The 72,089-nt window shown below is 43.1% G+C and overlaps 3 protein-coding genes across 7 annotated transcripts in view; all 3 read left to right on the top strand.

The window, feature by feature from the left end:
* The window catches only part of CACNA1F (calcium voltage-gated channel subunit alpha1 F), an 86,230-nt gene extending 49,439 nt beyond the window's left edge, over positions 1–36,791 (top strand). Inside the window, exons 34-50 of one of the 4 annotated variants that reach the window (XM_075835281.1) lie at positions 2,745–2,765; positions 6,109–6,237; positions 8,343–8,408; positions 8,510–8,601; positions 9,155–9,314; positions 11,714–11,841; positions 14,608–14,704; positions 28,274–28,376; positions 28,757–28,858; positions 29,011–29,141; positions 30,204–30,308; positions 30,673–30,911; positions 32,042–32,161; positions 33,669–33,814; positions 33,984–34,090; positions 34,175–34,438; positions 34,995–36,791. In XM_075835281.1, the coding sequence (XP_075691396.1) occupies positions 2,745–2,765; positions 6,109–6,237; positions 8,343–8,408; positions 8,510–8,601; positions 9,155–9,314; positions 11,714–11,841; positions 14,608–14,704; positions 28,274–28,376; positions 28,757–28,858; positions 29,011–29,141; positions 30,204–30,308; positions 30,673–30,911; positions 32,042–32,161; positions 33,669–33,814; positions 33,984–34,090; positions 34,175–34,438; positions 34,995–35,282 (2,298 nt within the window). In that variant the 3' untranslated portion in view covers positions 35,283–36,791. Of the gene's footprint in view, positions 1–2,744; positions 2,766–6,108; positions 6,238–8,342; positions 8,409–8,509; positions 8,602–9,154; positions 9,315–11,713; positions 11,842–14,607; positions 14,705–28,273; positions 28,377–28,756; positions 28,859–29,010; positions 29,142–30,203; positions 30,309–30,672; positions 30,912–32,038; positions 32,162–33,668; positions 33,815–33,983; positions 34,091–34,174; positions 34,439–34,994 lie in introns of those variants that run through there. The other 3 variants (XM_075835280.1, XM_075835282.1, XR_012850302.1) reach the window with 3 other exon arrangements.
* A 4,597-nt stretch (positions 36,792–41,388) lies between these two features.
* On the top strand, positions 41,389–62,017 carry SYP (synaptophysin). Of its 2 annotated transcripts, none has more exons than XM_075835279.1 (7): positions 41,389–41,494; positions 44,969–45,034; positions 49,156–49,280; positions 50,378–50,576; positions 52,159–52,350; positions 55,133–55,469; positions 61,109–62,017. In XM_075835279.1, the coding sequence occupies exons 1-6, from the start codon at positions 41,477–41,479 to the stop codon at positions 55,463–55,465; spliced, it is 933 nt and encodes a 310-aa protein (XP_075691394.1). In that variant the 5' UTR covers positions 41,389–41,476; the 3' UTR covers positions 55,466–55,469; positions 61,109–62,017. The 2 variants fall into 2 exon arrangements, with proteins under 2 accessions (XP_075691394.1, XP_075691392.1); XM_075835277.1 differs by having other exon boundaries at positions 55,133–55,484.
* A 2,786-nt stretch (positions 62,018–64,803) lies between these two features.
* PIGH (phosphatidylinositol glycan anchor biosynthesis class H) lies at positions 64,804–67,043 on the top strand. The gene is made up of 2 exons (XM_075834184.1): positions 64,804–64,936; positions 65,419–67,043. Exon 2 carries the CDS (start codon positions 65,631–65,633, stop codon positions 66,189–66,191), a length of 561 nt encoding a protein of 186 aa, XP_075690299.1. The 5' UTR covers positions 64,804–64,936; positions 65,419–65,630; the 3' UTR covers positions 66,192–67,043.
* Positions 67,044–72,089: the final 5,046 nt, after the last annotated feature.

Here is a 72,089-nt window from a genome sequence, read left to right as displayed (position 1 = left end):
GTCTGCTTGTTACAATGAAGGGAACCACCAGTGACCACCGCAATGTTTCTGTCACAGTCAGCCTTCCTTGTGGTGGTTTATGGCATTATACTCCCCATTGTATGACAGAGGGCCATAGTTATTGGTTATGACCACAGTATTCCTTGTAGGAGAGAAGGGCAGCATGACTCTCAGTTTGGCTTCTACTTCAATTTCTACTAATACTGTGATGTTTGTGGTAAGAGAGAGTCCTGTATGTGTCACACCATCCATGTATCCAACCTGAGCTTGGGACCAAGTGTCATTGGATGTTTCTGTGGTATGTACACCCTTGGCATGGTGTCTCGGTAGTGAAAATCGTGCTCCCTTTCAAGTAAACAATCAGTAGAGAAAAGTTGAAGGGCTTGTCCAGGATTAGAAAAAGATAGCTGCTTTTTTCCCAAAACAGCGCCACACCTCTCCATTGGTTGTGTCTGATATAGCAGTTTAGATCCATGGAAGTGAATGGAGCTGAGCTGCTATACCACACACAACCTTGGGATCGGTGTGGCAAAGATTTTGGAAGAATACAGCAATGGTTTTCTAATCCTGGACAATCCCTTTAAAGCATTTGTACAGGATTCGAAAAACATGGCTGCTTTCTGACAGAAACAACACCACACTTGTCCACAGGTTGTGTCTGGTATTGCAGCTTAGCTCTATTGAAGTTAATGGGGTTGAGATGCAATACCACACAACCTATAGACATGTGTAGCATTGTTTTTGGAAGAAAGCATCCAAATTTTTCTAATCCTGGACAATCCCTTTTTTTTCTTTATACTTTTTATTGAAGTATTTGAAAATACTTTTTAATAAGGGAAACAAAAGGGAAGAAGGGGAGGGGGACAATGTAAGGCAATAGATACCTATTAGAGTCCATCAAATATCTATCTTAAAAGAGCAAGACAATATCAGATAGTTGGCCAATTTGGGCAGGTAATGTAAGGGGGAGGGGAAAGGGGAAGGAAACGAGAAAACAAAATAACTATTTGTTAGCTCGCTGTGCTTTTAAACAAAACAATGCAGATGATGAGATATTAACATATTTTAGTATGAACAACCCCTCCCACCCCATCAGATGATATAGAGCATGAACGGGGATGGAGATACCCGCAAAGAACCAGCCTACCGCACATCAGGATCCCCGCATCCCCACACAACCCATCACATAGAGTAAGAGATAGGATCAAAAAGACCAGATCAAAAATATATAATGTCCATGGTTCTTGCCCACACCAAAAGACATCCAGGATCCTGATCACAACTTACAAAGTTCTATTCCCGAGGAGAACCTGTTCTTGGAACCAGATTGTTGATTCAAAGCAGCATTTTATTTATTTTCAATTGGATGTTATGTGGCAGCAATATAATAAACGTTTCCCATGTATCCAAAAATTGTTGAACCTGAATTTCCTTATGGAGAGAAGCCTCCACCCAATCCATTTTTAATAAATAGGAAAGTTTATCCAGGAATAATATGAAGGGTGGGGTTTGGACAGCAAGCCAGGTTTGTAGTATGGCTTCCACCCCTGCCGCTGCCACATAGTGTAATAATTTGTGTGCTTCGGGGGAACATTTGTGGATCTCAGGGTCCATATATCCAAACAACCCCCACAATACCGTATTAATGACAAAAGTTGTAAGGCGAGTAGTAGTGAATGTGCCTAAACGGGACCAAAATGTGTGAATGAGAGGGCAGGACCATAAACAATGATAGAGATTGGCATGAGGTGCATGGCATTTAAAACAATGTGAAGTATCATAGATGCCGATATTGTGATCCACAAGCGGGGTCAGGTAAGACCTATTGGCAATTTTAAGTCTCCTTTCCAGGAAGCGGGCCGAAGGAAGATATTTGTGTGCCTGTTCCAGAGCCGCTAGTATGGTGGTGTGAGTTAGGGTCCGGTCATCATTCTGCCATTTAGTTAGAGGGGTCTGGGTTTGAGAATAGTCAAGGGGAATATGAATGAATTGGTAATTCCGAGTTATTTGGCCTTTGGGGGAATTTTGTTTAGGAGCAGGTAAGGATTCCATTCCTGTTCTGGAAATTGTTTTAAAACCATTTTTATATAGCTTTCAACTTGGAGGTAACTAAAATGGTCAATGGGGAGATCCGGAAACTTGAGGCGCATTTCCGAAAGTAAAACAATCCTACGTTCTTCTAGGTGTACAAGTTGTTTTAGGGAGGTAATTCCTAACGTGTGCAATCTATGGAAGATAGAACGTGGGTTACCACCCTGAAAGTGGGGGTTACAAATTATGGGTAGATGAAGAGATATCAGAGGGGAAAGCTGGAGATGGCATCTAATTTTCTGCCATGTCTTCCAAGTGTTAAAGAGTAGGGGATTAGCTATGGACAAACCCTTTAAATATAAAGGGAGCCTTGACACTATTGGAAACCAGTGAATAATATGTCAGGTTTTCTAATAGGGCAAAAAAAAGGAAACAATAATTGGGCACCTTGTATGTCAGGTGTGCCAGATTATTGGAAGTTTACATCAGAATCATTATCTGTAATATACTGATGGTTTCTATTTGTATTCATTGATTTGATCATAATGGGTTTATAAATTGATAAAATAATGTTTGTTTGTGATTAATTGATGTTATCTCCCTATACATTGTCACATGCACCCTTGGATTCATCATCTTGACAACCATCTTCATCATCGTCATCAATGTTACCCTTCATCACCCCCAACTCCTGTCATACATGTATCATGCAGAATGGATGGCATGTCGGGGAGGTAGGTAGTTAATCTTCAGTCATTGAATCCTTCATGGTGTCGTATAATGTATGTCATTTGTAAGGGATTGTAACCAAAGAATAAAAATTTCAAAAATGTAAAGTCATAATATCCGTGCCACATATCTGCCCATACTTTTGTAACAGTTTTGTATGAACTGTAAAGAGACCTCAATAAGAGGCTTTCTTTTCCTCATGTTTAATCTCCCCAACCTCTGAAAATCTTCCCCCTCCTTTTCCGTCTATTACTCAAAGCTCCTTAAAGAGGCTCTGTCACCAGATTTTTCAGCCCCTATCTGCTATTGCAGCAGATAGGCGCTGCAATGTAGATTACAGTAACGTTTTTATTTTTAAAAAACGAGCATTTTTGGCCAAGATATGACCATTTTTGTATTTATGCAAATGAGGCTTGCAAAAGTCCAAGTGGGTGTGTTTAAAAGTAAAAGTCCAAGTGGGCGTGTATTATGTGCGTACATCGGGGCGTTTTTAATACTTTTACTAGCTGGGCGTTCTGACGAGAAGTATCATCCACTTCTCTTCACAACGCCCAGCTTCTGGCAGTGCAGATCTGTGACGTCACTCACAGGTCCTGCATCGTGTCGGCCACATCGGCACCAGAGGCTACAGTTGATTCTGCAGCAGCATCAGCATTTGCAGGTAAGTAGCTACATCGACTTACCTGCAAACGCTGATGCTGCTGCAGAATCATCTGTAGCCTCTGGTGCCGATGTGTCCCCGCTCGTCTGACACGATGCAGGACCTGTGAGTGACGACACAGCGTGATCTCTCGAGAACACGCTGTGTGTCTGCACTGCCAGAAGCTGGGCGTTCTGAAGAGAAGTGGATGATACTTCTCATCAGAACGGCCAGCTAGTAAAAGTATTAAAAACGCCCCGATGTACGCACATAATACACGCCCACTTGGACTTTTACTTTTAAACACACCCACTTGGACTTTTGCAAGCCTCATTTGCATAACTACAAAAATGGTCATAACTTGGCCAAAAATGCTCGTTTTTAAAAAATAAAAACGTTACTGTAATCTACCGAGCAGCGCCTATCTGCTGCAATAGCAGATAGGGGCTGCAAAATCTGGTGACAGAGCCTCTTTAAATTAATAGCAGGAGACGACTATAGAGAGTAAAACAAGATCAGGGACATCACTGATGGCTGGCAGCATCATGGGAAGTAATGTTGTAACCTCATGAAAGCAAACAATAGGTTTCCAATAGCTGTAGGTAGTAAGAAGCAAAAATATGGATTCAAAAAGCCAGTCATTACTAAATGTACAAATGTAGCTATCCATCCCTTCTGCCCATGCATAACTGGTATGTTGTGATCCATACACTCCCCTCCTTATTAAAGGGGTTTTCTTCGCTTTAGACAATCCCTACTTGTTAGAAGGTTACTTTCACAATAAGCTGATCACAAAGTGTCACCTGCTGGGACCACCAGTGATCAGCTGTGATCTGGGGAAACCTTGCAGTAAGTGTTGAAATTCGCTGCAGCGCCACCACAGGGGAAAAAAAACATTACACAGTGTCCATTTATATCAATGGCTTGTCTGTTTAATGCAGGACAAGACGGGTCCCTCAAAGTGAGAGAGGCTCTTTGTAACTGTCACGGCACGGAGTGTGGACCCACTGGGCCGTACCGCGTAGCGGGATAGCAGCTGGCCAACTATGTACAAAACAATGTCTATAGTCCAGAACAGGTACCTGAGGCAATGTAGACAGTAGCGGAGATACAACTTGACTTTCACAGTAGATGGCACAGAAGATGCAGCGGAAGACACGACTTGACTCTCACTATAGATGGCACAGTAGATACGATAGCACGGGATACAGGGTACAGGCAGCAGGAAGGGTAACACTGGGAACTGGAAAACACCGGGAGACCATTTGCAAGACAAATTTTAGGTATACAAAAACGCTCAGGCAAGGAACAAGTGGGCAGAGTCCGTTTTATAGTCCAGCAGCATTCTGGGCTAATTACTGCCAATAGACAGCTGGACACGTACTGGCCCTTTAAGGCCGTGCACGCGCACGCGCCCTGCGGGAATCGGTCTCAGAACCCGGAAGTGAGTACCGGTGTCTCCCTGGAGGGAGATGCTGCCGGGAACAGAGACGTCCATGGCCGGAGCCGTCAGATGGTAAGTCTGAACGATGGTCCGCAGCCATGGACGTTACAGTAACCACTCTCCACTGTGCCTAAGAGATGAGGATCCTGAACAGAGGCCCCTGTAATTCCCAAAGACTTTGAATGGGGCGGCAGCACGCATGCATGACCGCCGCTCCATTCAATGTCCTCCTCACTGCGCTCGAGCATTGAGGAGGAACAAGGGGTTAGGTTCCTTTGTTCTCGCGATAAGTTGAGGTCCCATAAGTGGGGTCCCCAGCGATCAGACCATAATCACCTATCCTGTGAATAGGTGATATTTGTTGATTCTGGGTGTAACCCTTTAACTCAAAATTCCATGATAGGGTATATAAAAATGGGTTTTCTAAACTGGAGAACCCCATTAAATAAAGCCTTTGAGAGTATATATATTTTTAAGGATGTTGTCTGAATTAAAGAAACAGGATTATTTTTTTATTCTTTCCAGAAACAGCGGCACTCCATTACCATCATGGGATGTAACGGATGTTGCAGATCAGCCCAAGTCAAATTTGTAGTTATTTTGGAATCTGTATTTGGTTTATATCAGACTGATATGTGATCTAACAGCTTCGGTCTAAGCACCTGAGTGTTATCTGAGCTCCCATAATGCACTGGTTTTCTGATAACAGAAAACCAGTAGAATTTTTAATTTAGCTTTCTGTTTGAACAGAGAATAAAAGATCATATAATCAAATGACAGTACAAGATCATTATAGCAAAGTATCAGCAAAGATGTTCAACATTTTACGTAGATTTAAACTGGAATATTATATGATATGTTGTGCATTAGTGGAGTTTTCCTTTAAACTGATCACTCTTCTCTTTCCTGATCACTCTTCTCTTTCCTGATCACTCTTCTCTTTCCTGATCACTCTTCTCTTTCCTGATCACTCTTCTCTTTCCTGATCACTCTTCTCTTTCCTGATCAGTCTTCTCTTTCCTGATCACTCTTCTTTTTCCTGATCACTCTTCTCTTTCCTGATCACTCTTCTCTTTCCTGATCACTCTTCCCTTTCCTGATCACTCTTCTCTTTCCTGATCACTCTTCTCTTTCCTGATCACTCTTCTCTTTCCTGATCACTCTTCTCTTTCCTGATCACTCTTCTTTTTCCTGATCACTCTTCTCTTTCCTGATCACTCTTCTCTTTCCTGATCACTCTTCTCTTTGCTGTGCTTCTTCCCAGAGTTCAGAAGATAGCTCCCGAATTTCCATCACCTTCTTTCGCCTCTTCCGTGTGATGCGTTTGGTGAAGCTGCTTAGTAAGGGAGAAGGTATAAGGACATTGCTGTGGACATTTATAAAATCCTTCCAGGTGAGTGCAAACAACATGAAAGGTCTTGAGCCGGGTGCATTAGGTACTTAAACTTTAAGGCCTCATGCACACGACCATAATGGTTTTTACTGTCCGCAAATACGGATCGGTAGTCATCTGCATATACGGCATGCTGTCCGCAAATATGGTCCGTAGTGCATCCGTACTTACGAATCCACAAAAAAAAACAGGGAGGAATCTTGGGTAATCCCCTGGCATCGCATAGCAACGCTTCTGTAATTACGGATGACTACGGATGCACATCCGTAGCCATTCGTAATTACGGAAGCGCCCATAGACTCCTATGGGGAGTCCGTGCCGTAATTACGGACAAAAAACATAAATATAATAAATATACGGAAAAAAAACAATAAATATACGGAAAGGTGTCCGTGACCCGTACAAATTAATTGGTCCGCAATTTCATCCGTAATTACAGATTAAATCTACGGTCGTGTGCATGGGGTAAGGCATCCATGCTTTAAACATTGATATATCCCACACTATATTTATATCTCCTTTATTGCTGCATGTACTGAATCTGTTTTATAAAATGTCCATAACTATGATGACACTTCACTGCAAAGGCTGAAATTGAAGATAACAAATCCCAGACATTTAGCCACTTAGATGCCATAGTCAATAGCGACCGTGGCATCTAAGCCATTAGAAAGAGGGGGATGCTCCCTGCGTTACCCGATCGGCCTTCCTGCAACCAGATTGCAGGGTGCCAATGGTTCCCATGGCAGTCCGGAAGCCTAATGAAGGCCCCCAGGTCTGCCATCTTTCTACTTCTACTCAATCCTGCCAGAGACAGGGCTCAATAGGAGCAGGTAAAAATCACAATACACTGCAATACATAGGTACCAGCGTTCAAACAATTAGACGAAAATCAATAAAATAAAAGTAAAACAAAAAACACCTTTTTTTGTAGTAAACAAAAATAGAAAATATTGAAAGTTTATATTAAAAAAACACTTTTTCCCATTCTTCCGTCAAAGTAATGTAAAAATAAAACATAAGTGGTATCGCCGCATCTGCAAAGGTGCAAACTATTACAGGGTAACATTATTTATCCCACACGGTGTAAAAAATACAAGAATAACAGCCTGAGTTGCTCTTATTTGGTCTCCTTGCTACCCAAAAAATGGAATAAAAAGTAACAATTCAAAGAGGTTTTCTTAGATTAGAAATGTTTTCGATCCTATACATGTGCAGCAACTAAAAACTAGATGTGGGCACAGGCTTTTGCTGGCTGACAAGGGGGAAATCAGAACGTAAAAAATTAACCAAACTAAATGAATCTATGATGACGTCATGTCATCATGTCAAGGGTATAAGGGTATGTTCACACGCTTAACCAAAAACGGCTGAAAATACAGAGCTGTTTTCAAGGGAAAACAGCTCCTGATTTTCAGAAGTTTTTTAAGCCACTCGCGATTTTCACTGCGTTTTATGCTGCGTTTTTTACGGCCGTTTTTGGAGCTGTTTTCTATAGAGTCTATGAAAAACGGCTCCAAAAACGGCTGAAGAAGTGACAGGCACTTCTTTTTCGTGGCTGTTTTTTTATGCGGACGTTTTTCAAAACGGTAACGTAAAAAAACGGCCTGTCGGAACAGAACGCCGTTTTCCCATTGAAAACAATGGGCAGATTTTTGGAGGCGTTCTTCTTCCCATTTTTCGGCCGTTTTTCTGGTGTTTACGGGCCGTGTGAACATACCCTAACAGTGAAGTGGAGATGAAGGCTGGCGGTGTTGGAACGGGGGAAAATTTCACTGGTAATTATATTACAAGCTTAATTTTTTTTCTATTGGGGTGTCAACTGGGTTTTCTGACCATTGGAGAATTCCTTTATCTAATATACCTTGGTAAGTGATTCCGCTGCACATTTCTGTATAGGATAAAAACTCATTTTTAATCGCAGAAAACCGGTAAAGCTTTACCACCTATCACACAGATTATATATCTTAATGGGAGTATAATAACCAGACGGTAAACTGTCCTTGACCCTGTATATCAGTGTCGGTTTTATTATCAGCCTCCGGCTACATGAGCTCTTTTATAAGACTTTTTACATCTCTCCCTATGATTTTGTCCTCCTCTAGGCTTTGCCATATGTTGCTCTTCTGATAGCCATGATATTTTTCATCTATGCTGTTATCGGCATGCAGGTGAGGCAGACGTGTACGGTGTGTGACTATCAGCTTATCATTTACAGTCGCAGTGTGAGCCAGCTTTATGCCTCCAACCTCTGCTTTGTTCTTGTATATAGACATTTGGAAAAATTGCCATGCAGGATGGAACGCAAATAAACCGTAATAACAACTTTCAGACCTTCCCGCAGGCCGTACTGCTGCTCTTCAGGTACGGACATCACCAGCTGTGTGATGATGATGATGATGATGATGATGATGATGATGATGATGGAGACACTACAGCCATAAACTAACACTATAAACATATAGGGTGGCTCATGGGAAAGCAATATCTGTGGGATCATATATAAAATAGGTAGGATCTTGTCTCTAGAAGTGAACATGGCTCTGCAAGTCGTATTTTTGGATTTCTGCTCGCATGTGCTGTACCCATCTCAACCTGAACCAATAAGACTCAGGAGCAATGATCGTGCAGATCTGTTATTTGCCACATATAAAAGAATATAATATAACAATAAAACATAATAATACAAATGCTTTAAGCTTGTTCTAAGGCGATATTATAGCTGATGCCGGCAACTGGACCCAAATTCAGGGTATGAGCATATGTATTATAGTTTATTTAGATGTTTTATGATACTAATCTTATTTTTTGGGAGATGGGGGTGAGGGTAGAAGGTCTCTCACCATATATTACTCAGAAATAATATAAAATTCTTAGTTCTCAGCTACACTGGTGACTTTTCTCTTATTTTTCTTAGATGTGCCACAGGTGAGGCCTGGCAAGAGATCATGTTGGCCAGTTTGCCAGGCAAGAGATGTGACATTGAATCTGACTTTGCTCCGGAGGAAGAATTTACCTGTGGAAGCAACTTTGCCATTGTGTATTTTATCAGCTTTTTCATGCTTTGTGCTTTCTTGGTAAGTAGAAGATGGGTCAGTTCCTGGAGATTTATTCCTTTCTACCAGTCACTTCGCTATTAGCCTGCAGTACTGATCGGAGAATGTAACTGCTTGCTTTGGTTCTTGTCTCCATTTGGTCTCGCAATATATAATTTTCCTGTCTAAACCGTACACACATGATATTTCTCCTATATGGGTTTTTAAAATTCCAGAATATCCTAAGAAAGCCCATAACAACCTGGAAAGACCATGCAAATTGCATTCAGATGTGCCCCATATTAGATTTATACCCAGTGTCCTAGTCCTGCAAGTCAGCAGTGCTAAAGACCAAGATCTGTAGTGCCATCTAGATGCTCTTAATCACATCTAGGACCGTCTTTTTAAAATACCACCCTAAAATAAGACAGTGACTCTAAGGGCAATCTATTAGATGTGTTTAAAGAGGTTGTCCAGTTTAGAAAACCCATATTGGGGAGCAGTTACAAAGAGTATGTCTCGCTCCGGGGGACCTATCCTGGCCTGCGTTACACAAACAACCCATTAATACGAATGAACACTGTGTAATGGTTCATTTCCCTTGTGGTGGCGCTGCTGGGAAATTGAACACTTACTGACAGGTCTCCCATCACGAGGACACTTTGTGATCATCTTATTGTCAAGAGACCCTTCTAACCAGCAGGGACTGTTGAGAGCAGAGAACCCCTTTAAGGAGTTAACACAGTGGGTGCTCAGGAAAACGTATTAGAGGATTGGTGCTGACTAAGGCTGGCTATATACATTCGATGTACGTCGGCCAAACACGCTGATTTCAGCAGATCCGGGTGACCATCTAATCTATATGGTGGCGTCTCGACTCTCCGCCGATGGCAAATGTCGGGGGGATGAAGGGTTGGGCATGTTGAATTTCAACATGCCCATTTCTTTTGTTTGCAAATAGATAAGCCGCTGCCAGAGGAGTCTGGCAGCGGCTTTTTCACTTCTCCCTGTTGAAAACACATGGACGCTCGGCTTGGCATGTCTATGGGGGAGTCGGGAAGAATAGCTGTCGGCTGTACAATTGTTTCAAGTGTATGGCCAGCTTTACAGGTCTCTGCTCCTCAAGTGATGCCTAAACATATTTTACTAGAAGACCTTGGGCGTGCCAAACAACAACCCTCAGGATCAGTGGGATTACAGTAGGCACAGATTAACTCCTTATGTATTTAAAGTGCTAATGTCTCATGAGGAATTGTCCATATGTCCTAGGTCATAGAAAAGGGTCTCCTGCTCAGTACCCCCCCTATGAGCTAGAGTGGCCACCATGTAATACTACATTACATAAGTAGCTGGCCACCTCTTCCCCCTGCAAAATCGGCTTGTCAGGGGTCTCAGGAGGCGGACTCGCAGAGATCAGCTGATCACCATGGCGGCTCTTATTTCAAAATATGTAGTGGAGTAATGATATATTTTATTCTTTTATATTCAATGCCTGAAGGAATCCTTCCAGGAGGCCCTGGTAGATTGCAGGCACAGATGCAGCATTGGTTAATGATGATAATCACGCTTAAAAATATATTCATGTTACCATTTGCATTTTTTTTAATGTGTCCTCCTTCCATTCACTGATGTCCCCCTATTTAGCACTAATCATTGCAGGTAAAAATGAGAAAATTATTCTTCATGATTTGAAGATTCGCCAATCCATAGAATTCAATGGGAGAGTTAATTCATCCATCTAAAGCAAATATCAAATCAATTCGCCAATGCGTCCTAATGGCTGAAACCAATTCATGGACTGGTAGAACTCAAATCAGACCAAAAAATGTCCTTGTGTCTAATTGTGAGCGCTCATGTTCATTAATGTAATGGAAGGTTACTGCTCAGACTACTGAGACACTTGGAAGACTCATTGTTAGATTTCCTTAGGCTTCAGATCTGTATCATGGTGGTGGCATTATCATATGTAAAGCCTAAGTAATTTATTGTAAAATGATATCATAGCGATTGTCCTCAATTCTATGTCCTTGTATCCAGCTGCAATTGAAATCCAATGATGTGAGGTTTTCTGAGGTAAAACCATGAAAATGCCTCGTTATTATCCTCTTGGCTTTATTTCTGAGGCCTTATATTTCCCGTCGTATAATGCAATCCAGCTACTGAGAAGTATTAGGTGACTCAATTTCCATCTAGGATAAGCTGAACCCTGCCTGAAGCGTGAGAGGCCCTGCTATGGATTCAGGCCACAAAACAAGGGCGAAATCTGCAAGGATTCACCTCAGAAATCAATTGGTTATCCCAATACTGCAGAGCCGTCAGTTCATCTAATAAATAGACAGCACTTTTTTCCAGCAGTTTATTGCTGCTATTATTCATTATTCATTTTTTTTTTTCATTTTTTTTTTAAGACGCGAGGATTAATTGCATTTTTTTCATTTCAGATCATTAACTTGTTTGTCGCCGTCATCATGGACAATTTTGATTATCTCACAAGAGATTGGTCGATTCTTGGGCCCCATCATTTGGATGAGTTTAAGAGGATCTGGTCTGAATATGACCCGGAAGCAAAGTAAGTTCTTAAAGAACAACTGTAATCAACTATATGTTATCATTTTAGAATTATATAATATATTATGTACTATGTGTGTGTTATTTTCTTCTGATATCTTACATTGTGATCCTCTTAAATGTCATGTATGTATCTTAATCAAAATGGCTGCTCAGGAATACAGTATTAAAGAGGCTCTATGACCAGATTATAAGTGCCCTATCTCATACATAATCTGATTGGCGCTGTAATGTAGATAACAGCAGTGGTTTTTATTTTGAAAAACGATCATTTTTGAGCAAGTTATGAGCTCGTTTAGATTTATGCTAATGAGTTTCTCAATGGACAACTGAGCATGTTTTTACTTTTTACCAACTGGGCGTTGTACAGAGGAGTGTATGACGCTGACCAATCAGTGACCAATCAGTGTCCTACACTTCTCATTGTTCCAGCCCAGCATGATCCACAGCACAGTGTGATTGTGCAGTGAAAGAAGTAAACACGCCCAGTTGCTAAAAACACAAGACACGCCCAGTTGGAAATAAGAGAAAACACGCCCAGTTGTCCATTAGAAAGGCTCATTTGCATAAATATAAAATAGCTCATAACTTGGCCAAAAATTATCGTTTTAAAAAAAACAAAAAACTTTACTGTTATCTACATTGCAGCGCCGATCACATGCATTAGGAGATAGGGATTTGATAATCTGGTCACAGAGCCAACATGATTGATCAAAGGTCACCTTTGTAAGGCCCACCCCAAAGACTCATTCAGAGAGGAGCAGACCCCTTGGACTCATTCACACTGAATTAGACTTTTCTGAAGAACAGCTCGAATGGAGAAGTAAAAGTCATAATTTAAAGGGGTATTTCCATCTTATAAAGGGATGGTATATCTCTAGGTTATGTCATTACTTTATGATTGACAGGGTCCGTCCTCTGGGCGCCCCCTGCTACCCGCTATGCAGGGAACTGCAGCACGGCCCCATTCAAGTGAACTGCAGTTCCCTGCAAAGCCTGCTGACTGGGAGCGCCAATGTGCAGGAAACACTTAGGAGTGCAACGCTAAATCAGCGCTGGGGCCCTTCATTTTCAAGATCAATGTGGTTCCTAGAGGTCGTATTCCACCGATCATAAAGTGATGGCATATTCTAGCGAAATGCCATTTCTTTATAAAATGGGAATAACCCTTTAACTCAATAGTCCCAAGAGATTATATTAGATGTTTGATTGTTGTCTAATCAGAGACAGACCATTTTAGATTGCAGCCATAGGTGCAGCTCTTGGCTCCCGGGGCAAACAACTGATTTTGCAGAGGAAGCCCTACTTGAACAAACAAAGTAGTATTATAAAAAAAAATTGTATTACATGCGTTTCTTTTCATGGAAAGGGCTGGGGGGAAGGTGATACGTAGCGCTCTGACACTGTCCAATCAGCTACGGACTGTGTCAGAGCGGCTTCTGCTGTGTGATCTCTGTCGCGAGATCACACAGTCATGTGCCCTTTCCATGAAAAGAAACGCCCCACTGACAATAAAGGGCTCATTTACATATCGGGCGCCAAATATAACGGCACCGATATCTCAAACGGCTAGACAAGTCGTTTAAAATGTCCGAGGGTCTGTGCAGCAGCGCCTATAACATGGTGCACTCAGCTGCACATGTATGGGGTAGTGAAAGGACCTAAAAAACAGGCTATAATGAAGCTGCTGTATGTCTCTAGGAAAGTAATAATGACCAAGTGGATAGGAGTTGAAGCTCCTAATATTGTAGAATGGAAAATATATGTTAATTCGGCTCTCCAATTTGAGTATATATACTGGTGTAAAGTTAATACAAAACATAAATTTCTTGAATTTTAGTACCCATGGACCTCGGTACATGGTGAATTTGGTATAGTGGGAGAGTAGGGGAGCTATTTATTTTTATATATATATATTTATTTATTTATTTTTCCTTGGATCCATCATGTTTATATTGGGAAATGTCTTGAAGTTTTTCAATGATTCTGTAAGGGAGCGCTGGCGGCTAGTGATCCCGCGACTCTGATTAATTCAGATTGACTGAGGTTAAGTCTATAGAGAATGGATCGTCGGCTTTTATTCAATAAATTAACTGGCCATTGGCTCGTCCTATTGTTATGTCTCTGATGAGAAGGTTATTTATTGTTGGACATGTGGAATTTAAATATGTGTATTCAACAATTGTCTTGTAAGACCTTGATGGATATGTATCTCTTTGTATTTATTTTATTTTATTCTCTGTGACTTATTAGACATCGTAGTCCTGCTGTGTTGGACTTATTGGAATTGGATTTTATAGGTGGATATAAGGGTTCATGGAGGGTGGGGGAGGGATAAATTGTGTTATTTTGTATTCTACTGGAAAAATTGTTTAAAAAATTATTTCATATAAAAAAAAGAATACATGGACAACTCGAGTGGCTCTCCGTTTTGGCTCATAGAGGCGGCTGATCGATGGTCTCTCCTCTATGACGTCCATATGCTCGAAGGGTTTATCTTCATGAAACAACCCCTTTAAAGGGCTACTGTCTTGGACATCCTCTTCTCTAAATAAAGCTGGCTATCTGCTGTCAGGGCCGGGGGAAGCAGCAGCAGCCGCCGGGGGAAGCTGCAGCAGCCGCTGCAGGAGAAAAGTGTTACTACACGGTTCCCATTCAAATGAATCAACGACCATGTAATATATGAGTCCTCCAGTTCGGCTGACGTATCTTCACCAGTACATGCACACCAACAAATAAATGGATCTCTGCCTTCTTTATTTTACAGGGGCCGTATAAAACACTTGGATGTTGTGACTTTATTACGTCGTATCCAACCTCCCCTGGGATTTGGAAAGCTATGCCCACACCGTGTGGCATGTAAGGTAAAAAAAAAAAGCAATTATTGCAAATATATAGCAACTCTTGCAGATGTGGAAAGACAAAGAGCAAATCTCTTCCTAAAATTGTATTAGAAATTACTCTTTGCTTTTTTCCAGTCAATATAATTTAAAAAAACAAACCATGGGCCAATGAGAATGATAACCAGTCCAACAGATCAGGGATGGAGGGTGTAGACAAACAGACGTCTAGAAATGGTCGTTCAGGTATCGTCCTTTTATAAAGGTCTGACAATCTAAGACGTCTTCGGTGGGGGGGGGGGGTGAACTGTAAACCTGAACCAGTCAACAATGGAGCCCCCACATCAGGCAGATTTAATGCCTTCCCTAGACAGGAGATCAACGGGAGTCCCATATAATATAATTCCTGGGTGGTTGTACTAGATGTCTGCTTTATTAATAAAATACGACAAACCCGAAAGTATTTTAACCTGCATTTCGCACTGTAGAAATTATAGGAATTTCGCTTTTTGTAGTAGGATCTTTAAATAACCCTGCAGGGCACCAGGGAGGGAATTCATATTCTTTGCTGTTTATGGCAGCCTGTATTCTGTCAATGTGTTGCTGACTGTTGTGATGTACTAAGCTTTCAGATGTATACTTTAAATTCTCCTAAGTGTTGGCTAAAAATCACTGGGTTGAGTTACATATCGTGATCCAGCTGATGTCAGCACTGAGGGGAATATAGAGATTCTGCAGACCTGTTTTGTTATAATTTTAGTATAAAAACTAATAAAAAAATTTTTTTTTTATTTTTTATTATTTGCTGTAGTTTCACAGCCGTATCTGTTATCAGGGTGCAGTTCTCCGGTGCATTGCCAGCAGCATCATTGGTAAAATGAAATCATGTACCATTTGCATGCACACATCTGCTTCTCACTGCTTGTGACTCACACATTTGGTGGTGGGGGCAAACATTTTCTTGCATGTGCCTCAGCAGCATCATCACATTGTGAGGATATGAGTTCTGTCGTTCTGATTCAGCAGCAGATAACCTTTCTAAGACTTCTTATATGTCTGTGGCACTGCAGCATGCAGAATGGGCATTTACTTTTTAGCTTGGTGCATGGATATATGATGTGGATGGTGCCAGTTTTACACTGCACCACTTGCAGAAATCAACAGCAACCAGCATTTTTTCCACTATATATTCCGTCCCATTTTTGCTAAATAATCCTATTTATTAACTAAACTGCTCTAGGGAATACATTGTGCCGGACCAATTTTAGCTAAACTTACGCTAATATATTATCAGCTTTACTCCACTTATTTGGCATTGCCCAACAGCAGACACAGGGGGTTTACAGCAGCCTGTATGCTACCTATGATGCAGCCTGTATTCCACCTATGATGCAGCCTGTATTCCACCTATGGATGCAGCCTGTATTCCACCTATGGATGCAGCCTGTATTCCACCTATGGATGCAGCCTGTATTCCACCTATGGTGCAGCCTGTATTCCACCTATGGTGCAGCCTGTATTCCACCTATGGTGCAGCCTGTATTCCACCTATGGTGCAGCCTGTATTCCACCTATGGTGCAGCCTGTATTCCACCTATGGTGCAGCCTGTATTCCACCTATGGTGCAGCCTGTATTCCACCTATGGTGCAGCCTGTATTCCACCTATTGTGCAGCCTGTATTCCACTTATGGCGCAGCCTGTATTCCACTTATGGCGCAGCCTGTATTCCACTTATGGCGCAGCCTGTATTCCACTTATGGCGCAGCCTGTCTTCCACCTATGGTGCAGCCTGTATTCCACCTATGGTGAAGCCTGTATTTCACTTATGGTGCAGCCTGTATTTCACTTATGGTGCAGCCTGTATTCCACCTATGGTGCAGCCTGTATTCTAGCTATGGCGCATCCTGTATTCCACTTATAGCGCAACCTGTATTCCACTTATGGTGCAGCCTGTATTCCACCTATGGTGCAGCCTGTATTCCACCTATGGTGCAGCCTGTATTCCACCTATGGTGCAGCCTGTATTCCACCTATTGTGCAGCCTGTATTCCACCTATTGTGCAGCCTGTATTCCACCTATTGTGCAGCCTGTATTCCACCTATGGCGCAGCCTGTATTTCACTTATGGTGCAGCCTGTATTCTACCTATGGTGCAGCCTGTATTTCACCTATGTCGCAGCCTGTGTTCCACTTATAGCGCAGCCTGTATTCCACTTATAGCGCAGCCTGTATTCCACCTATGGTGCAGCCTGTATTTGACTTATGGTGCAGCCTGTATTCTAGCTATGGCGCATCCTGTATTTCACTTATAGCGCAACCTGTATTCCACTTATGGTGCTGTAAAGGATCTGCCAGGCACTACGTCTGTGGATACTCCCAGGATTAATCAATCGACACCTGAGGCCGGACCTCTTAGACTGACTCCGGCTCCCACCAATCAGGGTGGCAGGCTCAAGAGTGGGAGAGCCTATCGCAGCCCGGTCAGTCGGAGTTAGCTCCGCCCCCTGTCCATTTATACCTGCCGTTTTCTCTTCCTCATTGCTTGTGATTCTTCCTGGTTTCCTGGCCCTGCTACAGCCTTGCTCCAGCCTGCTACTGCCTTGCTTCAGCCTTGCTACAGCTTCCGCTTATCCTGCTTCGCTCTGACCCCGGCTTGCTTCCTGCTCATTGCTCTGCGTTCGTATACTTCGTGACATCCTGATTCTGACTGGCTCGTTGACCACTCTGGTTTCCTCACGGTGTTCCGTGGGCTACAGCCCCTTCCCTTGCTTGTTCCCTGTTTGTATTCCCTTGCACTTAGTCAGCGTAGGGACCGCCGCACAGTTGTACCCCGTCGCCTAGGGCGGGTCATTGCAAGTAGGCAGGGACAGGGCGGTGGGTAGATTAGGGCTCACTTATCCCCTTCCCCTCCTTCCTGCCATAACATAATCACAAGCCTATACCTAGTCTACCCTTTCTTCTACTCTATCATGGACCCCCTTGAGACCCTGACCCAGCAGATGCAGGGCCTCTCCCTACAGGTCCAGGCCCTGGCTCAGAGGGTCAACCAGCCTGACGCTGCCATAGTAGTACCCCTCGCCTCACCTCTAGAACCTGACCTCAAGTTACCTGACCGGTTCTCAGGGGACCGTAAGACTTTTCTCTCCTTTCGGGAGAGTTGCAGACTTTACTTCCGTCTAAAACCTCACTCCTCAGGTTCCGAGAACCAGCGGGTGGGAATCATTATATCCCGACTCCAGGAAGGGCCCCAAGAGTGGGCCTTCTCCTTGGCTCCTGACGCCCCTGAACTTTCCTCCGTTGATCGTTTTTTCTCTGCCCTCGGACTCATTTACGACGAGACTGACATGACTGCCTTGGCCGAGAGTCAGCTGGTGACCTTACGTCAGGGTAGGAGACCTGTTGAGGAATACTGTTCTGACTTTAGAAAGTGGTGCGTAGCTTCTCGGTGGAATGACCCTGCCCTAAGGTGCCAGTTTAGGTTAGGCTTATCTAACGCCCTGAAGGATCTGCTTGTTATCTACCCCTCTTCTGACTCCCTAGACCAGGTTATGGCCTTAGCAGTACGACTTGACCGACGTCTCAGGGAACGACAGCTTGAACGTTTCAGTGTTTTCCCCTCTGACTTCCCTGCGATTCCCCCCGAGGTCCCGTCTCCTCGCTCTTCCACGGAAGACTCGGAGGTACCCATGCAACTCGGGGCCTCCGTGTCCCCCCGACAACGTAGAGAGTTCCGTAGGAAGAATGGTCTCTGCTTCTATTGTGGGGATGACAAGCATCAACTGAACACCTGTCCCAGGCGCAAGAATAAGCAGCCAGAAAACTTCCGCGCCTAAGTGATCATCGGGGAGGTCACTTGGGCGCACAGGTATTTCCCGTTAATATGAAATGCAATAAAATTTTGCTTCCCTTTCAGGTCTCGTTTGGTGGTCGGTCTGCCACCGGCAGTGCCTTCGTGGATTCAGGCTCATCTGCTAATATCATGTCTGTGGAATTTGCTATGTCTCTAAAAATGCCTTTTATTGATTTGCCTAATACTGTCCCGGTAGTGGGTATCGACTCCACTCCTCTTGCTAATGGTTATTTTACTCAGCATACTCCTGTTTTTGAACTCCTTGTTGGCTCCATGCATTTGGAGCAGTGCTCTGTACTGTTGATGCAGGGATTATCGTCCGATCTGGTATTAGGTCTTCCCTGGTTGCAGTTGCATAATCCCACGTTTGATTGGAATACTGGGGATCTCACCAAATGGGGTAGTGAATGCCTGACGTCATGTCTTTCGGTTAACTCTATTTCTCCCCGTGAGGAGGTAAACACGCTACCTGAGTTTGTTCAGGACTTCGCTGATGTTTTCTCTAAGGAGGCCTCCGAGGTGTTGCCCCCTCATAGAGATTACGATTGCGCTATCGATTTGGTACCAGGTGCTAAGCTTCCTAAGGGTAGGATATTTAATCTTTCATGTCCTGAACGTGAAGCCATGAGGGAATATATCCAAGAATGCCTGGCCAAGGGTTTCATTCGCCCCTCTACTTCTCCTGTAGGTGCTGGCTTCTTCTTCGTGGGGAAGAAGGATGGTGGTCTTAGGCCGTGCATTGACTATCGTAACTTGAATAAGGTCACTGTAAGGAACCAGTATCCCCTTCCTTTGATTCCGGATCTTTTTAATCAGGTTCAGGGGGCCCAATGGTTCTCTAAGTTTGATCTACGGGGGGCGTATAACCTTATCCGCATCAAAGAGGGGGATGAGTGGAAGACTGCGTTCAACACGCCCGAAGGTCATTTCGAATACCTGGTCATGCCCTTTGGGTTGTGTAATGCCCCTGCTGTCTTCCAGAATTTTATTAATGAAATTCTGAGAGATTACCTGGGAAATTTTCTTGTAGTGTACCTTGATGACATACTGGTGTTTTCCAAGGACTGGTCCTCCCACGTGGAGCATGTCAGGAAGGTGCTCCAGGTCCTCCGGGAAAATAATCTGTTTGCGAAAACCGAAAAATGTGTGTTTGGGGTACAGGAGATACCATTTTTGGGTCAAATTCTCACTCCTCATGAATTCCGCATGGACCCTGCCAAGGTTCAGGCTGTGGCGGAATGGGTCCAACCTGCCTCCCTGAAGGCGCTACAGTGTTTTTTGGGGTTCGCTAACTATTACAGGAGATTTATTGCCAACTTCTCGGTCGTCACTAAGCCTCTTACGGACCTCACTCGCAAAGGTGCTGATGTCCTCCACTGGCCTCCTGAGGCCGTCCAGGCTTTTGAGACCCTCAAGAAGTGCTTTATCTCGGCCCCTGTGCTGGTTCAGCCCAACCAAAGGGAGCCATTTATCGTGGAGGTTGACGCGTCCGAGGTGGGAGTGGGGGCTGTCTTGTCCCAGGGTACCAGGTCCCTCACCCATCTCCGCCCCTGTGCTTACTTCTCCAGGAAGTTTTCGCCCACGGAGAGTAACTATGATATTGGCAACCGCGAACTTTTAGCCATTAAATGGGCTTTTGAAGAGTGGCGTCACTTCCTGGAGGGGGCCAGACACCAGGTAACGGTCCTTACTGACCACAAGAATCTGGTTTTCCTAGAATCTGCCCGGAGGCTTAATCCGAGACAAGCTCGATGGGCGCTATTTTTTACCAGATTTAACTTTTTGGTTACCTATAGGGGTGGGTCCAAAAATATTAAGGCTGATGCACTGTCACGTAGTTTCATGGCCAATCCTCCTTCTGAGAAGGATCCTGCTTGTATTTTACCCCCTGGTATAATCGTTTCTGCCACTGATTCTGATTTAGTCTCTGATATTGCGGCTGATCAAGGTTCAGCTCCCGGGAACCTCCCTGTGGACAAGCTGTTTGTCCCCCTGCAATACCGGCTAAGGGTACTTAGGGAAAACCATGACTCCGCACTATCTGGTCATCCTGGCATCTTGGGTACCAAACACCTCATTACCAGAAACTATTGGTGGCCTGGGTTGCCTAAAGACATTAGGGCTTACGTCGCCGCTTGTGAGGTTTGTGCTAGGTCCAAGACCCCTAGGTCCCGACCTGCGGGCTTACTATGTTCTTTGCCCATTCCCCAGAGACCTTGGACCCATATCTCCATGGATTTTATCACCGATTTGCCTCCATCTCAAGGCAAGTCGGTGGTGTGGGTGGTAGTAGACCGCTTCAGCAAGATGTGCCACTTTGTGCCCCTTAAGAAACTACCTAATGCCAAGACGTTAGCTTCTTTGTTTGTTAAACACATTCTGCGTCTCCATGGGATCCCAGTCAATATCGTTTCTGACAGAGGGGTACAATTTGTTTCTTTATTTTGGAGAGCCTTTTGTAAAAAGTTGGAGATAGATCTGTCCTTCTCCTCCGCCTTCCATCCCGAAACTAATGGCCAAACGGAGAGGACTAATCAATCCCTGGAACAATATTTAAGGTGTTTCATCTCTGACTGTCAATTTGATTGGGTCTCATTCATTCCCCTCGCCGAATTGTCCCTGAATAACCGGGTCAGTAACTCGTCAGGGGTCTCCCCGTTTTTCTGTAACTTCGGGTTTAATCCACGGTTCTCCTCCGTTTCTCCTGGTAGTTCCAATAATCCCGAGGTAGAGGTCGTTCATCGGGAACTGTGCACAGTTTGGGCCCAGGTTCAGAAGAACCTAGAGGCATCCCAGAGCGTAAAAAAAATTCAGGCTGATAGAAGACGTTCTGCTAACCCCCGGTTTGTCGTCGGGGATCTGGTGTGGTTGTCGTCTAGGAACTTGCGCCTTAAGGTCCCGTCCAGGAAGTTTGCTCCCCGATTTATTGGGCCTTATAAGGTCATTGAAGTCCTCAACCCTGTATCCTTCCGTCTGGAGCTGCCCCCATCCTTTCGCATACACGACGTCTTTCATGCCTCCCTCCTTAAACGCTGCTCCCCGTCCTGGTCCCCCTCGAGGAAACCTCCTGTTCCCATTCTCACCCCTGAGGGGGTGGAATTCGAGGTGGCCAAGATTGTGGACAGTAGGATGATCCAGGGCTCCCTCCAGTACCTGGTCCATTGGAGAGGATACGGGCCGGAGGAGAGGACTTGGGTACCTGCTCGAGATGTTCACGCTGGGGTATTGGTCAGGAGGTTCCACCTTCTCTTCCCCACTAAACCAGGTCCTCTTAGTAAGGGTCCGGTGGCCCCTCATAAAAGGGGGGGTACTGTAAAGGATCTGCCAGGCACTACGTCTGTGGATACTCCCAGGATTAATCAATCGACACCTGAGGCCGGACCTCTTAGACTGACTCCGGCTCCCACCAATCAGGGTGGCAGGCTCAGGAGTGGGAGAGCCTATCGCGGCCTGGTCAGTCGGAGTTAGCTCCGCCCCCTGTCCATTTATACCTGCCGTTTTCTCTTCCTCATTGCTTGTGATTCTTCCTGGTTTCCTGGCCCTTCTACAGCCTTGCTCCAGCCTGCTACTGCCTTGCTTCAGCCTTGCTACAGCTTCCGCTTATCCTGCTTCGCTCTGACCCCGGCTTGCTTCCTGCTCATTGCTCTGCGTTCGTATACTTCGTGACATCCTGATTCTGACTGGCTCGTTGACCACTCTGGTTTCCTCACGGTGTTCCGTGGGCTACTGCCCCTTCCCTTGCTTGTTCCCTGTTTGTATTCCCTTGCACTTAGTCAGCGTAGGGACCGCCGCCCAGTTGTACCCCGTCGCCTAGGGCGGGTCGTTGCAAGTAGGCAGGGACAGGGCGGTGGGTAGATTAGGGCTCACTTATCCCCTTCCCCTCCTTCCTGCCATAACAGGTGCAGCCTGTATTCCACCTATGGTGCAGCCTGTATTTCACTTATGGTGCAGCCTGTATTCTAGCTATGGCGCATCCTGTATTCCACTTATAGCGCAACATGTATTCCACTTATGGTGCAGCCTGTATTCCACCTATGGTGCAGCCTGTATTCCACCTATGATGCAGCCTGTATTCCACCTATGGTGCAGCCTGTATTCCACCTATTGTGCAGCCTGTATTCCACCTATGGCGCAGCCTGTATTCCACCTATGGTGCAGCCTGTATTCCACCTATGGTGAAGCCTGTATTTCTGTATTCCACTTATGGTGCAGCCTGTATTCCACCTATGATGCAGCCTGTATTTCACTTATGGTGCAGCCTGTATTCCACCTATGGTGCAGCCTGTATTTCACTTATGGTGCAGCCTGTATTCCACATATGGTGCAGCCTGTATTCCACTTATGGTGCAGCCTGTATTCCACCTATGGTGCAGCCTGTATTTCACTTATGGTGCAGCCTGTATTCTAGCTATGGCGCATCCTGTATTTCACTTATAGCGCAACCTGTATTCCACTTATGGTGCAGCCTGTATTCCACCTATGGTGCAGCCTGTATTTCACTTATGGTGCAGCCTGTATTCTAGCTATGGCGCATCCTGTATTCCACTTATAGCGCAACCTGTATTCCACTTATGGTGCAGCCTGTATTCCACCTATGGTGCAGCCTGTATTCCACCTATGGTGCAGCCTGTATTCCCCCTATGGTGCAGCCTGTATTCCACCTATTGTGCAGCCTGTATTCCACCTATTGTGCAGCCTGTATTCCACTTATGGCGCAGCCTGTATTCCACCTATGGTGCAGCCTGTATTCCACCTATGGTGAAGCCTGTATTTCACTTATGGTGCAGCCTGTATTCCACTTATGTTGCAGCCTGTATTCCACCTATGATGCAGCCTGTATTTCACTTATGGTGCAGCCTGTATTCCACCTATGGTGCAGCCTGTATTTCACTTATGGTGCAGCCTGTATTCCACATATGGTGCAGCCTGTATTCCACACAGTGGCGGATTAAGAAGACCATGGGCCCTGGGCTGTTACCCAAACTTGGGCCCCCCTTCTCCACCACCACCCTGCCGCGCCGTAACTATTGCTAACACTACCTAAACACTAGTACACAAAGTAGGCACATTATGCACAAAGTACGCAAAGTAGGCACATTATGCACAAAGTACACAAAGTAGGCACATTATGCACAAAGTACGCACAGTACACAAAGTACCACATTATGCACAAAGTACGCACATTATGCACAAAGTACGCACATTATGCACAAAGTACACAAAGTAGGCACATTATGCACAAAGTACGCACAGTACACAAAGTACCACATTATGCACAAAGTACGCACATTATGCACAAAGTAGGCACATTATGCACAAAGTAGGCACATTATGCACAAAGTAGGCACATTATGCACAAAGTACGCACATTATGCACAAAGTACGCACATTATGCACAAAGTAGGCACATTATGCACAAAGTACGCACATTATGCACAAAGTATGCACATTATGCACAAAGTACGCACAAAGTACGCACATTATGCACAAAGTACGCACATTATGCACAAAGTACGCACAGTACACAAAGTACCACATTATGCACAAAGTACGCACATTATGCACAAAGTAAGGACATTATGCACAAAGTAGGCACATTATGCACAAAGTAGGCACATTATGCACAAAGTACGCACATTATGCACAAAGTAGGCACATTATGCACAAAGTATGCACAGTACACAAAGTACGCACATTATGCACAAAGTAGGCACATTATGCACAAAGTATGCACAGTACACAAAGTACCACATTATGCACAAAGTACGCACATTATGCACAAAGTATGCACATTATGCACAAAGTACGCACAAAGTACGCACATTATGCACAAAGTACGCACAGTACACACATTATGCACAAAGTACACAAAGTAGGCGCATTATGCACAAAGTACGCACAGTACACAAAGTACCACATTATGCACAAAGTACGCACATTATGCACAAAGTAAGGACATTATGCACAAAGTAGGCACATTATGCACAAAGTAGGCACATTATGCACAAAGTACGCACATTATGCACAAAGTAGGCACATTATGCACAAAGTATGCACAGTACACAAAGTACGCACATTATGCACAAAGTAGGCACATTATGCACAAAGTATGCACAGTACACAAAGTACCACATTATGCACAAAGTACACACATTATGCACAAAGTATGCACATTATGCACAAAGTACGCACAAAGTACGCACATTATGCACAAAGTACGCACAGTACACACATTATGCACAAAGTACACAAAGTAGGCGCATTATGCACAAAGTACGCACAGTACACAAAGTACCACATTATGCACAAAGTACGCACATTATGCACAAAGTAAGGACATTATGCACAAAGTAGGCACATTATGCACAAAGTACGCACATTATGCACAAAGTACGCACATTATGCACAAAGTAAGGACATTATGCACAAAGTACGCACATTATACACAAAGTACGCACATTATGCACAAAGTAGGCACATTATGCACAAAGTATGCACAGTACACAAAGTATCACATTATGCACAAAGTACGCACATTATGCACAAAGTACGCACAGTACACACATTATGCACAAAGTACGCACATTATGCACAAAGTACGCACAGTACACAAAGTACCACATTATGCACAAAGTACGCACATTATGCACAAAGTACGCACATTATGCACAAAGTAAGGACATTATGCACAAAGTAGGCACATTATGCACAAAGTAGGCACATTATGCACAAAGTACGCACATTATGCACAAAGTACGCACATTATGCACAAAGTATGCACAGTACACAAAGTACCACATTATGCACAAAGTACGCACATTATGCACAAAGTAGGCACATTATGCACAAAGTATGCACAGTACACAAAGTACCACATTATGCACAAAGTACGCACATTATGCACAAAGTAGGCACATTATGCACAAAGTATGCACAGTACACAAAGTACGCACATTATGCACAAAGTAGGCACATTATGCACAAAGTATGCACAGTACACAAAGTACCACATTATGCACAAAGTACGCACATTATGCACAAAGTAAGGACATTATGCACAAAGTAGGCACATTATGCACAAAGTAGGCACATTATGCACAAAGTACGCACATTATGCACAAAGTACACAAAGTACGCACATTATGCACAAAGTAGGCACATTATGCACAAAGTATGCACAGTACACAAAGTACCACATTATGCACAAAGTACGCACATTATGCACAAAGTATGCACATTATGCACAAAGTACGCACATTATGCACAAAGTACGCACAGTACACACATTATGCACAAAGTAGGCGCATTATGCACAAAGTACGCACAGTACACAAAGTACCACATTATGCACAAAGTACGCACATTATGCACAAAGTAAGGACATTATGCACAAAGTAGGCACATTATGCACAAAGTACGCACATTATGCACAAAGTACGCACAGTACACAAAGTACCACATTATGCACAAAGTACGCACATTATGCACAAAGTAGGCACATTATGCACAAAGTATGCACAGTACACAAAGTACCACATTATGCACAAAGTACGCACAAAGTACGCACATTATGCACAAAGTACGCACAGTACACACATTATGCACAAAGTACGCACAGTACAAAGTACGCACATTATGCACAAAGTACGCACAGTACACAAAGTACACACATTATGCACAAAGTACACAAAGTAGGCACATTATACACAAAGTATGCATAGTACACAAAGTACACACGAGTATGCACATTATACACAAAGTAGGCACATTATACACGAGTATGCACATTATACACAAAGTACACCTTGTAAACACATGAATATAGACATTAAACATACATGAATATAGACATTAAACATACATGAATATGGACATTAAACACACATGCACTTACCTTTTATGTCTTCACTGCAGCTCTTCTCCTGCTCACAACACAGAGCCCGCCGACAGTCTCCCCTCCCCCATGTCCCGACAGCTAGCAGCAGAGGAGAGATGTTTAGAGCAGGGAAGGGGGGCTGGAGGGGGAGCTTCTATAGCAGCACAGACCACGGCTGCTAAGTAGAAGCAAAGCTCCCCTCGCCTGACAGGTGCGGTCCTGGCACCGGGGCTCCCTCCGGTGCTAGCGACGCCACTGGGCATGAGGGGGTTCGGGTGGTCATAGGCCCCCTGGGAGCCTTGGGCCCCCTGGCAGCCTTGGGCCCCGGGCGACCGCCCGAAACGCCCTAGTGATAATCCGCCACTGATTCCACATATGGTGCAGCCTGTATTCCACTTATGGTGCAGCCTGTATTGCACCTATGATGCAGCCTGTATTTCACTTATGGTGCAGCCTGTATTCTAGCTATGGTGCAGCCTGTATTTCACCTATGTCGCAGCCTGTATTCCACTTATGGCGCAGCCTGTATTCCACCTATGGTGCAGCCTGTATTCCACTTATGGTGCAGCCTGTATTCCACTTATGGTGCAGCCTGTATTCCACCTATGGGGCAGCCTGTATTCCACTTATGGTGCAGCCTGTATGCCTTGTGAAGAGCCGATTGGAAGGCCATAAGCTATTTGATTTCCTCTCTACTTCTCAAATCTGTTAACAGAAGTCTCCTGCTTTTTGAATAAAATTATATGAAGATATAGCTGTATATACTCTGTGTAGGTTTACCTAAGGGGTTGTCTTGAAAACACATTTTCAATTATACTATTAAGGAATTTTGAGATATTAGAGGGGAGACCCCTATTTAAGACCCTCAGCAAGAGTAGGTAAAAATAGATATCTCTCTCTGGAGGACCCAGCACGTCCATCTATTATATGGACAGCCCATTGATTTCAATTAGAACTGTGTAATTCTTCATTTCTCCTGTGGCTTCACTGCAGGGGAATTGAACACTTACTGCTGAGTTTCCGCACAGATTACAGCTGATCGCTGGGGGTCCAAGCAGTGAGGCTCCCTGTAAACACCTTATACATAAGGGACCCCTTCCACCACAAAAAGATTGTCCACATTGTCACTCTTGACATCCAAACTATTGGAGGATATGATAGCATCCATTTGACGTTGTCATGCTTTGCTTGACTTACTGTAAAAAAATATTTTTACTTGCATTGGATCACTGTAAATCTTGCTCCTGATTACAGTATTGTTTTCAAAAAACATTGGTATATTGCATGTCACCTATATTGGGTGGCACTCCTATTATGTTCTATGAACTAAAACTGGCCAATGATCCCTAAATGGTTTATTCAATACAACCAATAAATACAACCAATAAATAGCATTTTATATTCTGTAATATGTTTTTCTATGTCATCCCCATGGGAATACGTTTTTTGCAGTGCCCATATCTGTACCCACCCATCTTGCGGGGACTGGCCAACCATCTAATGTGTATGAGGGTGTCCCGACTCTCCCCTGATGGCAGATGTCGAGGGAACGAAGGATCCGGCATGTTGGATTTTAACATGCTTGATCCTTTGTTCTTGCAGGAGATTAGCCGCTGCCGAGATGTCGGGCAGCAGCTTATTCTCCTCTCACCATGTAGAAAACATGCACGCTGGGCCGAGTTAAGCATGTATGGGAGGGTTGGGAAGAATAGCTGTCGGACAAACGCGTTCCGCCAACAGATCTCTAAGGTATATGGCCACCTTCAGACATCAGAATAGATTTTAGACCCATGAGAATGGGTTTCTTGAGCTATAGGACTGAGAATATGGTTTGATTTACTTTATTTATCCTAAATGTCTCCACAGAGATTGGTGGCCATGAATATGCCTCTGAATTCGGACGGTACCGTGACATTCAATGCTACTCTTTTTGCCTTGGTGCGGACATCACTACGGATCAAAACTGAAGGTAAATTTGTCCTGAACTCGATTGTTAATAAAGATTTGTACATTATCTTAATATTATTTCATTGTTATTAATATTATTGGCAATAAATGTTTAGAACGAAAACAAATGGAAGATATCGGGTGGGGGGCGGGGGGTAAGCTACATGTTAGATGCAGTGTGTCTACTGACTGATATAGCAGGATCTTTGTTTCTACAGTAGGTCTGAATGACAATGCCGAAGTCCTATTATGTCTGCTGTAAGATTGTCATTATTATTTTAAGAAATCTAGACCTGTAAAATGTGTGAAACTGACTTCGCAGCAGGAAGCTCTGTGCAATGTTTGGCAGAATTATATTTATAGCCGGCCTCCTATGATAATAATCTCCCTCTGTCTTTTTAGGGAATCTGGAAGCTGCCAACGAGGAGCTGAGAGCTGTCATTAAAAAAATCTGGAAAAGAACCAAACAGAAGATACTAGATGAAGTCATCCCTCCTCCTGAAGGTCATTCTATGTACATTATATATATATATATATATATATATATATATATATATATATATATAATGTGTGACCTATAATGACCTGTATGTTATCCCTGCTTGTGTCAACTGGACCTTTATCTGTCATAAACGGTCGCTTTTTGTGTCTCTCAGAGGAGGAAGTCACGGTGGGGAAATTTTACGCCACTTTCCTGATCCAAGATTACTTTAGGAAATTTCGCCGTAGGAAGGAAAAGGGGCTTCTTGGAACAGATAACCTACCGAGCAATTCTACCACATTACAAGTAAATGACCATTGGGCAATACGTTTTTTTTTTTGTTTTTTTTTTCTGCTATAAATTAAAGACGTATTACCATCTTAGACATTCATTCCATATCCATGTAAATGTCTGAAATATGTGCGTCTATCTATGAGATCCACACCCATCTTAGGAACTGGGATCCCCTGATCATCCCCGCTAGTTGCATTCGGTGTGCCTCATCCAGGCAGAGAATTACTGGAGAGGTGGCAGGGAGTTACTTCTGTTTATGTAACTGACATAGAGGTGAGAGGGAGTTACGTAAACAGCCGAGCATAGCGAGCTTTGCTGTTTTCGGAATTCCCAGACACCTGTCCAGTGATTCTCCGTTTGATGCGGCACCCCTTTCACCAGGCAGGATGAGGTTGGGGGACCCCTATTCTTGAGATGGGTTTGGGACCCACATCTATCTAATATGGGAATACCCCTCTAATATTAAAGATGTTCTATGCGTTTATATAAATATGGCATCCATTAAATGTCATCCCCTTGGAATACAATTGTACAATTACAAAAATTTTAAATGACAAACTTATAATTTATGGATATATATCTTTGAAGCAGTCAGTGCTTTGTTTTTCTGATATAGAGCTCAAAATCCACTGTATAGACATGCTGGCTATTTTTATTTTTTTTAAATGCTTTATTTTTCCAAAACTTTTGTAATTTGTTAAGTTACAAAACAAGTACAAATAAAAACAATAGAAGCAAGACAAATTAAAAGGCATCAGATAGTCACGGCACTGCAGGAATATTATCAATCGATAGCAGATACATTACAAAGGAGAAGCAGCACATATATAACATGCATCTGCAATAAATTAGGAATAGTGAAATGTGACCTTCTAATGCCTTACAAGAAAAAAACATTCATATCACATTCAACTCATGCCCCCCCCCCACCCCCATATCCTACATGCTGGCTATTTACATGTGCCCTGTTATTTATACTGTACTTATATAATACATAGAACCTATTGGAAGTTGACTTTTTATTGTTAACGTCCATTCCTCTGGTCTACATTTTGTACCCTTCTTGTGCACCAGGCCGGACTGAGGAGCCTACAGGATCTGGGATCTGAGATTCGAAGAGCATTATCCTGTGAGCTTGAAGAAGATGACCTCTCTGCATTTAGAGGTTCAGGGTGCCAGGTATGGAAGAAATTTTGTGTGAATAAAATGTATTTGAGTAATTCAGTGTGCCTCTAGTAAGGGCCTGTTCACATCTGTGTTGGAGACTCCGTTAGGGGCATCCGTCACAGATCCGTCCGAAAATAACGGAACCAATAGTGCAGTATGCTGCTCTATTGTTTCCAGTAAAACCACGGACATCATTACGGAAACCCGACAGAACCAATTAAAGTCAATGGATTCCACCTGGCGCCAATGGTGTCCGTCATGTAATGGAACTGGCGCTTCTGGTATTTCTGTTCTGCTCTTCTGACGGAGCAGAACAATGGAAATACTGACGCAGTTTTCAACGGGCCGTAAGTCATCAATTATATGCTTATTTTAGGTGGTAGAGGAGACGGCTTTATGTGAGGGTGCACCAGATTTGGTCAAGGAACGTCAGCTTTCTTCATCTGTACTGTCCCTCACCAACTCAATTGGAGGACGTGATGAGCAGGCTCCTGCTCCCCGCAGATCATCTTTAGTCAGTCGATCTGGTGGGGGCTCCAAAGACAGCCTTTTGCTTCCTCCTTCAGCACCAACCAGCGGGACGAGTGTAAAGAAAAGGCAGCTCAGCACACGCAGGTGAACCGATCAACGTGCTGTATCGTTCATCGCACTCGTTGCACCGGCCAAAATTGCCCAGTGTGTAAAAGGGCCTTTAGTCTCATGATATTTGGGTTCATTCTGTGCACTTTTGTTGCCTTTTCAACATGCATTTTTTTTAGTTTTGATGAACTCTTATTAGGAGACATCGGAGTTTATCTACTAAAACCAAAAAACGCTTGTTAAAAACGCAACAAAAATGCAGTGTGAACCCAGCCTTATAGCAGCAAATGTCAATTGCTTCCACCTGCGGCTGTTTACCCTACAATGTAGAAAATCAGCAACACTCATATAATAAGACTGTAATTTGCCAACTTCTATTCTAGTTATTGTGTTTGTCCCCCAGAGACATATTCCCTACAATAGAGTCATATAGATCCATATCCAACCTACAGTCCATACATTAGTTATATCTCACTATATCTATACTCAGCGGACAGTAAATATATTAGGTCTTCTGACAATGAGATGATTAGTGGAATGCTGGACATTAGATAAATATATATTTAAAGTGAATTTAGATTAATTATTGGTTGTGGATTTTATTGCCTTTGCACTGTGTTAAGCTGGCCATACACTTGAGACAGCTGTCGGGATGCCACCATATACTTTAGATGGTCAGCCAGTCCTGCTGAAATCAGCGGGTTTAGCCGACATACATCTAAATTTGATAGCCAACCTTCGTCTCATGTCCATTAATATAAGGACAGACTTTGCATCACACACTTTGAATGATGTGGTTCAACATCTTACTCCCATGAAGGTAGCAAAAAGAGAGGCATCAATGCTAGAAGGGACTTAGCACTTTAGGCCATAAGAGCCATGTTATATGTCACTTGAAGCGTCAGAGGTTAGAGGTGCAAGATATATTTGACTGTAGAATGGATATAGTTTAGTATATTGCATGTTATCCATCCCATGTTGCTGCAGTATACATGTTTATTTTTCATACCGTGACTGACACAAAAGTAACCCCTTAATTATACAGCCAACAGAGGTATTTTTGGGTATCAATGTTTTAAAAAAGATACCCACCTTCCTATATATGACTGGCTGGTACAGTTAAGAAGTGTGCAGTTACTAAATGTGTACATGTTTTTACCTAGAAGAAGCTCAGACGCAAGCTTTGTACCATCTACTGTGTGCGAACAAGAAGAAACTGCTACTGATGATGAACAGAGATCTAAGACATCCTCACCCGTATATCCCATGAGCAATGATACAGAAAGGTATACTATATAGAGGACATGAACTTGCAATGTGAAGGTATAATATGAACGAGAAGTTCAGTCGACACGTGTTGCGGCAGTGCACGTGTCTAGGGAATGTATCAGCTTATATATTTGCAATGAAGAAGACGACCACTCACCAATGCAGATTCTCAAAGTTTTATTTCACTCTTTAGTAGTGCATCTAGTGTGATGCATTTTTATCAAAACCGTTTTCAACTACATTATTGGGAAATTCTGAGTTAATAAAGGGGGTCCCGCATTCGGTATCCTCATCTATTAGACAGTTCTAAGACAGGCTAGACAGAGAGAGGTTAGAATAGGTAATAAATGTTTGGGTCTGGAATTCCTTTCCTTGGTAAAAGAACAGCAGTACAGGTAACGCTAGAAAATGTCACATGAAGAATAACGGACAAGTACTTAAAACATAGTTAGGAATTGTATCTCTGTCTGGAGGACCCAGAACGACCATGCATGCACAGACAGCCCGGTGTAATGCTTCATTCTTCCTGTGGCAGCGCTGTAGGGGAATTGAACACTTGCTGGATTCCTCCACAGACTACAGCTGATTGCTGAGGGTCCTAACAGCTTATCATAAGGGGTCTATTCTAACAAAAAGGCATTTTCCACAGAGGATAACCTCTTTAATACTTCTTTACAGCCAGATATGGACAAGAACCTAGAATTGATCCATCAGTAAGTAGACAGAGGTTGTTTTACTGGAATTGTTAAACAACAATCTTACCAATGCTGTCTTGGAGCGATCAATTCATCAAGTCCAAGAGTTTAACCCCCAGGGTTTACATACGCAGTTAACTCACGATACTGAGACTCAGCACACTGGATCGTGTCACACGGAAAATCCTCCATCTGGTATACCACATCTAATAAAAGAACAGTCTCCCTCATTGTATCTCTTCCATATACAGCGTGCAAGTTTATGCGGTGCAGAACTACATGGACTTTATCAGACACAGTAAGGCAGATTTACTCATACTGTAAGTTTAGACGGTATAAACTTAGACAAAACAATCAGAAAATGCACCAAATTGATCAAAGTAGTGCATGCTGTATGATAAATTTGGTGCACCTAGCTAGACCTGCCAGACACTTTCCTCTTTCTTATACCACCTCTTTGTTGGCTTAGTTTACACCAACTTTTTGTGCCAAAATTTGGCGCATGGTGTGCATTTTAAGAATTTTTGCTAGACCACGCCCCTTTTCTCACTAAGCCATGCCCCTTTGGCTAACAGCATGTATGCCAGAATTCTGGCACATTTTGAATAGTAACTCTGCCCTAGTATCTCCACCCACTCGAATATTGGCATTGAGAGTTTTTTCTAAAGCTGGAAAATTTCACACCGTGTTGTTTACATTGTAGCAAAAATCATAGAACACAGAGGTAATAATCACGGATTATCTTTCTACCACTTACCTCTGCAGGAAACAAAGGATCAGATAAAAATTAATTTCGTATTTCTCTTTATTTTTTTTGCTCTTTCCTTAGAAAGCAAAATTTATCGGACTCTTTGAAGCGCTCTGGGTTTCCAGAAGAAAGAATAAACCTTCCGTCTACACCTGCAGCTCCCAGGTCTAATGGAATTGTAGATGGTAGAGTACCCCCTCGCCGGCGACTTCTGCCCCCTACTCCAGGTTTGGAAACTCCTTTAGTGTATACAGTACCTGAACAACTATTTTTAAGGAGTATTTCCACCTAAAGTCAAAATTTCTGTTCAGCCATTTAATCAGTTTCTTTCCTGCCATTACATCTACTCAACCAGATTATAACTCCTTACTCAGATTACAATTTTTTTCATTTTAGGTAGTAAATCTGCATTCAGTATCCAGTGCCTGAAAAGACAGGGAAGCTGTGATGATATCCCTATTCCAGGAACGTACCATCAAAACGCACCACCCTGCCGGACCGGAGTGAGTAGCATTTGTTTGCTTCACTCTGAGATCCTCCATTTCTACTTTCTATCTTTCATTTTAATCATATTGTATCCCCTTCAGGTGTATGGAAGTTCAGATTCCTGGCAAAGAAACAATTATTCAGCAAGTGGTCCACACTCCTGGGCCAATCCCCCAAAACGTGGTCGTCTACTCTATGCCCCTCTTATTTTGGTGGAGGAAGACAGCAGCCTGCCTACTATCCCTTGTACTCACTGGTATAGAGAGGAAGAGGGCAAGGCACCTTACTGCACTTACACCCAGCTTCATGTGCCTGGGCAAAGGCTGACGGAAAAGAGAGGGAGCGCAGATAGCCTAGTGGAGGCGGTGAGTAATCATGGAATTGCTTCTTTAAGAGACCACTTAATCTAACATACATAATGGCATATAGGAGACAGTTTGCTGTCACTAAAGGTCCTTTTACACCGCCCAATACGGACCATGAAAACGAGTGCCGATCAACGAGCCGTTGATCGGCGCTCATTTGATACTTTTACAAGGAGCAATGATTGGCGATCATGTATGGTTCACAAGCGTTTACACGGGGAGATGTGCTGCCGGCAATGATAATATTTACGATTGCATAAACGATACGATCAGCCGATGAATGATCGTGTGCTCGTTCATCGGCTGATCGTTGACCTGTTTACACAGGGTAATGGTCGGGAACGAGCGTTTATATGAACGCTCGTATGTCTGATCATTGGCCCATGTAAAAGGGTCTCAAGGCTGGATTTACACAATACAATCTCGGTCTGACATTGGGAGCCCAGCTATTCATATACTGTTGACTGAACATTTGCCTTCTGACTGGCTCTTAGGGGGTGTCATTTGCACATCATGTCCCTCATTTTGAAACCCAATAAATATTCTTTTTCTATAGGTTTTGATATCTGAGGGTCTGGGCCTCTACGCACGAGACCCCAAGTTTGTTGCTTTTGCTAAACGGGAGATTGCGGATGCATGTCACATGACCATTGATGAGATGGAGAGCGCAGCCAGTGACCTTCTAAGCCAGAGTCGAAAAAGTAGTTGGAGTGGAAGTACTGGGGGAAAGCCCAATGGAGATGACATGTTAGGACAAGGACTTTTTTACAGCGATGAAGAATCGGTGCACTGTAGAGATGAGGAGGAGCTGAGAGATGAAATGGCGTGCGTGTCCTCATTCTAAGACTCTATTCCTTCTGAGAGGGAGACTAGCCAAAGCAACTTTATTCTTATCAGCAGATACTACACCAATATGGACTCCTGTCAGTACTGGTTTGTCTTTCTACATGATTAAAGAGTAATGCAATAACCATGTATACATATGTATCCCTAAACCCAACCAAGACATTGCACCCCAAGCAATTCACATATATAAGAAAAATAACCTACATGGTCCGAGCTTGTATGAAGTCACAGGAGAACTCCAAGAATCCATAATCTTAAGGGCCAAGTAGAGTTTATGAAGAACATGTAAAATTCCTTATTACTACATTGTATTATCAATAAGTGGTACTGGCCTCCTATGACCAATGCCCCTGACGGAGTCTTCCTATGACAACACTTCTGTTCCTGTACCCTGGAAGCTTAACAGTACCATAATACTATTAAGGATTTAAAAAATCACCATCTTCACCAATGCCCACATCCTAACAGCCAATATTAAAGTCAGTTGGGATTTAGACATTGATAAAGATGATCATTTAAATCTACATAATTCCCCCATGACAACACTGAACTAACAGGACACAGTGGTGAAAGAGTTGTCATAGGTAACAGACTCACACCTTTATAAATGCTAGAAAAAACCTATTAAATTCTGGTAGTTCTTCCAGGATGGATCAGGTGTTGACAACTCAATGCACACTTGAAATATATTTGTCTAATTTTTAGGCCACATGAACGTTGCTATTGATCGGGACGCAAAACTATGGATCCTGGTGTCCGTATCTGGGTCTGTAATGCCTCAGAGTTGTTTCGCGACCATTCCGTATGTCCGTATATTACGGCCGTGTTGTTTCCGTGTGTCATCTGTTTTTCGCAGTCCAACCCCTTCAAACACCCATAGGAAGGTCACATAATCGGATTTCTCAGGCGTTTCTTCGCAACGTGACCGCAAAATGCGGACAGCACACTGATGACTTCCGTGTGTTGTCCATTATTTTTGCGGGCCATTAGACTGGAATGGCGGCACGTGTCCGAAAAAACGGACAGGGATAGGGCAAGTCCTACCATTTGCGGAACACAACAACAGATCCGAAAAAACACTGATGTGTGTGTGTGGCCCCTTTGAAATAAATGTATCATATCAGTGTGCTGTATGTATTATACAGAGTATGTATATGTGTATATATATATATATATATATATATATATATATATATATATATGACAGGTTCTTAACATTGGAATGGAGAAGTCATTGATACTTGCAATGATAGACCGTTAGGAGCATTGGGGCAGATAGGAATATACTTTATGATTATTTTTTTTGGGGGGGGGGGGGATCAAATGCTATTTATACAACTACATTACATTTAACAACTTTAAGAATTAAGAGTTTCATCATTTGTATGTGAAGTTTACTAAATTATTTTTTATGCAGGATTTAGGTTCCATTCAAGTTCTCTATTTGGAATAATGTCACCAATAGAAACAGAAGAAGTATTTAAACATCTCCTATTTTACAAGACTAATATGAAGAAAATGTCTTGCTTTATATTAAATTTTTTACCTTTTTAAATGTAAATAGTGATTTTCAATTGAAAAAAAATAAATAATTTAGTTTCTTTTTATTAATCGGCAAACAATGTTTTTTATGCATACTTACTGTGGATTGTTGAACTTCGTTCCGTTATACAGCAACACATTCTTTGGTATTTTATAATATGGCAGTGCCTCCACCTACGACCCCATCACATATCATGTAACCCTAAACAGTCCATGGCTTTACACACAATTCGCTCCTCAGGGGCGGAGCAAGTAACCATGGGACCCCTAAGCAAAGGTTGCAGTGGGGCGCAACTTTACGATGACCACCTTCAGCAACAAGTACTGACATGAAAAGCAAATTCCTTTTTTGATCCCTTCTCTCTTTCATGTGTCTTTTTATTCTTTTCTTTGGTTTCTTTGTGATTTTCATTTAATTTTCCTACACCCATCAACCACAGTGATCATTAATTTCTCCTTACCTGTGAGTGGAGAGGGGCACCCTTAGATGTTGGGCTCCATAGCTACCTTGGTAGTTATACCCATGCTCCCCTTTCCCAAACCCATTCTGCCTACATTATGTTCAATTTTTAGAGACAAAGCTTATAGGGTTATGTGGGGACCAAAAATTATTAGCAGTGTAAAATGATCAGTGTACTCACTGCAGTATGTGAGTACACTCGCTAATATACATTCCGGTCCCCATTGCGCTGATTCTGAGATTTTCATAGTTCTGCCGGGGACCGGAAGTCTAGTTGCATAGTCCTCCTTGATGAAGATATGACTCTTCATCATGTGACCGATCCCGCTGGACTCTATGTACAAGCAGTAGCGGTAGCACAGAGATTATAGAGAGTACAGCGCCAATTTCAAAGCTAGCACTTGGGAAGTGAGGGCGTTTCAGCTCTTTACCGTCCGCTATCTACAGACCTGCGATGAGTTGATCTCGGCTGGGTGGGGGTATCTGCCGTATGTTTGGGTCAGTTGCTGTCAAATGGCTCACGTGGGGGAAGACATGAGTATTGGGGTCGCCTGCACGTGAGGGAGGTACATTTTGATTTTGCTATGGAGCCCTCCCTCTTTAGAGTAAACTTCGTCCTCAAGGAATCATGGAAGAATGATAAAAAATAAGTATTGTGTATCATGTATCGTTTTTAACCTTTTATATAGATGAATGGCTTATTCATAGAATTGCCAATTGAATGTGAAGGCCACATCCAGATATCAGGAGACCAATGCATGAATTCTCATTACCTAAGCGTTTGCTGCTTTTGTCAGACAGGGTTTTAGTTTTCATGTCCCAAAAGATTTTCTTGAAAGGAAACTTCAATGACCTCTACAGAGCATCAGACCACAGCTGAAGGAGGACGAGCCAAGTACTCATTTATGAATGAGCTGTCTCTGTGGGTGCAGCTGGTCGCCAGTGAAATGTATTGAAGCTGGTAGACAGAGCAGAAGTTATTTCGATGGCACTGACTTTATCCGGATAAGTAGAAACACTGACGCAATGCAAGAAGCACACAGCTTCAAGACTGACACATTGGGGGAGATTTACTAAGCAAGGCGCTCTAGAATGCTGGCACTAATTGCGCCAAAAACTGGGTGTGGCATAGAAGTCGTAAAATGGACTACATTTATTAACAGTGTGTACCAATATAGTAGTGAAGTACGCCAGCCATGAGTTGGCGTATATTTGCGCCAAATTTATTATACAGTGTGCGCCGTTGGGAGAGCTTTGGTGTATAGTATCGTTATTTCTAGTATCGTTTTATCCTGTCTATCTTTACAACACTATTAATAAATATGCCACATTGTTTTTTAATACTTAGTGAGCTTCCCTGGGGTACATGTAGAGATGATATTCCATAACTAACATGGTATAATATTATTATAAATATGCTCACACATCTGATGCCACCTATCTCCCTGGGTAAAAACAGGATCCACATGTTGAGTTCTGACATGTCCAATCTTTGTTACCCCGATGGTAGAAGTTGTGACCCCGTACACAGTAGATTTATGGCCATCGCTGAGACAGACCTCTTTAATTTAGGGCATGTGTCACAATAACCCGTGCTCGCTAACACTCCAGGATTATTTCAGGGTCTCCTGAAAAACAGGGGAGACATTCGGGCAGAGCAAGCAAGGCTCCTGTAAAGTTTGCAGTCTGTACAGGAGCAGTCAATTCACTAATCGAGATCAATGGCGGGAGAGCAAGTGGAATGTGAGCAGAGATAATGGAATGAAGAGAAGAAAAAGTTGAGTGTTTTTTAAGCACTGGCTGGCACTATTTATGGGGGCACTCTACTTATGATGGCATTTTCACAGAAAAGTTGGTCATTTAGCACAGTTTTGGGTGCAATCCTCGGCCTCTTCTCTTTGGGTAGAGCAATGAGTCCATCAGCTGCCTAGTTGAGAAAAATGCTGTGCAGCCTATAAGGTGGTCCCAGGCAGCCAAGAGAGTCCTTTCTAGTTTACATACCCCCCCCCCCCCCCATGTATATCCTACAAGTCTTCCTCTATATATAGTATAGTATTGTCTTCCTTTGGTATATACCAATTTGTTCCAGGAAAGCAACCATAACCTATCTTTTTTTATTGTGGGTGCCGTTAGTTTTTTATCATTACTGACATATTTGTAAGTGCAGTTGGGTTTGCATGAGGGCATCAGTGGCAGGCACCTTTATATAGGCATCTGAGGCAGTCACTTTGGGGGCATCGGTGCCATGTGGACGCCACACAGTCGGCCCTTTATAGTCAATGAAAACAGGCAAGTATCACAGCACTTTCTTAGCGCAGCTGCCACTTCATTCTAGCGATTAGTGGGGGTCACAGTGGTTAGACCCCCACCGAATGGACATTAATGGCATATCCTAGCAATATGTCACCAGTGATTCTGCTGAGACAACCCCTTTCAAAATTGCTGCAGCGATGTATGACTTTGGAGATGTTTCCACCTGTTTATATGTTGGGGGGCACTTATTTTCCAATGTACCATGTTTGTATGTACAACGCTACATTATGTAGCCCCTATAGTTCTATTAAAATTGCAGCAAGTGCATATGTGTGCTATTACACGTGTTTCGGATTTTCTGCTCCTAACGTCGCTTAAAATGCAATAAAATTTATTAATTCTTGTGTCTATGGCCAGGTTTCGCAAAAACAATTAAAATGTAATGAAAATCACAGAGATTCTCATCCTCAACCCTGAGGGGTATAAAACAATCTATGAAATCTCATAAATATATGAGTAAAATAAACTTCATTAAACTCTCATAACCCTTGGTGTCAGGTCACAACATCCCTGAAGCAGCTGCCCCTATCCAAGATGGCAGCTAGCAGTTCCGGTGACGTCACCAGGAACCATTTTAGAGGCTAAGCTGGATACCATTTTAGGGTGATGTGTTTTTTTTCCTTCAGCTCCCGTTACTCGTGTGAAATAATCCGTTTAATGACTTAATTACCCCCCACAGCCCTGTCTGCACCAGAGCAAGTGCTTCCCATCAGAGAACGGGCTAACGGGGACTGCAACTATCCAGTCACACCTCGTTACTCTGTTGCTATGGTAACGGGGATGATGATTAGCAAGCGCCATCTTAACTACGGGTACAGGCGCTTCACATTAGCAAGAAGAGCAGTAGTGAGAGGATAACAAAGGAGCTTCTTATGTCCTCCATGTCTGTTCTCTGCTGCCATTACCAGTCGCTTGCTCTCAATAAACCAACACACAGCCAGTACTAGGAGATTATGTGTATACTGTGTGTGACAAGGGCTATGTGACAATAAGGACACGGACTGACAGATATATTAATCCTCAGTTACCCGGATGGAGCTATATCTATCTATCTATCTATCTATCTATCTATCTATCTATCTATCTATCTATCTATCTATCTATCTATCTCATATCTGTTTTATATCTATCGAATTATTTCTATCTATAATTTATATTATTTATTATTATGAATGAAACAAAAAAACATGCAATAAAGTATCACCATGTACATAGAAAGTAACACTGGCTGTGGGTCACTACATACTGATAATCTGATCTCTCTACAACCTAATAATATATAAGATGTACAATACTATACAGATATACGTATAGAATATATTAGTATTATCTATATGTGATTCTATTATTCTGTAGTGTGTTTATGCTGTACTGCTAGTATATAATATACAATATTGGGTATAATAAAGTATTTATAGTATATTACTACTAGACAGGCCTTTATACAATCTACATTAGTAGAGACAAGATCATGGTGCATTATTATTCTGAAGATTTTTCTGTACAGTGAGATGAGGGCCACACATAGTTGCCAGCTCAGTAATGATCTGTAATGAAGGATGGCTGCTGCTACAGATGACTGAGACAGGAGCCCACACAAACTTGTGGGATGTGTTTTGGGTCTGAGGGGGTCACTGTAGACGTCAATACTCTCCAAGGCTTCCCCAACCCTATTTATGGTATTACTGCCCTCAATGAAGATGGAGACGGCTGACGTCACGCGTCATCACAGCGCCCCCTAGTCTCGGTTTTCATTGGCCGTTCCATTGATAGCTGTTCTAAGCAGTGTTCTCTCCCCAGCCGCCGCATTTGAGGCTCTTGCAGATAAATCGCACTACCCCCTCCGCGCTGCCGCGATTCACCAGCATCCTGCAGACATGGACGTGGTCAACCAGGTAAGAGCTTGGGGGGGATTGAATGGGGGGGTACACCTGCTAGAAATAGGGAAGCACTTCTGTGGTAGATCCTACTGGAAGGAATAATATGCACTGAGAAAGGAAGACTAGACTGGAGATGTCATTGAGATAATAGAGAAACAGATGGAGGAAAGGGAGGGTATAGAGAGAAGGAAAAATGGTAGGGAGGAGGGGTACAGCTGAGAGGAGGGAGGTGAAGGAGACAGGATTAGCACATATAGGTGTGAATGCACCTATAGATCTGTATTATTTTATATACTGTACCCATACATTTATATATATATATATATATATATATATACTGGTAAATATGTGCATCTGTCTATATGTTTAATGCATACACACATGTACATAGATAGGTTAGACATACACAAAGATGCACTGATACTGCTCAATATATGTTTTATATGATGATTTTATATGTTGTAGGCTCTACCTGGCTGTAACGCTATGTCTTGTCAATGAGAATTGCAATGAGGTATTTATGGGGGATGAGCTAAGAGTCAACGTACAGGGTTTTCAGTATGAGGTACATGTTTATTGGTGTGATGACTGCTGAGGGTTACAGGACATGTATGGTATGATGACTGCTGAGGGTTACAGGACATGTATGGTATGATGACTGCTGAGGGTTACAGGACATGTATGGTATGATGACTGCTGAGGGTTACAGGACATGTATGGTATGATGACTGCTGAGGGTTACAGGACATGTATGGGTCACTATGGCAGAGACCGTAGATTGTACTCACGCTCTCTGCCGTGGCCTATTTCAACACAAGGACATTTGGTAAACCATTGAAGACACAGGCAAGGTTAATGATTATGTTGACGGAATTGAAGTCATTGAGAAAAAAAAAAAAATCTGATTTTATTTCAGGGTGTATGGAATAAGTCAGGTCTATTTACGGAATTGCAAATGACTAATAATGCAAATTTCTTGTTTATTGATGAAGAAGAACCAAGTGTGAGTGACCCAGTTTAGATAAGAAGATAATGCCAAAAAACATTGTAACGACCGGAGCTATAAATCATGAGTTTTATGCAAATTTAGCCCCATAAAATTATATATTCGATTTAATAGTCATCTTCTGCTCTCAGTCCATAGAAATTGTTCTTGGAGGGACCGCACTTGGTGTCTCTGTATGATCAGATTAATATATAATATCCATAGATGGAGCATGTAAGCGTACAAAGGTTATATAGATGTCAAATTAGGTAAACATCTCATTCCATATATTAATTCATACTAAATGTTTCCTGGCACAGATCTAGAGCTGGGTATCCTCATATGATCATGTCCTGACTTTACTAGGGGTTGGTATTTGCTTGGACCACCTGGTGGCCTTTGGAGATTTCATATAGGTTTCTTAACAAAGGACTTTACATATACAAGTCCTGAACCAGCTTGGTTCTCCTGAATAATGGACAGCTTTATTAATATGTTTGATAATTAACCGAGGTTCAAGGAGGAAGGGATGGGTCTTCAGGCTACAGAGGAGAAGGTGTGAAGTTTACTGGGCAGAAGCAGAAAGTCTCAATGACCTGGTAGTCCTAGAATCCGTCTCCAGACATATGGAAGACGTTCACCTCTATCTAGTGACAGACTAAAGATCTTCCTCCATCAGGATCAATGGTGTCTTCCAGCCTTTGTACCATTAGGACTAATCTGATGGCTTCTAAATGTGTTGATGCCATCTCTCATGTGGTCTTTTTTGTCAATGCCAGCCTCAACATTGACTCCACGTGCTGAAGGTCCTCAGTCCTCACTCATGGTCCCTTGTTCTTTATGCTCTTATCGTTAACCATACCAGCGCTCAATCTTCCTAATTTTGCTCCTATGGACGGACAGTCGATTGCAAAACCGCAGTAAGGATAACATTACCTTGTTCCTGCAGACTGTCTCCAGAAAATGCCTTTATGGACTGGTGCTTTCCTCTTGATAACCAAACTTCTGTTTACAAAAGGAGTAACTAGGTTTACACAGAATGATAGCCGTAAAGTGACCAACCCATATAAGCGATGTCAGATACCTACCCTGTTATCCTTTTTCCAAACCATACATTTCATTCTTATCACACATTATTGCTCATTATTGTACAAATATTTATTGTACGAATTGTTTTCCTAATTCAATAGTCCATAGGTGTCGTCCCTCTGAGAAATAAGACACAATAATGTAACTGATTAGCATGTCAATATAAATCTATATATACCCATAGGACGTCAAATCAAGATGGCAGTTTTCTGATATATAAGACCCCATTGCTCTAATATATCATCATGTTAAAGGGGTTTTCCACTTTGGACAATCCCTTTCAATTAGAAGGGTCCCATGACGATAAGATGCTCACAGAGTGTCCCGTTACTGGGATTCCCATTAATCAGCTTTAATCTGTGGGGTGGAACCCAGCAGCAAGTGTCCAGTTTCCCTGCAGCGCCACCACAGGGAAAATGAAGCATGGCACAGTGTCTAGTGAAATAAATGGGCTATCCATTCAATGCATGAAAGTGGCGGGTCCTCCAGAATAACAGACACTCTTTGTAGACACTCTTTACTCTGGCTAATAAATGAGGGTCCTAAACAGGGGATCCCCCTCTATTAACTTAGAATTCCCTAATAGGGTATTTAAAAGTGTGGTATTAAAATCAGACACCCCCTAACCCCCAATTTTCATTAATGTCCAATTTATAGGGGTTATCTCACCACAAAAACTTATCACCTATCCACACGAGTGCTGTATTCGGCTATCTCCGTCAGTCCCATAGAGCATGAATGGAACTAAAGCGTGACCTGCCGCTCCGTTCATACAAGGGACTCGGGACCCCCGTTCTCTTTATCGCAGGGGTCCTAGCGGTGGAAACCCAAGTTATCCTGTGGATAGGTGATTAGTTGTTGTGGTGGGTTAACCCTTTAACATAAACCGATGCAAATGTCTCTAGTAGCCAATCAGATCACTGCGTTCTGTTTCCAATGTGCATTAGAAAGATGAGAGCTGCAACCTTATTGGTTTCTATGAGAAACTGCGCTAAGGTTTATAAATCTCTTTTACTAGTTTGGTTTATGACTTTTGACTCATCCTGCATGTGTTTTGCAGTTGAATTAATAAAAGATTTCACTGAGTTAACATTAGTTGACACCATATACTTGGCATCGTCCTGGTTTATTACATTTATTGTTACCTAAAAAAAAAAAATTCGCTGAAGGGACAAGGCCGAGGGTCTGTCATCTGAGCGGAGTGAGATCTTAAATGGCTTCACATCCTGGAGGTTTACTTTATGACTTACACAGCGACCATGTATTCGGTGTGACTGTGGGATGGCACAGTGAGCTGCATAGAAATGACAGAGTGAGTATAGCAGGGAAATGGTATTTCAGCACCTTGGAAAGCGGCACACTGATGTATATATTATGTATGCTCCGTGCTAACCCCCCCCCCTTGTCTTCCACAGCTGGTGGCAGGGGGGCAGTTTCGTATAGTGAAGGAGCCTTTGGGATTCATCAAAGTTCTCGAATGGGTGAGTGATTTTTATTAATATATACATATACATTAACCTATTTGTGCATGTATATGTGACCTTGTATCTTATCCATGTGTTATTATGTATTCATATATGGCCACCACCTTCCATGGCATTGTACGGGGAGATTCATAACAACTGTCCTAACAGAGAAACTGTCTGTTGCCCATAGCAACCAATCACAGCACAGCTTTAATTTCTTATAGTGCTCTAGAAAAATGAAAGCTGTGCTGTGATTGGTTGCTATGGCCAACAAAGACATTTTTTTTAGGAATCTTCCCTCAATGTGTTTCGTGTCTTGCCCTTGTATAGCTGGCTGCTCATGCAGACACTTTGCGTGACATGTTGGGAGAAAACCTTGTTCATTTACGTCTTAAATAAATTATAAATCATCACGGCGGGAATTATTCCATGTAACATTTCGGATTTATAAATATATTCCTCCATTTACTGTTTTCATAAATGGGGCAAACAACGGCCTGTAATGTAATAACTGTGCCCATCATGAGGGCTTCATACTTAGGAGGCCATTTTGTCCAGTTTTATTAGGCTCTGGTAACTGCTGAACTGGAACTTTCTTATATAGTCTATACGGTACATATATAAAATCTCACTTATACAGTAAAATTCCTTTAATCTGGCATTTGATAATCCAGAAATGTTGATAGTCCAATAGAGTACTGATATATTTCATATTAGCACTTTACAACGTGCCGCATTACTGGAGAGTCAGTATATTTTATGTCTGTTACCAATAATCCAGAAAGTTTGATAATCCGGCATTTTCCATGGATTCAAAGGATTTTAGTGCTTCAACCCGGGCTAGGAGAGCTTCTTCCCCTTCACTTCTATGTCACGTAAAAGAGGTGGCGGGCCATTGGATCCTACCGAATGACTTGCAGACATTTTGCCACTTGTTTAGCGCCCCAGACTCTTCGGAGGGGTGCACATATATATATACACTATTCGGAATTGTCTGTATTAGGTTTTCGTCCGCTGTCTGTATCTTCTAGTTGGCATCGGCTTTGTCTAGCGCTCTGATTTGTGCATTCTCACACCCCGGGTTACATTGTAATCCTCTTTACTGTTTGCTATGGCCGATGCTCTAAAAATACTCATCAGTCTCTGGAGATGCAGGAGGTCACAATCCTTCTGTGGATTACCAGCAGCATAAATCCGGCCCAGTCTGCCCTCTGTGCACAGCTACCGCATGTCACCCCACCTGCCCCCCCGCTTTTTCATCCGCAGAAGGGGTGAAGTACCACACAGCAGACGTGCATTATTGGGCTTTTAACCCTACAATTACTGAACCCATATTCTGTGGCGTTTAGATATGACTATATGTAAAACAAATATTTCTTGGCATCAAAATGTAGCAGAGAAACAGGCACAAGATGGGTCTGTTGAGATCAACTGCCAACTTTGAGATTTACTCAAGAAATCGTATGTGCCACCCACTTCCTATCATCTTAACATTTGGCAGCAAAATAACATGACATATTTTTTCTTTAATAACAGATTTACATATGATTCTTCATATGTCTCAATCCAAGTTCTACATTTCTCTAATGGTATTACATTTCTAAATATTCTTGTTTATTATCTAGCACTTACATAGTGCCCACTGAGTCACCATGCTGTCCACCAACTATGCCACCCACTGAGTTACAATGCTGTCCGTGAAATTATGCCAGCCGAGTAACGATGCTGCCCAACGAACTATGCCACCAAATGTCTCCATGCTATTCATCAAACTATGCTACTCACGAAGTCACGATGCCCTCAACCAAACAATGCCACCCAGTAAGTCACCATGCTCTCCACCAAACAATGCCACCCACTAAGTCACCATGCTCTCCACCAAACAATGCCACCCACTAAGTCACCATGCTCTCCACCAAACAATGCCACCCACTAAGTCACCATGCTCTCCACCAAACAATGCCACCCACTAAGTCACTATGCTCTCCACCAAACTATGTCACCCACTAAGTCACCATGCTCTCCACCAAACTATGCCACCCACTAAGTCACCATGCTCTCCACCAAACTATGCCACCCACTAAGTCACCATGCTGTCAACCAAACAATGCCACCCATTAAGTCACCATGCTCTCCACCAAACAATGCCACCCACTAAGTGACCATGCTCTCCACCAAACAATGCCACCCACTAAGTCACCATGCTCTCCACCAAAATATGCCACCCACTAAGTCACCATGCTCTCCACCAAACTATGCCACCCACTAAGTCACCATGCTCTCCACCAAACAATGCCACCCACTAAGTCACCATGCTCTCCACCAAACAATGCCACCCACTAAGTCACCATGCTCTCCACCAAACTATATCACCCACTAAGTCACCATGCTCTTCACCAAACTATGCCACCCACTAAGTCACCATGCTCTCCACCAAACTATGCCACCCACTAAGTCACCATGCTCTCCACCAAACAATGCCACCCACTAAGTAACCATGCGCTCCACCAAACAATGCCACCCACTAAGTCACCATGCTCTCCACCAAACAATGCCACCTACTGAGTCACCATGCTGTCGACCAAACAATGCCACCCACTAAGTCACCATGCTCTCCACCAAACAATGCCACCCATTAAGTCACCATGCTCTCCACCAAACTATGCCACCTACTGAGTCACCATGCTGTCGACCAAACAATGCCACCCACTAAGTCACCATGCTCTCCACCAAACCATGCCACCCACTAAGTCACCATGCTCTCCACCAAACAATGCCATTCACTAAGTCACCATGCTCTCCACCAAACAATGCCACCCACTAAGTCACCATGCTCTCCACCAAACTATGCCACCCACTAAGTCACCATGCTCTCCACCAAACCATGCCACCCACTAAGTCACCATGCTCTCCATCAAACAATGCCACCCACTAAGTCACCATGCTCTCCACCAAACTATGCCACCCACTAAGTCACCATGCTCTCCACCAAACTATGCCATCCATTTTCTAAGCTCTTGAGTGAGGTTGGTTTTCTTCTGAGAGGATGAAATTACCACTAACCCTCCATTTTGTCTTTCCAGCATCATTCTACTAGATATTTGTACAGGAGGTCTATAGTATCATTTCCATGTGGACAAGTTGGTGCAGGTGTCATAGGCATTGATCCTCCCTATAGCAACTCCTATGGAGCCACTTTAAGGATAATATTAGAGAATTGCATAAATAGAAAAGTCATAATGTAATCTTTCTCATTTAGCTATAGAAGTGATCTGATAACCTGCGGGACTGTGGACGTGCTGATGGGCCTTCATGGTATCCATGTGAAATTAGATTTTTAATGGGACATCTGCCAATCCTCAGATTCCACTACTTCGTCCAATCCCATTCCTCCTTTCTCTTCTCAATATCGAGTACCTTCGCTTATAATGCCTGATTATTTGATGTAGCTGAAAGATGGGGCCTTCTATAGTCTGTATTTACTAGTCTTAATCTAAAAGGGGTGTTCCTACCACATACATGTGTGTCAATAGAATATGTAATAAATTCTTTGTCAATGGGGGTTAGACTGTTGTGACCCCACAAATAAATGGCTCCCATCGGCCGCACTGGGGAGACACCAGGTCATGCCGTCACAAACAGACATATCCTATTGATGTGTATTAAATGGGTTTGGAATAAATCCCTTTAGGGCATGTTCACACGGCGCTCAAAAAAAACCAGACGTGTAAACGTGTCAAATACGCTAGCGTTTCTTGTGAAGCGCTTTTTAAAATACAGGCATTTTTGTTGCGTTTTCCACATGTTTTGTGCGCCCCATTAGGACTCCCTTTGACTATGGTGCGTTTTACGTGTCAAAGAATTGACTTGATGCTTCTTTTTTACACAATGCTTTTTTTTTTAAATACGCTTGCGTAAAAAAAATGCGTTATATGTACTAATTGTGGACCTTCTCATTGATTTGAATTGCAAGCTTTATCAAGCATTTTTTGTCAAGTACACGCCGTGTGAACAGGGCCTTAATGTTTTATTCTTTACCTTAAAAGCATGAGTGTCGTCACTGTAGCCGCTTTCTTCCGTCTTCCTTTCTTCTTGTCACACTGCCTTCTCCTGATGTCTTTCTCTCTTTTTTACAGCTGTTTTCTATCTTTGCCTTCGCGACATGTGGAAGTTACTCTGGACATTTCACCCTGAGCATCGACTGTAGCAACAAAACTGAGAGCAAGCCTAATATTAAAGTGGACTTTGAATATCCATTTAAGTGAGTGTTCGGTTGTTCTGCGCTTCTAGATATTATTGTTCATAAACTTAGGCCTCATGCACACGACAGTAAGTTTTTACTGTCTGCAAATACAGACCCGATGGCTACAGACACACATACGTAGCCGCCCGCAATTGCGGAAGCGTCCATAGACTCCGATGGGCGAGTGTGTGCCGCAAGTGTGGACAAGAATAGGACTTGTTCTATATTTTGCGGATCGTTTCTACGGCCCGGACACACATCCGTAAATATATACGGAAATGGAATCCGTGGTCAATACAAATCAATGGGTCCACAATTTCATCTGTAATTACGGATGAAAATTACGGTCGTGTGCATGGGGTCTTACACTCAACATTTGGAGGTGCTTCATAAAAATATATTCGGGAACTGTCCAAATAGCAGTTCCTTGATATAACGTTAGGTTGGGTTCACATCTATGGTCGGCGTTTCCGTCATAGGAGCAGAACAACGAAAATACCGGAAGCTTGGTATCCATCGCAGGTTCCGCCAAGTCTCCAACATAGCATCCATTATTTTTCCGGACATAATAGCGCAGAATTCTGCAATATTTTGTCCAGCAAAAACAACGGAATCTGTGTCGGAGGCTCCAATGCAAATGTTAACGGCCCCTTAGTTGTATTGCATTCTTTTGCCACATGAGTCTTACTATAATATGATTTCAGCGGAAAATGTAAAATCCCTCGCTACTGTCCAGCAGGTACATGGCGTTTACAATGGCCAGCTATCTATTGTTCATTGGCATATATTATGGTGCTGTAACTGGAAGTCCGCAGCCCAAATGTTATGAACATTTCGGCTTTTTTTTTAACAGCGATGTGTGCATAGGGCCTGTATGGCTGCATTAGCCACCATATGGCACCTCCATACGGCACAATATTATGGAGGTGTTCTAGAATATTTCCATAATGCTGCATCCGATGGACCATGTTACAAAAAAAACGTATGAAATCGGAAGCATGGACTTCATATCCCCTCTTATAAATAGAAAGCTTCTCTTCTTTGGGATTTGATGTTCCCCTTGATCCGCTTTACATCACAATGTTCTCCAACCTGTTGTCTCTCCTGTCTTTTAGGCTGCACCAGGAGTACTTTGAAGCTCCAACATGTCGGGGCAGTGCTACAACCAAGGTGTTTTTGCTTGGGGATTATTCCTCCGCTGCAGAGTTTTTTGTCACAATAGCAGTGTTCGCCTTTCTTTACTCTCTTGGAGCACTGGTCACTTACATATTCCTACAGAACAAATATCGTGAGAACAACAAAGGCCCCATGATCGTAAGTCACACTTTATTATCGGAAATGGGAACTAAGCAAAACTTGTGTTGAAGATTAAGCAATCAATAGTCCTCCGGGCGTTTGGCAGATCACTGCCCGGGCACGCGTACACTGACTCGGTGTGTGTCGAGGGAGGCGCTGGTTCGGCAAGAAAAGTTCATAAATATCACAATGAATGAAGAAAGAAGTAGAGCCGCCCTCACCCAACTATGATGTTTTCATATGCTTTATTGCTCAATGAGAAGTGGGGGACGACGGAGATATGCACACGTTCCCGGGCAACAGCTGTTTCGCATAGACGCGCTTTCTCAAGCCTTCTAAAAAATGATCCAAGAACTGCATCAAAACTGTTGTGTGTGATACCAGGCCTAAGACTGGAATCACACATGCCCTTTTTTGAGCCAAAGAAAAGAGAGGATCCAAAAAGAAGTAAAAATATAAAATGAAAGACTAATACTTCTCTCTTTTGTATCTTCTCCTTTATTTGGATCCAAAATGACATGTATATTTCACACATAGCATTTTGATGTGTTTTTCGTGGCATTTTCATGTTTATTAGGTCAAAAACGGTGCATCCAAATGTTACTCTAAAGTTTATAGTGAATTATTTAAAAGGCTGCGTGCAAAGCATTTTGACTTATTTTTACTAGAATTATGGCTTTTTTTTCTGTTAATTTTCTCTATAGGATAGAAAAAACAACGCATGTACAAAATGACACTACATAAAAAATGCTGCCAAATAAGCATGTAAAACACCATAAAAAATGCACGTTACCTGCAGTTTAAAATGCCAGACAATAATCCTGTGTGAAGGAGGCCTAAGAGTGCTTGTACACCTACCGGTAGTGTGCTGTGTGACAAAACCATACACTGTTTTACCATCAGTTACCACAATTTTTCAATTTTGTTTTTTGTGTGTGTCTTGTACATGTGAAGCACATGTAACCATCGCCTGCAGTTTTTGGCCACGTGGCACATTTCCAGTAGGTGTAGAGGCCCCCGAATTCTCCTGCTGAATAGAAGTAATTCATCTTATAGCCTGTGTATGGCCTGTAAGGTTCAGCTAACCTGTACGATATGGGTATATTTCAGAAGGGGCATTTTATTGGGCATGTTTCATTTGGTGTTTTGATTACAAAAGGGCAAGTGAACTTGGCATTAAGTAAATTTGATATTAAGAAATCTTAACAAATCCAATTCCTTTGGCATTTTGATTACGCTTTACCCCATTGACTGGTACATGAACATTAACCTTTACGGCTATTCTGGAAAAGCGTTTAGGGTTAGATAGGTTTTAGACAGGGTTCTATGATGATCTATGTTTGGCTCACTAAAAGTACAGGGTGTCAGAGTCTTGTGGCCGTAATACGGACATTAAAATGTCGCTATAAAACCGACATCTGGAACTGGGCTAAGAGAGCATAGCAAAAAATTAGCAAATTGTCCATATATCTGTGGACAAAAATGAATTTAATGGACTCCCTTCAGTCCAGTAAAGCAGCACACATATTTTTTTCATGAATACTACCCTCCCTCCCCAGTTTTTTTTGTTCATTTACACTTTCCATCTTTTTCCTTGTAGGACTGTATAGTGACAGCTGTTTTTACCTTTCTGTGGCTGGTAAGTTCAAGTGCATGGGCCAAGGGCTTGTCTGACATTAAGATGGCTACCGACCCCGAGTTGATCAAGGTTCGGATCCCCGCATGTGAGAACCCAGAAAACAAATGTCAAGAAGTGAGGGATCCTATTATGTCCGGGCTTAATACCTCTGTGGTGAGTAAGATTTATAGCCGGACTGCTGCCTGTCCCATCTTGTTTTTATTCATAGGTACTCGCCAATTACTTATACACACAAGTGACACCTAGTGGTCATTCTGTTCTTTACAGTTTTTTATTTTTTGTAAAGCTACAAAGCAGTACCTCTTTAGGATGTGCGTTCACACTTGCAATTTAAAATAAATAAATATGGTTCATGATGGGTAGGTTGACAGATCCTTTTAATTTCTAATGGACTCAAATTGATCCCAAAGTGCATCAGTTTTCATCATTTCGCCATGATCGGTCTCTTAGAGGGTCCGCAATTTTTTGGGACTGAAAATCTGATGAAACGGATGTCAGTTGGTTATTTCTGCAAATGTGAACCTAGCCTTACATATATTATTATATGTGTATTTATTTTAAGTGAAAATGGTTTATTCACCGTAACAGTTTTTATTTATCCCCGCAGACTTAGTCTACATTCACACAAGCGTTTCAACGGCCGAGACTCTGGTCCGTTATTCACGAACTCGCAAAGCACATATTTTTTTTTTATTATTATTTTCAATTTAATTGATGCGTAAATCATGCACAGCACACGGATGTGCATCCTTGTGCTGTGTGTGATTTTCACGCACCCATTGTCTTCAATGGGCGATAGGTGCGTACAAACGCGCTAATATAGGACATGCAGTGAGTTTTACGCAACAGACACACGCTGCGTGAAAACTCCTGCATGTGTGAACGGCCCCATTGAAATCAATGGGTCCTTGTGCTGCGTGTGATTTCCCTGCGCAGCACACGGACGTTATTCACGTTCATCTGAATTAGCCCTTACATATGAATGCCACTAAGTTAGTTTCCAATTGAATATATGCATAGGGATGGATAAAATAATGTAAACTTTGGGATTCATTTAAACTTCTCCAGGAGCCAATTTTATCAGTCCAAAAAGGTTTTGCAGCACTCTAATTAGGCCATTTTCACACGTATGATGAGAGCTTTTTTTGCTCCTGTATTCTGGATGAAACACCCGGACCCCCCGCGGTTCATCGTTACCAGAGTTAGAGCATCAAAGGCTTCTACGGCGCGCTACGGCTCTGTCCACGACACGTTCTTGATCTACGTTTACCATGTTGGTGGGGAAGGCTCCGGGCTGGTTTACGACTATGCTTTTTCATCCTGAGGAGGGATCCCACAAAAAAATGAATACCGCAGGGTGGCCTATGAGTGACGTATGACACTGTATGGTATCAGTCACAGGTATACATCATGGGCTTTTCAATGGCATTTCATGACGTATACGTTTAAATGTTTACCAATCTAGTCTATGGGCGGTGTTTGCAATAAACGGATGTCTAATAGTTGCATCCGTGGACTATAATGGTATGTGTTTAACATATATGTCATAAACCAGGTCATGAGAGTTCATGACGTATAAGTTTAATGTACACCATTATACGTTATGGTGACGGATGTCTGGGTTAAAACATCCTTCACAGCCTATGTTTAACGTATACGTCGGGAGCTTTTCCCAGCGTATATTTTAAAACGTAGGCCAAATACATGCCTAACTCCGGTTCCGATGAACCTCAGGAGGTCCTGGTGTTGCGTCCTTTAAATGGGTGCAAAAAAAGCACCTGTATTACATTCATGTCTGAGTGGGTGCCCAGTAAGGGGTGTAATTGCCTGGTGGGGATACAGTTCCTGGAAGATCCAAGGGTGCCATTCACTATAGAGCAGAGGAATTGACGGCAATTGTCATCAGCACTTCGGTACGTTGCATTTCAGAAGGGGGAGGGAAGGGTACGGCCTGCCTGGGCGAAACTTATACTTCTTCCTCCAAGTGACAAGGGCTTATACTTATGGGGCTGTGTCCCCCAATGAATACAACGAGAAGAAGTTTTTACGGTGAGTACAAAAATTTGTCTCAGGAGCAGAACCACAAAATTACTGGAAGCTCGGGATCCATTGCATGACGGAAACCATCGGCGCCCAATGGAACCCATTGACTTATGGGTTTTGTCGGGTCTCCGACATGGTTTCCAGCATGTTGCGCTGTTTTGTCTGGCAAAAACCACGGAATCTGTGACGGAAGCTCCTAACAAAGTCTCCAATTCAGTAGTGAACGCCCCTAAAAGCTTTACAATGTTCCTATATACTTTCTGTATCAATGCCTCATGGGTTTCAAGATCTCTGCTTGCTGTAATTCAGTAGGAACTTTCATTGTTAACACCCAGAGAATAAAAATCTGTCCTGATCATGTGCTGGACACATTTTTTTGCTGAAACTGGAATATCCCTTTTATAATTCCTTTCACTAGTGATTTATTTGGTTAAATATTCTGTATTAGTAGACAACGAGACCATAACAAAATGCTGACACATAATATGCTGCTTCTTTCACTAGTGAAGTTTACCTCTGTCTAGTGTAATACTTCTGATCCTGTGAAATAGAAGATTGTCACATGTGCCAGGCTATCGGAATTTCTGGATTACCAAATGTCAGATTTTGAATGTATAGTGTAGGGAAATGCATTACTGGTACAACTAAAGTTGGAGTTTCTTCCAACCGTAGACATTTATGGCATATCCACGGGATATGGCATAAATGTCTGATCGAAATAGTAGACCCCCATCCTAGAGAAAGATGTGGGTCCAAGCGCTAGAACGCAAGTATCAGACATATATGGTGGGAATAACCGTTTAAACAAGACAGACATTTTGAAGACCCCTATAAACAGACCTTTTTATGATGCATTTTAGGTATTTTTGTAGCAGTGTTTCCTCTTTTCTAGGCCTTCGGATTTCTGAACTGCATAATCTGGCTTGGAAACGTCTGGTTCGTATTCAAAGAAACCGGATGGACAGCTCCATTCATGAAGTACCCACCACCAGCCCAGGAGAAACAGCCCGCTCCAGACACCTACGCCCAGGGTCAGGGTCAGGGCCAGGGCCCGGTTCAGGGCCAGGGCCAGGTTCAGGGCTACGCTCAGCAGGACTCTTATGGACAACAAGGAGGATATCAACCCGACTATTACGGCCAACAGCCTGAATACAACCAACAGGGTTACAGCCAAGGGGGATATACCCAGCAAGGTGTCCCAACCTCTTTCTCCAACCAGATGTGAGCTGGTGAGTGTCTCGATGGTAAGCAAAACTAATATCATCTGTCCTAGAATAATTATAGGTTCATGGAAATCCCAAATTCTGCCAAAAGAAAACAGATTTTTTTCTATGCAATGGAAACCTAAGTAACCATATAAATGTGACCGGACTTCCATAACCATATAAAGGAGAGCAGGTGACTTCTAATATTCTTTATAATATATAGTAAAGGGTACATTATTCCTTATTGTAAACACCTCATCTGCTGCAGAACCTCTTATTTAAAGAGTAGTAGTAGCAGTAGTAGTAAGCATCCACAATTATCCACAATTGATATGAAATGTCCTGATGCTTTTCAAAAAGATGGTGTGCAGCAGCTGAGGTGTGTATAATGATCTGCAGCAGATGAAGCACTGTATAATACACACTGCATCTGCTGAAGAACCTCTTTTTAAAGAGTGAAGGAACTATACCCGTCAGTGAATGGCACAGAAGAAGGAATTATTGTTCGCTGACAGACCTTCTGCTGGAAGGGATGAGCAGCGTCTATGCAGCACCACTTATCTCTGTATATCATCAGGTGACATCAGAATGTGATGTTTATGCAAATATTATTTACGGAAAATTCCATTGATGTGTAATTATATACATATGTTCATATCTTATAAGTCTCGGACACCGTTTGTAGGACACCCTTGCTCTGGATCTACGTCCCGCTTGCTAAGCAGCCAATGAACGTCTGCAAGGGCTGATAGTGGCAATAGAAAACCTAAAGCAGCACTTAAAGACACATAAACATTGTTCAGAAAGCTTTGTCCACGCACGGACAACTGATGACCTGTCCACAGGATAGGTCATCAGAATATAATTGGTGGTTGTCCTACACCCAGACCCCGCACCGATCAGCTGCCTCCGGGCGCCGGATGTTATGCAGGGTATGCAATATTCGGAGTCGGAACTAATAGGTCATCAGTTGTCCGTGTGTGGACAAGCCCTTTAAGGATGTTAAACATTAGACATCGAGCTGGAGAGTGAGGTATTAATTAATTGGTTCAATTAATCCCTTACAGAAAATGTATCACTTAATCTTCATTGTGTGGAATATAAGCTCTTGGGTCTAGCATTTATAACTGACTGACGCAGGACTGCAGTGCATAAACCATGCTAGAAACATGGCCAACCCGCATTCTGAATATTAACTATTGGCAGTGAAGTTCTTTTATCAAAGAGAGTCTGTCCTCAGATTTTAGCTTACCAAGTGGCTAACACCGATAGTTATCGATAGGGCAAAGCATAACATACAGGTGATTAATATCTTCGTGTTTGCATCAGGGTAAAAAAAAAAAAAAATGTTTTAAAAATAAAAAAATGTTTTGTTGTGCCGGACCGTATCTGCCGTACAAGGGTGTCCGGCATCACAAGCTCCAACCACTTCCTTCCCCAGTTGATTAAGGGCGCCACTTGTACTGCATGACGATGAAGACAAGCCGAGCCGTCAATCAACTGGGGAGGGGAATGGTTGCGGCTCATGATGCCGGACACTTCGTGGTTCGGCGGACACTACGCGTGGCAGAATAACATCTTTTTTTACTTTGATGCAAACACTAAGATATTAAACACTGATATGTTTCCGCTGTTTTACCCTATTGCTAACTTGCTGTGTCAGCCATTTGGGTGGCTAAAATCTGATGACCAACTCCTCTTAAAGAAGCAGTTCTAGAAAATTGTAACTCAAAGGGAAAAAGTATTGCGGTAATGTCCAAGGTGGACATAGAAGAGAGTGGGCCCTACACCAATAGCAAAATGGGGTCCCCCTCCTGGTTCTGGTGCAATTCCTCAGACTGTATACCCCACAATTATCAGGTCTTCTGGGAGGGGAAAGGTCTGAGATATGACATCCCATATAAACTCTATTGGCTACAAAAATAATAATAATCTTTATATAGCGCCAACATATTCTGCAGCATTTTACAATTTAGAGGGAACATGTACAGACAATATCAGACATTACATAATGACAAAACTGATTAACAAATCAGACAAGGGGAGTGCGGGCCCTGATCGCAGGAGCTTACAATCTTTGAGGAAATAAGGGAGACACAAAATGTCCAGCCATCTTTTATACACTTATGAGCCGGTCACCAGCCAGTATCTTTGTATGACAGACGTGAAGGGCATTAGGGTGCAAGGCGTGTGGGGGATACTGCTGAATGAGGGGTCAAGTTCTGATGACTATTGTAAAAGGGGGGCCAGGGAAAGGATTCAGATTAGAGAATGTTATAGGCCCGTCTAAAAATGTGTTTTCAGCGCACGCTTGAAACTATGGATGTTGTGAATTAATCTGATTGTCTGGGGTAGCGCATTCCAGAGAACGGGTGCAACACGAGAAAAATCTTGGAGACGGGAGTGGGAGGTTCGGATTATGGAGGATATTATTATAAAATTGTTGGCAGAACGTAGAGCATGAGTAGAGTGGTAGACAGAGATGAGGGAGGAGATGTAAGGAGGTGCAGCACTGTGGAGAGCTTTGTGGGTATGAATGGGCAACCAGTGCAGTGATTGGCACAGGGTAGAGGTGTTGGTGTAGCAGTTGGTCAGAAAGATGACCCTGGATGCTGCATTGAGGATAGATTGGAAATGGGAAAGTTTAGTGAGGGGCAGAACAACTAATAATGAGTTACAGTAGTCAAGACGAGAGTGAATCAGAGCGACCATGAGAGACAATCACACTGTGCAGTGAAAGAAGCTGGGCTGGAACAATGAAAAGTGCATGACGCTGATTGGTCACTGATTGGTCACTGATTGGTCAGCGTCATACACTTCTCTTCACAACGCTCAATGGGAAAAAGTAAAAACACGCCCAGTTGCCCATTAAGAAACGAATTAGCATAAATCTAAAATTGTTCATAACTTTGTCAAAAATGATCGTTTTTCAAAATAAAAACCACTGTTGTTATCTACAGTACAGCGCCGATCAGATTATGTAGGAGATAGGACACTTATAATCTGGTGACAGAGCCCTTTAAGTAGGAGTTGGTGGTCTACAGTGCCAAAGGCTGCAGCTGCACAGTACGGTCGGGGTCACAAGGTCTAAGGCAGATGTAACAGATTTGTTTGCGCAATACAGTACATCCAAAAAGTATTCACATGCAGGAAAAAAAAATCGCAGAGGGTGTGAGGGAAATTGTAGAAACAAATGCTGCAAATACTGCATTATAGGATACTTTCTAGGAAATGTTACCTATTGTGTTCCCTATATTCCTTTATTGCACACCTTATATTTTTCGAAATTGCATTTTCCCAGTTGTAGTCACGGATTTAAACCCAAAAAAATCACGGACATTTTTTTGCGAATGGACATTACTGCTGTGTGTGATGGGGATTCACTGGATGGGAACAGGGCTTCTACTAGTATTGAGGTATGCTGTCCCCAAATAAGATATTGGGGGACATTTAGCAATACTAATGCTACGGAAAGGTGGAGTAGTTGCCCATAGCAACCAATCAGATTTTTCCAGAGAGCCCTATGAAAATTAAAGCCACAACCTAATTGACAACTGCTCATTTTCTACATTGCTTGAGTCGATATTCCTTACTTTCATAGCGATCTATATCACCTAGGTTGCCACTTGTGTAATTCTCGTCATTTTACCAGAATAAGAATTTTCTGTATTTTTTCCCCCCTACATCATCATTTTCAAGATCTCTGTTTGCAATCAGTGAATGGAAATATTCTTGTTTACATTGGGGTTTAGAATCTGTACAGACCAATTTTTTTTTCTTACAGTTTAGGGTTTGCGGCAATGGTATCCAGTGTAGACAATCCTCTGTGAGCTAAATACATCCGTGCTTTTGTCCTGATAGTTTGTTACAATGTATCAGATTTACTTAACTGGATACAATTGTAGCAAACTCTCAGCTGTCAGAAGTCGGGTTTGCAGCACCTGAATGTAAACGAGAATGCTTCACTGTTCACTTACAGAAAACAGAGATCTTGGTGATATACTATATGTTAAAATTTATTAGAAGGTTTGGTAACATTTCGTTGTACGATGAAGGGGTTTTCCAGTTTAGACAACCTCTACCTATGTAAAGTTCCCACAAGGATATTCTGTTTTGGCAGGTGAGCGCTTCTATCATGACAGGGGAAATGAACATTACTCAGCGCCATTGGAATCAATAAGGTGTCTGTAGCCAGTTACTCGTCACAAAAAAAACGCAGCCGAGAGGGGGGAACCCCTTTACTACATCTATATGTCCTAATAGTGCGTATGAAAATGGGTTTTCTAAAACTGACAACCGCCTAAGTATTTTTTCTTTTTGTAAAACCTCTTTAAGCTGGGTGTACGTGGGCAAATATTATATATATATATATATATATATATATATATATTTTTTTTATGTTTTTTTTTCCACTATATCCCATTGATCGTTTCTTCTATCTTCTCTCGATGGACCAACCACCTCGTCAGTCATCCTGCCCCAATTCACCCCCTCCCCTCAAGGATATGAATATCCTTCTTACCTCTCCTCCTGCTGACTGTCTCCATATGTCATCCTTATCACAATCGCTATCAGTATCTGCGTCTCATCTCCTTGTCTCTCTCTGTGATTCTGCTCCTTCTGCGCACCTTATGGTCTTCTCACTGATCTCCATCTCTTTGTCTCCCCTCCACCCAATTTCTCTGTATCCCACCTTTTGTCTCCTCTTATGCCCCCTCCTCTTCTCTCTCCGCATTGCTCCTCTTCTCTCTCCGCATCGCTCCCCTTCTCTCTCCCACTCACATATCACATTGCCTGTCTCACTTTCTTAAGTCTGCACCCATCCCCCTTCATGTATTGCCATGTCTCCACCACTATCGTATCTTCTTCTACTACCTCTCCCTAAATTGCCACGTCATGTCTTATTATTACTACTGAAAACTGGCATTTTCCAATCCCCCCCCCCCCCACACTACATCCCTCCGCCTGTATCTACCCCACTCTCATTTATTATCTCTCCTATGGTCATGTTATTACATATGTAATATTTCCAGAAATTCATATCTAAATATCTCTTAAGGTAAGTGATGTAGCTATATGGGGTGCAGAGGTTGTAGCCCCAGCCAGGCTCTGGAAGCTGAGGAGACTCAAAAAGTACTACTATAAATTGGCATGTGGTAGTTGGGGCAGCTGAGAGTGACACTTTTAGGGCAACACAAAGGGACAGTATAAGATTAGAAAATAGGATCTGCCCCTTTCCGACCAAACAGTGCCACTCCTGTTCATAGACTGTGCTTGGTATTGCAGCTCAGCCTCATTCAAGTTAATGGGGCTACTCTGCAATACCGGACGCAACCCAAGTACAAATTTGGCGCTGTTTCTGGAAAAAAACAGGCTATTTTTTCTAATCTTATAGAACCGATTTGTAGAATCTGAAGGATTTTTATTACAAAGGAGCCGTTTTCTAGATAGTAGATGATTCCGATCATATCTAAATGTCTTTGCATGCAGCTGAAAGAAGAACGTTACAGTATTGGATAAATGTGGGATAATTCGTCTGATGAGGGAGGGGAAATCTTGACATCTTTGCCTATCTTTAACGATTCTCTTCTTTCATTTATCCTTTTCTTTTTCTCTTCCCCTGTTGCTTTACGCCCTGGTTTCCCGTTCTATCTTTCCTGCAGGCTTCTCCGCAGCCGATCAGTGAGCTCAAGCTTCAGGTTGTGATATTCTGATGTGCAGTGATGCAGCCCAGCTGCCCGAGTGAATATTAATGGGAGAATGTCGTGTCCGTGATGTTTATATAATATATAATATATAAATATATTTAATGATATATATCTGTACCAAAACACAGGAAAAATCCCATCTCATTCTACCAGAGACTGTCTTCCTGCAGAGCATTGCTGTGTTACCCTTCCCGCCCTCTTTACCAGAACCATGCAGAGCATTGCTATGTTGCCCTTTTGCTACCAAGAGTTCTGCGGAATATCTCTGCCAATCTCTTTCCTTGCCAGGCGGGCAGGGCTGCATCGCATCATGTTAACTGTTCCCCCAGTATTGTAATGTTACGGAGTGATGGACTTTGACCTACCCATCAGTCCTCCTGGCAGGGAAATAGATTTCCAGGGGCCCCTCGCTATGCGCACTGTTTTTTAAGCTTCTGGTTAGTTCTAGATTTCCTTTAGCAATCTGTGACGTTTGCACATTGCAATGCATTGTAGGCCCTTCTTGCACAATAAAGGGATCGGTGAAGAATTTAACACTTAGAGGCCAGTTTGCCATGTGTAGAATAGGTAGGTCGGGACAGTGGAGGCGGCCATGTCAAACGACACCAGCTCTGGTGCGGATTAGTAAAGCAACGGAACCAAGAACGTACAGATGGTCAGATAATCCCTTCTACGTGCACTCTGGGTACTGAAGTGTGAACACCCCCTGTTTTTCTCTTGCCCGTTACTGCCCGCTTCATGTGCACATCTGCTCCACCCCAAAATCGCCTATGCCTGGTACCCCCTTGTGCTGTATATTGTGTTTGTGACACTAACGTTGCGTGTTGTAATCCTGACTGGAAAATAAAGACAGGCTGGAACAAACGGTGCGTCTGTGTGTTTTATCGTGACTAATATAGCTGTAGCGGCTCAGTGGTCAGCACTGTTGTCTACTGGGGTCCTAGGACCAAGGGCAACAGTGTATGAAGTTTGTATGGTCCTCCCACACTCTAAAAATATACTGATAGGCTTCCTATGAATTGTAAGCTAGGGAAATTGGATTGTTAGCCCCATTTGGGACAGTGAATGATCTGTGTATAACGCTGCGGAATAATATTATTAATAGACACCTGTCACGCTACAAAACCCCTATTAGGGCATATGGATATTAAAAAGATGGGGTTCCCCACTCAGGACTGAAATAGAGCAGAGATCTGACATAGTGGCTGTAGTGTACAGGCCCATCCTAGTTTACCATGGACATCTGTTAATTGAAATGTATTGCCATCCACTGCTTTCCCTGGTCAATTACAGCTGATTGCTGTGGGATTGCTGTGTGGCTAAACCAGCTGTCTTAGGCCGTGTTCCCACGTAGCGTAAAAGCTGCAGAGTTTCCTCAACGGAATTGTGTGCGGAAATTCCGCAGCATTTTACAGTAGCAGCAAAGTGGATGAAATTTAGAAAAACTCATGCCCACACTGCGGAAAAAAACTGCAGTGTAAACGTTAATAAATCCGCAGCATGCTGCAGCCAGATGTTAGGTGGAAGTCAATAGGGAAATATTGAACGCACTACAATCCACCTTCTATTGTGGGTTTTGTTTTATTTTGGGTCTTTATTATTTTTTTTGCATGATCCAAAGAACACATGTTTTTTTTCAGAATACATCAGTGGAACCTATAAAATGACATAATTTGTAATATGAAAAACGCCACACAAAAAAACACACTATTTTGGAAAATAATAAATAAGCACAAACATCATAAAAAAACACAATTTGCCACTATAAAAAAAATTGTAAAGGAAGACTGTATTCAGACTTTGCAATTGAAACCGCATTAAAAAACAAAAACATTGTGCTGTGTTGTAGATTCTGCTCCTGAGTAGGGACCCCCACAGTATTGACTCAGAACGACCTGGAAGAGCATTATTCCGGGATATAAGAGAACTACAAGCCACAGTTATGTCATAATGTGATATCAAAAGATATTACACGCAGATATGCTTAAAGGTAATGTGTCGCTAGAAAAAAATTTTTTTTTTTAGTTGAACAGTTAGTGTATAAGTGATTAAACATTGTTCTAATTTTTTTAATTTTTTCACGAGTCAGGAAATATTATGAATTAGATTCTAATTTATAACATTTCCCAGTGCTGGTCACTAGATGGAGCAATTCCCAAAATTGCAGCATTGGCATGTGGTAAAGCAACCTCATTGCTTTATGCTGCAAAATTTGAGAAGACACACTCGCTCTAGTGAGCTCACAGAATCCCCCCTCCTTTATCCTGGCTAGTGCCAGGAGAAAGGAGGGGATTGAACGGTCAAACCTCCTACACTGTGTGTCGCCATTTTTTGAGCTAACACACAGTGTAGTAGGTTAACATACAGTGGTAATCACACACTAAAACACGTACATACACAGAAATAACTTACCTGCTCCTGCCGCCGCCGCTCCCTCCGGTCCGTCTGCTCCCTCCGCTCCAAGTGCACAAGTCCGGAAGCCGCGACCGGAAGTAGTAATCTTACTGTCCGGCCGCGGCTTCCGGTCCACAAGAAAATGGCGCCGGACGTCGCTCGGCCGAAGACCTTCAATTTGGACTGTGTGGGAGCGGCGGATGCGCCGTTCCCACACAGACGGCGTACAGTATAGTGGATGGAACGGGCCCCGTTCGCATTCACTATGGGGCTGTATGTGCCGTATTCCATGTCTGTATGTGTCGTTAATCGACACATACAGAGATGGGAAAAAAATGGCAGCCCCCATAGACAAGAAAAAGTTACAAATTAAAAAAAAAGTAAAACACAAACACACAAATAAATTATTTTTTTTTAAATAAAACACTAAAAGCAAATTGATATAAAAAAAAAAATTTCCGCGACACTCGTCCTTTAATAGGGGAATGTCATGCCCTTAGCTGTTAATAAGGGATAACAAGAGACAATACAATCAGGAGTATAAAAGGAGAGAACTACAAGCCACAGCATGTCCAGACTGTGGTCATATCTGCTATTATGCAGTATATAGTCCCGTGCTGTAGTGATATCTGTTATAGATCACAACCTGAGAACTACAGGTCTCATTACTGCAAACTACTAGGGTTTGGACGTGCCATCAAGTACAGCATATAGGTGCCTTGTTCTCCAAAACCTCATCATAGAACAACCCCTTTAATCCCATGGTAATTGTGAGAAAATAAATGTATTAGCTCAGTCCCCTATATGCAGTCTAAGGGTATGTTCACACAGGCTATTTTCGGCCATTTTTCGGGCCATAAACGCCCATGAAAAAATAGGACATGTCTGTTTTCACGCATCACTCAATGGACTCAAGTCTATGAGGGATCCGTGAAAACGGGTACCGCACGGGTGAGATTCGGACGTGAAAAACGTTTGCGCTCAATTTAGAAAACTCATTTTCATATACCCTATTAGCGGATTCTGAGGTAATAAAGGGGGGGGGTCCTATGTTCAGGATTCTTATATTTTGCCATTACAAAGACCATCTCTTGCTCTGGAGGACCTGTCCTGTCTTGCATTACACAGACAACTCGTTGATCTGACTGGGCACTGTGTAATGCTTAATTTTCCCTGTGGTGGCGCTGCAGGGAAATTGAGCACTTAGTGCCAGCTTTCTCCACATTACATCTGATCGCTGGGTGTCCCAGCAGGGGAGACACTTTGTGAGCAGTTTGTTATGATGGGACCCTTCTAGTAGTGATTATCCAAAGCGATGAACCTGTTTATGATGGCAGTGGGCCCTTCTTCCCCCTGGACTCCTGTGCAGCAGCACAGGTTGCAAATAAGGTATGTCTGCCCCTGCAGTCAGCTAAAACGAAAACTTCCAGCATGCTCTGCTGGCCACGGGTTGCAAGCACTAAATGCTCATTTACAGGAGCAGATAATCGTTCAAATTCCATCGCTAACAAGCGAGCGCGTGCGATAATCATTTATCGCAAATAGGCGTATCGATAAACCGCTCGTTGATCGTGCAAATAATTGTTGGTTGTCTTGACATTGTGGTATGTAAACCTGAATCTTTTGATAGTTGACCTTGTTAAATAGGCGATTAAACAATTAATTTTTTATTATTATTGAGACGATAACGTTGTGTGTAAATATGTCAGGGATTGCTATTCGATTTTTTTAATTTGAAGATCGCTAATACGAACATCTGCTCTTGCACTGTGGATATGATAGGGTTAAATATTAAGCTCCTTGAGACTTTTTAAGAAGGTATTTCGGGTGGAGTTTGCATGACAATGTCCTTTTAACTCTTTCCTTTCCAGTGCGCACAGCTAAGAGCAGAGCAGTCATTGTCTTTTCTGGAGTACACGCCTATGTGTAGCTGATCACATGATCATGACATCACAGGTCCTATAACCCAGCAGCTATGTTGTAAGCGCATCACTTTGCTCCTCTAGTCATGTGACTGATCACATGATTGTGACATCATCAAAGGTCCTTTAGCACTTTTGGTTCTAGCATTTGTCCTTTTGCAATGGAAGGCAAGGAGTATTTGGATATTTATGGGAACAAGATTACACTGCAGCAGCACTCGTACAGTGACACCTGCCAGGACTTTGCCATCACCGGTGCCAAGCTGTCCGTCCGCTCCCTCACCACCTGGACGTGCATCGTGTGGGTAGTCGCCTATGTCGTGTTCATCTACACGCAGCACAGCGCTGTCCTGACAGCGGCCATCTTGTTCTCCATCATTGGGCTTCTTCTTTATCTGCACCTGGTGAAGGTAGATCATGAATCCCTGCTCATCCTGGGCTCCCTGGGGATCCAGAGAACCTCGACGTACGCCTCTGGCCGGGAGAATACAGTCTTCATAGAGATGTGCAGGGTCCAAGACGTCGTCATCAATGAGGGGATCTCCACGCACAGGGTGAACTACTACTTGTGCCTCCTCCTCAAAGATCCCAGTGACCCCCAGGCTGTGTCCAAGGTCATTCCCATCTTCCAGAGCTCTCAGCCCCGTCTGGACTGCTTAGTGGAGATTTATAGGAGCTGTCAGGAGATCTTGTCCTCTCGCAGGAGCAAAGCTGCAAACTGATCTGGACCGGAGAATAAATGTGGAGACCCAGATAGAAGAACATTCCTCTAGACTTGTATTGAAAATTCTGTTCCTTAGTTCTATCTGTTTCAGGGAAAACTGGGTGACAACCAATACACCCACCAGTACTGCTCCCGCAGGGTCTTCATCTGGATTTTTTGCCCTTCTGAATGGTAAATCTGTTACAACTACTACTGTTTCATAACTGGACAGATTTGCCGTTCAGTAGTCTGGGAAAGACTGGGTAACAACCCCGGTCAGAGCTGTATTTGGTAACTTTTATTTTAGTCCCTATATTAGTCCTCATTCAAACAGCCATAATACGGACTCTTTAGCATCTGTATTACAGCTGCCGGTCTGATGACCCAAACTAATAGTGATCTATGATGCTGTTAGTTTGGGTCATTAGACAAGCGGTCGTGCTGGGACCTATGGCCATAACACGGATGTTAAAATGTGACCACATTATGACCGTAATACTAAAATGCGATATCCCAAGTTTCCATGATTTATGTTGATTTGATTGTCTTGGTGCCACTAAAACAGTGATTGTTACCAGAACTGATTTATTGGTCATGAATAATAATTCTAGTATGTGTATCTATTCTGAAAAAAATTGTCCTCTTTAATGTATATGCAACTATATTTTGCAATCAAATTATCGGGGGGGTCTGTTTTATAAATGAGCATCTTTACATGATGCCCATCGTTGACCTAGCTCTATCCATATATGATTTGCAGTTTCAAATTTTTAAAAAAATCGGAATTTAAAGTGTATTTCTATTTATTTGAACAAAGACTGATCTGAGTGTGTTCCATAGAATGTACAATAAAACCAATCGATTTATCGTTCTTGTGTCTTACCTTTTTCATTTCATTCAGTCATTTCTCCGGCGGTTGGGCAATGGAGTAGTAAGTACCCTGTTGCTCCATGCAAGTGAAGGTGCTCAGCAGTAAATCCTCTTCTAAAGCGGTCAGTGGAGCAGAGTACTTTTATCTCCCGCAACAGCATTTGACAGCTAATGTTTTGCATCAAATGACCGCACTGCATGTGCATAATGACATCCTGTAGGATCCCAAAGCTTTGTCAGCATGTTCCCTGAAAATAATGATTTTTACGTTCGAATACAAAATGGAATTTTTTTTTTTTTTGTTATGCAATGCCTCCCCTAAGCCTTCCCTTTTTCTTTCTTTATCCTGAACTTACCTTGTACAAGGTTTTTGTATTTTCTATCCGTAGGGCTAGGATCACACACACCAGTTTTGATGCAGATTATTGTGGCAGTCATTGATAGTTTTTTGAGCCAAAGCCAGAACTTCATCCAAAAGGGAGGAAAGGTATAAATAAAAGACTGATGCGTCTTCTTTCTTTTGTGTCCACTTCTGTGTATGGCTGAAAAAAACTACCACAAGAACTGCATCAAAACTGTGTGTGATGTTTCTAGCCTAAATAAAACCACTCTCCCCTTTTTTTTGCTTCCCTGTGTCCCCCTTGGTGCTGCTGCTAATCTGTGCTGCTGGGGCAGGGGGTCTGAGCTTAATCATTATCCTAAGGGCCTTTTTACACTGGCCAATTATCGGGCAGACAAGCGATCATAGAACGCTCGTTGGCGATAATTACCATGTGTAAACAGGGCAGCGATCAGCAGATGAACAAGCAAATGGTCATTCATCTGCTGAATGTATAGTGTTTTAAAAAACTGCAATATTATCGTTGTCGGCAGCACATCTCCCGCTACCGTCATGATAATGTATGGGGACGAGCGATCGGAGCAACGACCGCTCATCGCCATATATAGCTCCTTGTGACACGAGTGCCGATCAACCAGCTGTCTCCTTGATTGGCGCTTGTTGCACCTGCCAAAATTGTCCAGTGTAATAGGGACTTTACCCCTCTGGCAGATGACTGTATTGTCTCTTTTTACTTCCCCCTGCGGATGGATAACATCGGATCCAGACTAGTGGAGGTATATACAGTGTGACATCCACAGTATTCACTCCCTTGGGCCCCATGCACACGACCATGTTCGGTCCGTGATATACGGGCCGCATGTCCCGGACCCATCACAGTGCAGGGAGCCGGACTCCCAGCATCATACTTATCTATGACTCTCGGTGTCACTGCCCGTCCACGGAACTACTGTCCGTACTGAAAACATGATTACAGTACGAGACAGTTGTCCCGCAGCGAGGTAGTGACACCTAGCGTCATAGATAAGTATGATGCTAGGAGCCCGGCTCCCTGCACTGTGTTCGGTCCAGGACCTGACATGCGGACCGTATATCACGGACCGAACACGGTCGTGTGCATGGGGCCTTAGAAACCAATAAAATTATAATGAAATAAAGACTGAGTGGCATGTGCAGGGTTCATATCTGCTGTCAAAATGCAGATGGGGTATTCTACTGTGTAGAGGCCACTATGGGGGCATTCTACTTTGCGGGGGGCACTATGGGGCTTTATACTATTTGTGGGAGACACTAAAGGGGCATTATAATGTGTGGGGCGTTGTATGGGGGCATTATACTGTGCGTGGGAGGCACTATAGGGCAATTATACAGTGGGTGGCAGCTATAGGGGCATTATACTGTGCACTTGCCACTGTGGGGGCCATTATACTGTGTGGAGGCCACTATGGGGGCATTATACTGTGTGTGGGAGGCACTATTGGGCATTATATTGTCGGGGCAGATAGGGGCATTATACTGTGTGGGAGACACTATTGGGGCATTTTACTGTATGGGGTAATTATATTGTGTAGAGGGCAGCAATGCGGGCATTTTACGGTGTGGGGCAGCTATGGTGGCATTATAATGTGTGGCAGCAACTATAAGGGCAATATACTGTTTAAGGGGGGGGGGCACTATGGGGCATTAAACTGGGGGACACTATTGGGAAATATAATGTGTGTGGAAGACACTATAGGGGCATTATACCGTGTACACTGGCATTATACTGTTTGTAGGAGGCACCATAGTGCCATTATACTTTGTAAGGGGCAGCTATGGGAGGACTTTACTGTGCAGAGGCCACTATGAAGACATTATACTGTGTGTGGGAGACACTATAGGGGCATTTTACTGTATGGGGGAATTATATTGTGTAGGGGGCAGCAATGGGGACATTTTACTGTGTGGCGGCAGCTATGGTGGCATTATACTCTGGGGGACACTGGGGCATTATACTCAGTGGGGGACACTGGGCAATATGCTGTGTTTGGGAGGCATTATAGGAGCATTATATTGTGTGGGGGCAGCTATAGATGCGTTTTACTGTTTGTGGGAGGCACTATAAGACATTATACTGTGTGGGGGGCAGTTATGGGGGCATTATACTGTGTGGAGGCCACTATAGGGGCATTATACTGTGTGGAGGCCACTATGGGGGCATTATACTGTGTGGAAGCGACTAGGGGGGGCATTATGCTGCGTGGAGGCCACTAGGGGGGGGCATTATACTGTATGGAGGAAACTGGGTCATTACAGTTTAATCCCCCATAGTGCCCCATATAATAGATGTGGGACACACTAAAGGGGCACTATACTGTGTGCGGGGCAGCTATGGGGTAATATACTGTGTGTGAGTTGCACTATAGGTGCATTACACTGTGTGGTATAGCTATATGGGGCATTATACTGTGTGGAGGCCACTATAGGGGAATTATATTGTGTAGAAGTGTTTTATGGTGTGGGATGCAGCTATGGGGGCATTATACTGTGTGTGGGAAGCATAGGGGTATTGTACTGTGTGGAGGAGACACTATAGGGGCATTATACAGCGTGGAGGCCACTATGGGGGCAATATATTGTATGGGGGCTATAGGGGCATTATACTGTGAGTGTGCAGCTATGGGGGCATTACACTGTATTTGGAAGCCACTATGGGGGCATTATAGTGTGTGGGAGCAGCTATGGGGGCCTTATACTGTGTGAAGGAGACACAAGTGGCATTAAACTGTGTAGGGGCAGCTATGGGTGGTTTATACTGTGGAGGTCACTATGGAGGCACTATACTGTATGTGAGAAACCCTAATTGGGCATTATACGGTGTGTAGAAGGCACTATAGGGTCAATATGCTTTGGCGTGGGCAGCTATGGGGGCATTATTCTGCATGTGGGAGGCGCTATAGGGTCATTATCCTATGTGGGGAGCAGTTATGGGTGCATTATACTGTGTGGAGGCCTTTATGTAAACATCATAGTGTGTTTTGAAGGCATTATAGGTGCATTATAATGTTGGGGGCAGCCATGTGGGGCATTATACTGTGTGAGAGATACTATATGGGCACCCCACTGTGTGGGGCGGCAGCTATGCAGGCATTAAAATGTGTGGAGGCCATTTCTGGGTCATTAGACTACGTGTGGGGCACCCTAGGGCATTATACTTTGTGGAGGGAACTATGGGGTATTATATTATGAGGGGCAGGCACTTTGGGGCATTATACTCCTGTGTAAGAAACACTGTATGGGCTTTATACTAGGTGGGGGCAGCTATGGGGGCATTATAGGGGCATTATACTGTGTGTGAAATTATTCTGTGTGGGAGGGAGCTGTGAGGGCATTATACTGTGTGGAGGCCACTGTGTGTGTGTGCGTGTGTGCGTGTGTGTGTGTGTGTGTGTGTGTCAGACACACTATAGGGGGCTTTTTACTGTTTAAGGGCAGCTATGGAGGTATTATACTGTGTGGGAAGAATATATGGGAATTATAATGTGTGGGGCATTATACTGTGTGATGAGCACTATGGGTCATTATACTGTGTGATGAGCACTATGGGTCATTATACTGTGTGGGTGGAACTATTGGGTATTATACTGTATGCAGGAAACTATGGGGTATTATATTATGAGGGGCACTATGGGGCATTCTAATGTGTGGGAAGCAGCTATGGGGGTATTGTGTGTAGGAGGCACTATAGCGGCATTATACTGTGGGGGTAGCCCCAGGGGGAATTTTACTGTGTGGGAGGAAGCTATGGGGGCTTATACTGTGTGGGAGGCACTATTGGGAATTATATTGTGTGGGGGCAGTGTGTAGGAGGCAGTAAAGGGGCATTATAATGTGTGGGAGCAGCTATAAGGGCAATATACTGTTTGTGGGGGGCACTATGGGACACTAAACTGGGGGGGCACTATTGGGATATAGTGCGTGCGTGTAAGACACTATAGGGGCATTATGCTGTTTGTAGGAGGCATTATGGTGCCATTATACTTTGTAAGGGGCAGCTATGGAAGGACTTTACTGTGTAGAGGCCACTATGAAGGCATTATACTGTGTGTGTGTGTGTGTGTGTGTGTGTGTGTGTGTGTGTGTGTGTGTGTGTGAGACACTATAGGGGTATTTTACTGTATGGGGGAATTGTATTGTATAGGGGGCAGCAATGGGGGCATTATACAGTGTGGAGGCCACTATGGGGGCATTATACAGTGTGGAGGCCACTATGGGGGCATTATACAGTGTGGAGGCCACTATGGGGGCATTATACAGTGTGGAGGCCACTATGGGGGCATTATACAGTGTGGAGGCCACTATGGGGGCATTATACAGTGTGGAGGCCACTATGGGGGCATTATACAGTGTGGAGGCCACTATGGGGGCATTATACAGTGTGGAGGCCACTATGGGGGCATTATACAGTGTGGAGGCCACTATGGGGGCATTATACAGTGTGGAGGCCACTATGGGGGCATTATACAGTGTGGAGGCCACTATGGGGGCATTATACAGTGTGGAGGCCACTATGGGGGCATTATACAGTGTGGAGGCCACTATGGGGGCATTATACAGTGTGGAGGCCACTATGGGGGCATTATACAGTGTGGAGGCCACTATGGGGGCATTATACAGTGTGGAGGCCACTATGGGGGCATTATACAGTGTGGAGGCCACTATGGGGGC

This window comes from Rhinoderma darwinii, chromosome 8, assembly GCF_050947455.1.
Source record: "Rhinoderma darwinii isolate aRhiDar2 chromosome 8, aRhiDar2.hap1, whole genome shotgun sequence".
NCBI classification, from domain to species: domain Eukaryota; kingdom Metazoa; phylum Chordata; class Amphibia; order Anura; family Rhinodermatidae; genus Rhinoderma; species Rhinoderma darwinii.
The sequence above is the reverse complement of the archived record's forward strand: the minus strand, read 5'-3'. Positions and strand labels throughout refer to the sequence as shown.

Excerpts from the sequence above, each read along its gene's own strand:
- PIGH (XM_075834184.1), top strand. The coding sequence starts at position 65,631 with ATGGAAGGCAAGGAGTATTTGGATATTTATGGGAACAAGATTACACTG.
- SYP (XM_075835279.1), top strand. Across the intron at positions 45,035-49,155 it reads TCATCAAAGTTCTCGAATGG|CTGTTTTCTATCTTTGCCTT; the intron begins GTGAGTGATTTT and ends TCTTTTTTACAG. Across the intron at positions 49,281-50,377 it reads GACTTTGAATATCCATTTAA|GCTGCACCAGGAGTACTTTG; the intron begins GTGAGTGTTCGG and ends CCTGTCTTTTAG.